The sequence below is a fragment of the Melozone crissalis genome, unplaced genomic scaffold (assembly GCF_028551555.1).
Source record: "Melozone crissalis strain CALT ecotype California unplaced genomic scaffold, PUWL_Pcris_2 ptg000033l_1, whole genome shotgun sequence".
Lineage (NCBI taxonomy): Eukaryota > Metazoa > Chordata > Aves > Passeriformes > Passerellidae > Melozone > Melozone crissalis.
Window position 1 is genome coordinate 17,388,154 of NW_026535811.1, and position 72,089 is coordinate 17,460,242.

Below are 72,089 nucleotides of genomic sequence, written 5' to 3' on the forward strand. Positions count from 1 at the left end.
GCAGTGTGTCCTGAGGGCAAGGAGGCCAATGGGGTCCTGAGAACATTCAAATCCTACCTAAGGTGCCACTTTCTTGGCCATCAACATGAAGATGAATTTTAATAGATCTGCACATTTCTCTTCCAATAATGTTAGAATATTATGATATCTAAATTCCAGTGTAACTTATGGCAGGTCATACCTATACTCTGTAGCAAATTGTCTGGATCTCATAGCAGGCTGGAAAATTTGCAGCAGCTTCATTTGGATTAAATGGAAGCCTCACTTTGCAGTTAGAACTCATTTCCACATGATATTAACTTTTACAGCTTGATTGCAGCATTTACTTTTTAAATATTTCCCTTGATTGACAGTGAAGTTGCTGCACACAGCTTTTAGAATGGAAGGTTGTTCAGAAAACACTGCTGTGACTCAAGCTCATTATTTATGTTACTAAGCAAGGAACCTACAAAGATGTAGTTTTAAAAATGAAAATCAGAATTCTGTCACATAAAGAGGATCCATAAATTCTACAGCTAAAATGGCACCATTAGCACATCTTGTGTATCACAGGCAACTAACTTTCTCTTGATTTTTTGCATTTAGCCCCATAATTAGTCTATAAATACAATAAATCTTGTGTTTGATTGAACATGTCTTACAAAAATGTGTCTAGTTAGTCCTGATGAATTTGTTCAGAGAAGAACTGATTGCCTTACTTTTTAATTTGAATTTATCTACTGAAGATGCTGCACCATATGATGCAGGCACCTCTTAAACTCCCTTCTCAAAGGTTAAACAGATTGTCTGCTAACTCTAAGCTCTAAAGGATTCACACCACCCCTTGAATCACAATTATGGTGCTTTGGGGGTTTTTTTGCACAGTTTTCCAACGTCCTGGGAATGAGAGCAGCTGATGTGAAGCTGTGTTCTGGTTTTGACTTTCAACAATAGATGAAAGCAAAAGTTCTATTTCTTTCAGACTTTTTCTGGACATCTTTGGGACATTAACCCTTTAGAAGTCCCTCAGAGCGGAGGCCAAGATCTAAGGGAAAAAAAACCAAACTCCACCCATATATAACCCTCTAATTGAATCAACATGGGGGACAGAAGAGTCAGGGGAATTCTACTAGTAGTTTTTGGGACTATTTAAGTGATTATGAGAAGAGAACCTGGTTAACCAATAGTCAAATTCCATTTGGCACGGAAAAGGGAGCTGCACTGACATACCCTGTTTTCCTCTCTATTGTTTGCTATGGCACAAAAGTACATTTAGCTGCTAAGATCATCATAATTCCATTGCTTTTGTGGGGTGCTGAAAGACAGGAATTCACCATTATAACCTTAAATTTACTTAATAAACTTAGTAACTTAGGTTCATTTACTTCAAGTTATTTACTTGCCTCTTGCTTCAGTTTCCCATTTGTAACAATCAACTGTAAACAATTAAAATTTCTAATGATTAATTGAAATGAATTAATTTAAGAAAAATATAATCCTGGCCAACCCACAGGGCTCTTCTGTTTGTGACAGTAAGCCACACACCTGTTTCTGATGCAGATAAAATATGGGTCTTTGCATAATTCATAGAGGAATTTAATGCTTTTCCCCTGAAATTCCTTCACATCCTATTTCCCCTCAAGACTTCTCTTCATGTCTTGCTAGAGGGTGAGAACTATCTGAGAATTAATTTTCAAGGAAATTTTATAGGGATTCAGATTGTGTTAGCTGGGAGTTGTACCTATGGAAATACAGAATGAACATAAGGGCAGTACTCTGACATATGTGAAATGTGGTGGAAACATAAAATAAAATGGAGAGATTCAGTTCCACTTTGAACAAAGTTTTCATGCCTACAGTCAAAATTAAAGGCACTTCAAAACTTAACTTCAAAAACATTTGTGATTGGATTATTTGGGGATGGACACTTGGGTTTTACCATGAGAATGCCATGAGAAAGATCAGGTAAACAGTAAATCTCAGCATCAGGAATGATACTCTCGCATTTTTTGGGGTGTCTGAAAAACTCTCTCCTGATCACAGTTTACTTTTTGGATCTAACAAAATAACCCCAAGCTACAACACAAACAGATACATCCACAAATTATCATGGCCTTACTACAAAATAGGAATGCTCTTCAGTCAGGATCCTCCATTTGTGACCCTTCCCATAGGGACTGCCCCATGAAAATAGTACCATTCCTTCCCCCAGGAGCTTTCCACTGGATCATTCCTTCAATTCCTGCTGCTTTGAACCACATGGCTTATTATGCACCAATAAATATCTTGGCTGGAAAGAGAATCCAATTTGATTTACAAATAGAAATACAGAAGGAACGACTGGTTTAGAATTGTACTTTTGTCCTCTGTTCTTCATGCTCCTGTTCTTACACAGGATCCCAGGGCTAGGCCAGGATCACCACCATACGTTGCACACCATGAAACAAATCCCTGCAGAAGGGTATGGTACAATTTGGACCTTTAATGAATGAAGATTAAGGTGGCTTTGGCAGCAGCCATTAAAACTGGGCCAGAGCCTATTTTCATGATAAAAATCAACAGAATTTTTTTTGCCTTCACCTGGGAGTATGAAGAGGAGATAGTTAAACCCCCAAATTCTTGCTTCTAATCATGACAATGATTGGTTTGCTTTCATAGATTTATTGACCAAGAAAAGTATTCCCAAAGACTGGCTTTGGACACAGAAATCTCTTCCATCCTTCTCCACAGTGAGAAGGAAGAAAACAAGAAACTCTGACTTACTGTTCTCATCTGCTTGCCCTCTGGATATATACTATTAACTTTTCACTTACTAGGAAGGGCAACAAACCCTGGGTACTTCAAATTAGCTTTTGGACGGCCTTGCTCTTCCTTTCATGAAATTATTTCCCTGTTTATTTCTATTACTTCTCTACTTATATAACCTAAACGATTTCACAGGTTATAATCTGAAAAAAACCCACAATATTCCAGTACCTGTTTATGTTTTATACCTGCTTGAATTTGGACACTGTTTCTGCATCTTTGCACAAGTTTTCCCTAAAATCTACTTCAGTGCTGCTAAGACTTAAGCAGGTATTGTTCTACACATTTTAAAGTCTGGGTTTACTTTTAACTTCAGTGTATATTCCATAAGCAGCACTTTATCTGAAATTATTTTTTTAGGTAGTAATTTTCAAAAACATTGAAGCTGACAATGCACATTTCATAAGCATAGAAATGGCTTCTGGTTTCCTAAGTATCAAAATATGCTAATTGCAAGTACTACTATTCATTATTTTTCTACTTCCTATTTTTACACCCATACGGATACTCCTAATTGATAAAATTGAAAAACAAACAAATGTACCCATTATATTTTTTATGAGTGAAGCCCATTGTTCAAGGAAAAGAAATCATTCTTTGCACAAAGATTTGCTCTGAAATTGCTGCCAAAGAAAATAACCTTGAGTTATTTGCCGCATAACTGCCACATGAGAACATTAAAGATGCCTAGGGACAGCTTCATCTTGAGCATGTGACTTTTAAGAAAAAGCTTTTAAGTTCAATATTTAAAAATTGCTGCTGTATCCTTTTTCTTCCTCTGATCTTTAAATTGAGCCCAGTTATCATATATAGGAAGAATTTGGATGTTTTTTTGTTTCTATGGTTCAGGCCATTTACCTAATAATGAATGATACATAATGATACATATCTAACATGTATTGCCTCACCATAAATTCAGGATATCACTAGAATGTTAAGGAAATAGGTAAGTGTAGATATAGATATAGATATAGATATAGATATAGATATAGATATAGACATAGATATAGATATAGATATGGATATTTCATGGTGGCTTTTCCCCAAAAATCTGGAGAATGAGGCGAGGCCCTGATGTGAAACCTGAATAACTTTCCTGACCATTAAGATTAATTGACCAAGCCCAACTCTGAAACCCTCAAAGCTGATTTGGTCTTAGGGAGAGTTATATTTTCTACACAGTCAAGTAAATATTTAGATGGGAAGTCCATTCAAAAAGGGTTCACTGCTTCCTAGACAAATTGGGGTTTCAGAACTGTCAGACTTCTGGGGTTTTCCGGAGATTTTTTCATAACCTTTTGGTAAGGTACAACAATTCCTCCATCTCTCTGGCATTGCTCTAACTTATCTGAAAGAAATGCTACAAGCGCAAACAGGGATCCCTGGCTGAGTTTGTGGATCCAAAACACATCTCTAAAATGAGTATTTCCCCTATACTACGTAGTATATTTCCTCAGCCCAAAAGATATGTATAAGCCGTGCCTCAGGTCAGGATCCTGACAGAAAAACCCTCTTAATAATCACAGGACTGGTCCAAAGTCCATTACAGTTAATTGAGAGACTCGGCACCATGGCCCAGAGCAACCATAACAGGATTATGGGAAAAAACATTTGTTAATCGATCCAAGGCAAATATTTGGCAGGCTCTGGCTTGAATCAGAAACAGCTGCAGAGTCCAAAAAGCAGAAATCAATAGAGAAGACCACACTGGGAAGGGACAGCAGGAAGAAAGTTGGTGGCAGAACTTGGGCCAAAGAACAGGACTTGGTTTGGTTTTGCCTTTTTGGGTTTTTTATAACAAATCAATGCAGAAGTAAGAAAATTAAGAAAAGGTTACATTTTATCTCTGTATTGCGTCTGGTATCCTGTTGTTTCATACAAAAGTGACTCAGGACCATTATTATCATCTGTTAAATTTCAGAAGTTTTTCTGATAAAACTTCATTTTAGAGCTCTAAGTCCTCAGCATGAAAATTTGTATTCTTTTTTATCATTCAGCACTTATGGAATGTTACAACATTTTTATAAATTTATTACCTTTCAGATTGCAATGCCAAACATAAGGTTTATTGCCAAATAAAGCATCATTTTTGTTTTTTGATTGCCTGCTTTAGAAGAGTATTGCTTCTGCTCTATAATTGCCTCCACCAAATTATTTAACTGGTTTTGTTGATAACTAATTATGGAAAGTATCCCAACCAGAAAAAAATGCACAAAGAGAAATAGTGTAGCCAGACAATATGAAGTCAGAAAAAATATTTTGGCAGTCTCTCACAATGAAATTAAATATACAAATTAAAAAAAAACCTGAACAAGCCCTCAAACAATAAAACACCATCCTAACTTGCTTCATTTTCTTTTAGGTCCCTATCCACCAAAGAATATCTCAGGTGGTATTTCCTGATAGATATCACAGACTCCAATATCCACAGAAAGACTTTTGAAATCATAAGACACTAAACATTATTCGGAAAGAGAGTGTGTGGGATCATGCAGTCATAGAATAGTTTGGGTTGGACAGGACTTTTAAAGCTCATCCAGTCCAATGCCCCTGAAATGAACAGGGACATCTGTGACTAAAGTAAGTTGCCCAGAGCCCCAACCAACCTGACATTGAATGTTTCCAAGGGTGGGCATCCACCACTGCTCTGGGCAACCTGTGCCAATGCTTCACCACCCTCACCACAAAAAATTTCTTCTTTAAATCAAGTCTGATTCTCCTCTCTTTTAGTTTAAAACCACTACCTTTTGTCCTATCGCAGCTGATCCTGCAAAAGAGTCTATTCCCATCTTTCCTATAGGCACCTTTAAGTACTGAAATGCTACAAGAAGGACCTGGAACCTTCTCTTCTCCAGGCTGACCAACTCCAATTCTCCCAGCCTGTCTCCATGGCAGAAGTGCCCCAACTCCACTTGGTGCCTCCTCTGGACTCACTCCAAGAGATCAAAGAATCATGGAATGGTCTGGAAGCCCATCCAGTCCCTTGAAGCCCATCCAGTCCCACCTCCTGCCATGGGTAGGGACACCTTCCCCCATCCCAGGTGCTCAGAGACCCATCCAGCCTAGCCTGGAACGTTGCCAGGGATGGGGCAGCCACAGCTGCTCTGGGCACCCTGTGCCAAGGCCTCACCACCCTCACAGAGAACAATTTCTTCCTCATATCCAATCTAAACCTGCTCCCTGTCATTGTGAATTCATTCCCCCTTGTCCTGTCACTCCAGGCCCTTGTCAAGTCTCTCTCCATCTTTCCTGTGGGCTCCCTTCAGGCACTGCAAGGCCACAATGAGGTCACCCCAAAGCCTTCTCTTCTCCAGGCTGCACAATCCCAATTCCCTCAGCCTTTCCTCCCCGCAGAGCTGCTCCATCCCTCTGATCCCCTTGGTGTCCCTGCTCTGGCCTGGCTCCAGCAGCTCCCTGTCCTTGCTGTGCTGGGCCCAGGGCTGGATGCAGCCCTGCAGGGGGGCTCAGCAGAGAGGGGCAGAGGGGCAGAATCCCCCCTGCCCTGCTGCCCTGGGGCTCTGGGTGCAGCCCAGCACAGGGGGGCTCTGGGTTGGGGCAGGGCCAGCTCTCACCCACAGCCCCCAGGTCCTTCTGCCTGGGCTGCTCCCTCTGCTCATCCCCAGCCTGGATTGATCCCAGAGGCTGCCCTGACCCAGGTGCAGCTCCAACACTTGGTCTGGTTAAACCTCATGAGTTTCAATGATTCAAAACTCTGTGAGTTTTCATTTCACCAGACTGCTTCGCAGGAGAACTGTACTAAAGTGAGAGGAAGAACATCCCAGTGTCTGTGATATGACATTTTCCTGTTCACTGCCTCAAGCTGCAAAGGATGTGAAGATGTGCAATGGTACCACAGTGTTTAAATCACAGCATTCCTCCACCCTAGGGGAAAAACCCAGTCATATTCAAGCCTCTTGCAGGAATTCAGCAAAGGCATGAAACACAGCTGATAAGAGATGTTTCCTTTTCCAAAGGCAGGGTTTCACTTGTCACCTGGTTATCAGGATCTTTTTCCCTGTGAGGGGCAGTAGCTCTTGGCTCTCTTCACTCACTGATATCAGCAGAAGGGGGAGCCAATTTCTCATTTGGAGACCAACAGCTTCAAATCAGGTGCAAAAGGGATGGCATCTTGGCTCCTGTAGGTATGTCCTACACAAACATTCTGTCCTCCAGATGTATTGATTCTGCTGAAAATTATTTTAAAAAATAAATTCATATATCCTGTGTCAGACCAAGAAACTGAAGGGATGCAGCAAAAGGCTGTCCTAACCCCTCTTATAAGCAGAGTAAGGAAAATTTTTCTTTTCATTACTTCTTCCTCTGGAAGAGCCTCTGGGGTTCTCACTATCTCTTCTATGCAGCTTTCAGAATGGAGTATGCACACACATTGCCCTGCAGACTCCCCAACCTCGTCCTGGATTTGAGGCCAGGAACATCCCCCCCAAAGCCACTCAGTGGGACTGCAGTAAAGGGCAGTCACACATCATCTCTCCAGTATCTTAACCTCCATCCTGAAACTCAAGGTGATTGGGATGAATTCAGATGCAGGGACTCATGCCTTTGGAATGAATTACCAGCACATTTATCCTTGCATACCATTGCATCCATTAGTCAGAGGAAGGCTGAAGGCTGCAACTTGCATACAGAAGATAAACTGTCAAATTACCCTGCTGCTGCAGCCCACAGCCACTGTCACTCAGAGGATCACAAAGGCCCATCATTTATTGTTATTTTTACTCTCACAGAAAAATCACGGCTGTTTCTTTACTTACTTTCAAATTCCAAGCCCTGCATCTTAAACCAGGTCATCCTGAGCTATGTTCCTCTCTGCCCATCCTGCCTGACTGCAGCCAAAAGGTCTGCAACACCTGATAATGTTTTCCACATTCTCTGCAATCTACAAATTACAGGTGATTCCAATGAACAGGAATAGAGTACAACCTTCCCTGGCACAGCAGGAAATGTTGCAATAACACTCCATGAGAAATGAGTGCTTTTCATTTACTCAGTGTTCTCAGGCAAATTTCTCTTCAAATGGCACTAGTAAACTTCAAGAATATTTTAGGCAAAGAAATTAATTTCAGATTCATATATTTTAAATGGTAGGCAGAGGATGTTTTTCCTTCAATACTAAAACCTGGAGGTTTGCTAGAAACAAAAGATCAAGGCAAGTATACATTTCCAAAGTATCAATGAACTCCAGAACATCAGTGAATTATTTTCCAAATATACCAAAACTTTTTTTTTTTCAATTCTGCAAAAATTCCCCAAATCAAGAAGAGGTTGGAAGAAAATGGACACATGGGATAAAGCAACAAATATGTTAACATTCTAGCAACTGTAAGTGCCTTCTCCAGGTCTGTTAAACACCTCAGCAGCCTGGACCTTAGAGTAAACTTAAAAACTGAGAACTGACAATAAGAGTAGTATTGGAAGTCTTCCACGCTTACTCTGTTCTGTGTTGAATTGTTCAGCTTGCAAGAACAAAGCCTTGTTTAAAAATATCACTCTTTTTTTACTGTTTTTTCTGCAAAAGCAACTGGGGAATTGAGTCAGGCAGTGTTCTCTGGCTCACATAACAGCAGCAATAATAAAGATCCTGCCACTGCTCTTTACTCACTCATTTCAGGGTGGCTGCCTGAGACAATTAAACTCAGCTGTATCTGCTCTGCAGTGCCACTATTAGGAGTAAGGAGGAGAGTCCTTGTAGGGAGTCCTGATCACAGAGAAGTGACTTCAGTGCAGCCAAGATTCCATAGTTTTGGGGTTTTCTCACCAAAAGAGTCAACAGTCTGAGTCCAGTCAACATTTCAATCCCAGTCCTCCCACTGCAGCACATTTTAAGCCTCCTTGTGGCCATAGCCAGCCCCCGAGATAAGCAAAGGTTGCCCAAAGTAAGAAGCAGGGAGTCAGGCAGATTTGACTACTCCTTGGCAACTCTACCTGTCAAAGCAGGGTGGAAGAAGACAAAGCATATCTGACTAAAGACATGAAGACAGAAAAATAGATTTTATTCATTAAAAAAAGTATTTTCGTTTAATTCCATAGGAATTTATATCTACAGTTCCTATAGATAAAAACGAGAAAGGAATTTGAAATTAAAGAGAGGATTAGACTTCACCAGAGTATGGATTTCTCTTCTATGCCATGATTGGCAAAATATTTCCACCACAAATCCAAGCTGTTCATGGGGAAAGAAACACAGAAATCACAACTCCTTTCTCCTTGCAATCAGATTTAAGTAAACTGTATTATTTAATGAGTGAAGCACAGGTTTGGATGCTGTGGTGCCTGGCAACAGTGGCATGTTTTTCTGCCAGCTCAATGCGACCATTTGTCCTTACAGGTTAGAAAGGCCATGAACCCACCAGCTAATGGTATCAGAATGTTCCAGCAGAGCCACTGGAAGCACTGCTCCTGTTTGTTCTCTGGAGTGCTGCTGGTATCACACACTTTCAGCAACCACAAGGCCTTGCCACAGTGTCTTTGGCATAGCATGCTCTGTTGTCACCGACACGTGCCAGCTGGCTGCTGCTCCCCACCCCAGCAGTGACTGCATCTCAGCAGCATTTATGCATGTAAAACACTCAGGCTTCCCTTGGGAAGAGGGAAGACAATTAATATTTTAAATATTTTCCTATTCTTCAGGAGCATGTAGGATATCCAGTGAAAACAGATCCCCTGCAGGCATCACAAGGGGGGAGCTTGCAGGCGCTCCCTTCTGCACACTGTGGCTGTGAGATGATTTCCTGCCATGAATTCATTTTGTCACCCACACAGGTATTGCCAACCACTGTATCAGCTGGCATTTTCCTCAGCAACTGAGTCTGCCCCATGGATCTGGCCTTGAAAGGTGCACAGAGGAGGCTGGGACAGACCCAGTGGTTCTTCTGAAGGAAACACAGTTCACCTTGCCCTTGACACAAGGATCAGAAGCAAAATCTGTGTTCAAACTTGTGGCTGCTGCCCCTCATTAGAACCATACAGCCACCCTAATAAACAACATATGGGAAATCTGGGGTTCTTATCTGCCAAGAAAGCAAAAATAGCAAAAATTTTAATGGCAGCGTCAAGAAATATGCTGCAAAGAATAAGCTGGGGATAGAGTGGTAAAACATGCTGTGTTCTTCCATTTTTGTGAGAATGTGTCAAAAATGCATAAATGAGTAAAGAAAAACTCATACTGTAACACCTGGTACTCTCTCTAGAAAAAGGACTGGAGCTCAGATGTGCCTCCAAGGCAAACCCTGTGACACAGCACAGCTTGGGATCTCACTGGCCCACAAAATGTCCCTGGAGGGTCTCCAAAACACCCTTCCTGAGAGTGGAGGAGGAGGAGGACCCTCAGTCACCCTGATTCCAGGCTGTCTCAGGACAGTCCACAGCATTTTGCAGCAGCTTGTGTCTGACCATCCCCCTCCCTTCAGTCAGCACATCCGCACAGGGATGAACACCCAGATTTCCTGCCCTCAATGGCAGCCTGCTGTACCACATACTGCAGGAAGAAAGGGGATGATGGGGAAGATTTTAGAGGTTCTTATCACCAAATGGGAGATTTCAATCTGCAAAGATCTATCAATCCAGCATATTACATGCAGGGAGATACAGCCATCAGATTTTGTTTGTTTTGTTAAAAAGAAAGAAAGGAAATAAATGCCTGAAAAATATTCTTCTCTGTGCTATAAACACATCAGTACTCATTTTCTCTATATTCTACTTTGGGCCATTCTGTGTAAAATCTTTAATTAAAGTTTTTCTTTGAAATTGTCATCATCAAACCAGAAGAAAGAAAGTAAAAAATGGAAGGACACAGCTGTGCATATATGAAGTGCTATTCAGTACCAAATGAATTGGAACAAAATAAGTATCGTGACTGTTATGCTCTTAGTTTTGGCTCTGTATTCTCAGTAGCACAGTCTAACTTGTCACTTTATATTGATTCCATCTGTTTACACTCTGCAGAGTATTGGCTTCCTACAGTGAACATTTCCTATTTACCAGCTGGTAAAGATAGGCCCAAACCAGATAGAAAAGAATTAGACTATTTTCAGAGCCTCATAAACATAAAATCAAAAATTAATGGGGGAGGGGAGACAAAAGTAGAGGGAGTAGAATATGTGGGTCTGATGCTTGTTTCATATTGAGAGTTCTCTACAATCCATTAACAATTTTTAGAGACCTTGAAATTTGTGCAATGAGCACGCCAAATAAATGAATTTTCACTCCTCTTTACTTCTTTGCATGAACAGCCTGATTGTAAATGTGAATCAATCACAGTACTTCAGTAATCTTTAAATAGAAACAGTTGGGGTCTGAATTGGCTAATATAATATTCTCAGTCCCACCAGACAGCTCTGAGTGAAGGACTTCCACAGAAAATGGATGTGCACATGCAGTACAGAGTCATCTTTGCATTCTGACAAACTTTTCACAGTGGTTGGATTCTTTTCTTAAGGAGACTATAGTTTGTAGGGACTGACTCACTTCAGGAGAGTCTTATTGCTGCCATTAAAAAAAACCAACAAAAACTGTTGCAAGTTGCAAGCTCTTGAACAAATTTGGGAGATTTTTAATATTTGGGAACTCTGTGGCATGAAAATAGAGGCTCCCTTCAATGCCAGCACATCCTTTTGCAAGTGGGAAACAAATCCTGTCCCTGCTTTTGGAGTCGTGACAGCCAGGGCAGTGAATCATAGAATCATTAAGGCTGAAAAAGACTTTCAAGATCCTCAACTCCAGCCTTCAACTGAGCACAAACTGTGCTGCAAAGCACCACATCCACTCGTTTTCTGAACCCTCCCAGGGATGGGGACTCCACCACTTCCCTGGGCAGTATGTTCCAACGCTTAACCACATCTTCAGGGCAGAAACTGTTCCTAATATCCAACCTGAGCCTTCTGGTGCAGCCTGAGGCCTTTTCCCCTTGTCCTGTCACTGGCTGAAAAGGCTGATCCCCACCTGGCTGCACCCTCTGTGTCAGGGGGTTGGAGAGAGGGAGGAGGTGACCCCTGAGCCTCTTTTGCTCCAGGCTGAGCAACTCCAGCTCCCTCAGCTGCTCCTCATTGGACTCCTCATGTTCCAGAGCCTCCACCAGCTCTGCTTCCCTTCTCTGGACACGCTCCAACCTGGGAGCAGGGGAATGTCCAAAGGATGCTGCAGCCCCATGGGAAGCCCAGGCTGGGGCAGGAAAAGGTTGTGTTCTGGGGGCTTTGTTCGTTTGCTTGTTTGTTTGCTTGCTTATCACACATGTGCCAATTAAAAACTGAGAGTTATGAATATAAATGTATCCTTGATAGATTATATGCATCCAAACAGAAGCAGAATAAGGTTTGTCTTTAGACTAACCACTGTGATAGGTCACAAAGAAATATTTCAGAGTAAATGAACTCTTTAGTGTATTTGAATGACTGTCTATGTACATCATGCATCTATATATCTTGCATTTATATTTACTTCTTTAACTGAATTGTTCTTGGGACACATGGGTAGCAGTAACCTTGCCTTCAGATAATCATTATTTCTGTTAATATACTGAAATACATGTAACAGCTCTACTTCACAATGCTGCTGAAAAAAATACCACAGAACCTTGTAAAATAAATATAGCTCTAATTAGAACTTTGGAGGATATTTTCAATTCATAAATTCTGTAACAAAAAAGCATTTCAGCAGTTTCTTTTGTGATAGGAAACACTTAACATAAAAATGTAAACTTTGCTCTTCAGTTAGGTGCATATAGCCAAATGGATAAAAGCCATGGCATTAATAACAACTATACCAAGTTATGATTGATAGGCTTTTCTAGAGCGAGAAAAGATTGTCTTGGATACAATCTGTCCTAACAGCCTTGCGATATGTTAATATTTTATTCAGGCTAGAGTGAGGATATATTCAGATGTCCTACTCGGTGGAAGAGAGAAGCAATTGGGTTGCAAATACAACTGCAGCCCTGAGGTGCAATAACAGCTGTGAAATCAGAAAGATTTTATTTCCTTCTCCCAAATTATAGGCCAAGTCCATGCCAAGCACAGCAGGAGGTTGGATTTTCCTCGGAATTTACATCAGGTTATGTTTAATGTATTTCTTCTCCTATGAGCATTTTTAGGGTAGAGCCAACAGACTGTCACATAGTGATGTGAAAGGCATGGAATACTCTTCTGTATCTTGGTAAATAATAGCTATTATTTAGTTGATAATGATAGTGATATATGACATTAGGTAAAGTTGAAAATGCCCAAACATGCTAAAATACCATGGTGTTTATAAAAAATGTTCATGGCTCCATTTGTGGAAAGATAAAATAATAAAAATACAGATTTACCACAGTCACATGACTTCCTTCTCCTTGGTTTGTAAGAGAGGGTTTGTGCTGTTCAAATTTGTGTTGAGATTTAAGTATCTGCATACATCGTGTAAAAAGAGAGCAAAATGCCTAAAATACCATTCTTGTGATGTGGCAGTATGTTTTTACTCAAGCCTTGCAAAGGGCTGGGCAATTACAGAAGTCGTGCTGCCATGGAGAATCTAGTCTCTTAAAAAGTCAAATGTCTTTGCTCAAGACACAAGCACATAATGAAATAAAATTGTGGGACTATGTCACTCCTACACCAGAGATTTTTATCAAGACTGCTTGAAAGAGGAGTTCTTAGGGTTTTGATGCTAAAAAGGCATTCACAGTGGGGATAAAAGAGGCTTTTAAAATATTCATTGAGCTGAATAAAAAATGCCCAAACAACAACAAACCCCTTAATCATACAAGTATGAATAGATCTTCATGATACAACAACAGGGCAACATCCTTCAAAACTTGTTACTAAATTGATATCAGTACATCAAGAATATCATCTACTTATCTGAAATGAATTACTACCCCTGAATGTTGTTTCTATTATTACCCTGGTCAACATACTTTCTCCTTGGGTAGCGATTCCAGCTGACTTAATGTCATTGTTTGGCAGCTGTGGCTGCTCAACCTGAAAATAAATACAATAAAAAGGACTAGGTGAACATAAACCACAAGTTATCGACAGACAAAAACCACAAGTGCTCCACAGTACCCTTGGCCACTGTAAGAACATCAGTGGCCAAGTTTTGTTTTATCACTTGGACAACTACAAATGGAAGAAAGTGGCTTGATCCTGCCTTTTTTGTGGCTGCTCTTCACAGCTCTGCTCTGCTCTTGGAGAAAATCACCACAAATCTGAATCCCTGAGAAATGTGGCTTCTCGACCACAGGTGTGATACTGTTAGTGTAAAATACCTTCTCTTGAAGGATTTTGTTTTGGCTGCCATACAGAGCTCAAAGAACCATCTGAAGCTTGATCTGACCTTTGGAATGACAGTGTACTCGTGAGTCCCAAGGTCAAGAAATTATAGCACAAGCTCTCCCTTCTGCCCTGCTCAAGTGTTTTTCAGACTGCAATCATGCTTTCTCCTCCTCTTCTCCCCAGCATACACCTCCTATCCATTTGTCACCAATAAGTTTTAAAGCCTTTTAAAAGGTGAAAATACATCACCTTGCTTTTTGCTTTTGCTTTTTATTTCCTCATCCTATTGATTTGCATCAAGCACCATCACAGGTCATTTTCAGAGTCAACTACCAGCCAGGTTTACTTTTGCAAGTAGGTTCCACTGGTGCCAAGCTGCACCCTCTGCACATCCTCCTTTGCTCTCAGTCTCAACTAACTGCTTCTGAAACCCTTGTGCAATTTGAGTTGCATCTCTTTTTTGGGGCGTGAGGTCCTAGAAGCCAAGCACTGCTGTCAACTCAGCCTCTGAATTCTGAGCTTTACACAGAGAGCATCTCTGAAAATTCCTGCTGTCCCCACTCCTGGAAAACAGCACCTGCACTGCCCTCCCGTGGAAATCTCACCGATCTGTGCCTGGCAGCTCTAGCAAACTCCTGTGCTGGCATTTCAGCCTCTGTACAGAGCAGACAGCACCCGAGAAGCTCCCTAACAAAGCAGAGGGCCGAAGGACAAGATTGCCTAAGCGTGATCCTTACTCTCCACGGTTTAATGAGTTTAAGAGGAAGTCAAGAGTAACATATATTCTCCTTGAACACTGGAAGAAAATCCAACCTCGAGTGTACAAAAAGCTTTACATTTTATTATATTGCATGTAATAAAGAAAAGATTAACCTTTTATTCCAGGAAAGTTCTGTCATTTGTTATTTAATTAGTTTTCACTAATTAATTAGAATTTTTAAGCTCCTCTGTCTCTCTGGGAGAAAGTGGCTTAGGTGCCTCCCTTTTTCTTCTTTTCTTTTGCTGCTCCTCTTCTTCCTCCTGCTTCCTTTCAAAGTCCTAATCCCATTTTTATATCCTCAGTATTACGCTCCCTCATTATCTCTTTGTCTGAGAGTTTTCTTAGCTTTGCACTTGCTGGGAACAAAGTTGGACCAGAATTTACAGAATATTTTTTGAGGTGACCCCTTACTGAAGGCTAGATCATATAAACCCAGAAGATAAAATTAAGGAAAAGGAATTTCCCTGCAGATCGTCTTGCAGGATTTCACCCTTTATATTTCACTGGAGGAGTAAAAACTATTTAGTGCTCCACTGAGAAAGCTACTGTGACAGCACAGATTTGCTCAGGGTTTTTATTTTCATGCAGAGTACAACTTTACTTTCCATTTTATTTCATTGAAGGAAGAATCCAAATTTAATGCCAGTTCACACACAGCTGGTGTCTTCACAACTTTATTAATGAAAAATTACTTTAAACAAAATGAAGATGAATGAGAATTATTTATTACAAAAGTATTGAATCCTGAAACATTATAACTTTTCCATCAGTGGGTCCCTTGGCTTAACTTCCCTTTTTCACTTAAAGATATACCAAGCTGAGTGGCATGTTTTCAAATCACAATAAAATCAATCAGTTACAATTTCTTCCACACACAACAACTTTCCACTGTTACTTTAGAGAACAGACTGATTAATCTCTAAGACTCATATTTTTCCAGGAGCAGATCAGTGGCTTATCAGACTATTCCTTTCATCAACCTGGTAACATTCCTATGGCAACTGTGCCACTTGCACATACAGAAAAAGCAATTTTGGGAAAAAGTGTAGCATATGTCTGTATCACTAGAAGCTCATGTTGCAGCTACATTATGGACTGAGAGTTCCACAACCCACCAGTGATTCACAATTACAGCTTAGGAGAAATTTGCAAACTACAGAACTCTTGCCTACCTTTTGAAAATATTGGTACCTCTGGCAATTTTAGGGAAGTTTGACAGGAAATCAATATATGGCAGAGTAACTTTGAAAATATTTGGGGTCTGTATTTTAGTATATATGGACAAGACCTAAATCAAAGCCAGATTTTTTAAATGCTTCATTTGGACTACTGGTTCCTCAAACTGAGCAAAAATAAATTTCTCTTACAGTTTTGGTTTTATTTTGCACATTATACATTGTTACTTCTCAATGATTTGTCCAGAATTAGGCAGGACATTAATTTAATATTGATAAATCCCTCTCAAAAAACTAACAACCTACAAGACTTTTCATCATATAAGATAAATCTTTTCAAAGCTTTAGCTCTATGAACTTTCATATGTTTATATGAAAACATGTTCATTCTCATAAATTTCAATGATACATCCCTCTCTTCTACCAAAAGACTCTTGAAGTGTTTCAGGAAGATAGGTGTCCTCCTAATGATAATTTAATATTAGCAAAGAAATCAACACCATTAACCCATTACAGACTGATTAGTTTAAAATGCAAATGTAACAGAGCAGTTCACCTAAATTAAACAAACAAACAAAGGACAGTCAAGTACTTCAGCAAAAAAAAACCCAAACTTTTTCACCTCCACATTCAGGACAGAAATTGAAGCATACAGTGATGCTGGTGCAGACTGTGCATCTGTTTTTGATAGGCCTCAGTTCTGATATCAGATAAACACCCAGTGCTCCTTCAAGTCCAATCTGATGGTGGTTTATAAGGTGACAAATTCCGAAAGTGAGCAGAGAAGCTCTCTGTGCAGACAAAAACCAGCTGGTCTCTGACTCAGAGTTCACAACCTAATCTATGCATATTCATAACACCGCATGTATATGAATTTAAGCTGTGAGATCTTCTCTTAAATCAAAAAAATCTGCTGGCAAACTGCAGCTCTTTCACATAAAGAGACACATTACACAAACAAAATCTCATGCAAACATTCCAGTTGTCAAATTTAGGTCACATTACTTTTGCAAGTTTTCCAAAACTTTCACTTGAATAGGTTTTGACCATGTCTTGCACTTTTTGATGTTATTGGTCTGGAAACCTGCTCCCACTTGAAGTGTTGCTCTTGACATAAACAGGGACAGCCAGTAAACAATTATCAGCAGCAATGACACGGTGTGGCCCTGCCAGCACAGCATCACATTTCACTTCTGCTACACAGAAGAGAAAGGTTTCAACACCTCCTGAACTCACCCTTTGAGGTTGTCAAAGTCTGACCAACATCAAGCATCTGAAATGCTTTCTTTTTCCAGTTCATCTTCTTTGTCAACTATATTTTGAAGATCTGTCCAATGTCCCAGGAGAAAAATTTGGGATCTGGGACAGAGGTCACAGATGTAGCTGTAAAATGTATTAGGCAGTCATCCAGATACTCCTAAGTTTGGCAAAATCACTTTTTTTTTTTTCTGAGACCTCAATATTAATCAGTTAATTTTTATAAATTTATTAATGTGTAATGCAATTTCCTATAAATGTGTATGCACATCAGTTATTGATAGGTCCACATCTTTGAAACCAATAAATAGCCAAACACAACTGTAAGTAATTAAAGATTCTAGAGTTTCTCTTCTGATACTTCAGACTAAACAGTAAGTTGGAATACACACTTAAGTTTTAAAAGTTAAAATAATTTTGAGTGCCCAACTGTGTTCCATGAAAGCAGCACTCACACTTCAAACAACAGAGAGAAAATCATTGCCCTGTACAATTTAGAGACTTTATTCAGTTATTGAGCTTTGAGTAGGGATGCCATGCAGCAGTGGGGTAAAAATTCACTGTCTGCATCAGGGGTCTGTGCCTGGTATGTGTCTCAGCTACTTTCCCACTAAAAGCACAACCAGCAATGGGGAGTGATGTACCTGGAAGTGCAATAGAGTGTACAGGGATGATTTATTTTACTTAAGATATCTCTGGCTCTCGTGGATTTGGCCTGATATTTCTTTTGGATTCATGATGAACCAAATACAGCCATAGCAATGAGCATTTGTTTACCTTCTACTTGGATCAAAGGAGGTTTTGAACACAAATTTGAACTCTGGGGCTAGTTCACAGATATTTATGTTTTTTCCAAGCTTAGGATCTGCTCTTAAACAAAACATAACCACCTTCAGGAGAAGTTGTGTTTACAAAAAGCAAGATGGCAAAATGCAGCTTTTTGTTATTTACAGCTATGCTGCAGTTTTACAAGAGCAAATTTTTTTCTTAGGCTCATCCCTTCCTTACAATGAAGGTACACAATCACAGATGCCTTGCACATTTCATTTCAACTTCAAGGCATTCTGACAAAAGAAAGCATTCAAATTCACAGCTGGATACAGATCCAGTGAAATCAATAGAGCTGTCACAGCTTACTCCTACAATGAATCTGACCCTAAATCTAAAACTGCATGGCAAGGAGAGGAGGAAAAGTGGCACAAACTGTGATGGAGGAAGCCTCACATGATAATAATTAAAAATTACTTGCAAGAGAAATGTCCAGGTTGGGATTACCAGCAAATTCATACTTGATTGGAATAAACTGTAACTCTTACTTGTCCAGAAGATGAGCTTTCTTTGGTAAGTGTATTGTCATTACAAAGGAGTTGTCAAAGGATAAGATGTGTACCAAATCCCTTATAATCGGAATCAGTGGTCCTGCAGTGACCTCAGAAAAGAAATTAATCCAAAGGACACACCTCTCAAGTTTCAGTGGACCCAAGAGCAGGGAAGGAAATAAAGACCCTGTTTCCTCACATACAGGCAGGAGGAACAAGAGCTGTGTGAGCAGGGCCATGGCTCCCTCTTCCACACTCTTCCCATCTGCAGAATTAGATGGATTTAGTTCATTCCACAGGATACAGCAAACACAACGTGCCTCACAGATCACTTATCCCCAGGCAGTGGAGAACGTGTGTCCCACACCCTAAACAGGAATTTTGACCTAAAGTTCCAAGACTGTGGACACAACCTGCAGATGATTTAATTGAATGTCACCTGCTGCCACACAACTATTTTGTGCTGTGAGTAAAATGAGGTCCAAGTGTGATGTCTTGGCAGGCACTGAGTTCTGGGGTCTGCACCCTGGCCATGGTCTCCCCTGGGTTATGAGACTACAACAGAGTACAGGACACCAAAATAAGCAGTGTGGCTGGCACAGCAACAAGAGAGACACAACTGAATCCTTGACATGGGATCTAATTTGCTAATAAAAGCATAGACTGAGATGCGTCTTGCTGACAGTAGTGACCAAATGAGAGGAGCTCACAATTTCTGTGGTTGTGCTGGGTGCTACCTCCTATGTCAGCACTTTTGGATATGCAGTTTAGAGTAGGAGGCTGGAGTTTTACACTAACTCCTTTGCCACAGAATTCTACCTGGAAATGTTTTCGGCTGTTATCTTGAAGCCTGTGCACATTAAAGTACTCTAAATATAATTAAACCCACCACCTTATAGTTGAGAAAGCTTGCCATTTTATTAAGCAGCACAGCTGCTTTAAATGTTGATATCGAGTTCCAGGGTTTTGGGGAGAAAAATGCATATACTAGACACAAGCTCATTACACTAATTACTCTGTTTCATTAAGAGATAGTATTAATTTTCCAGGAAATCTGCAGCACACTACACTGCAAGTACAAACAGAAGAGTGAAGTGGGAAACAGCAATCAGACATGGCATTTCCAGAGCAGTGTCAGTGTGGCTCCACGAGGGCAAAGCTGAGGGATCTGCATCTGCTCTGTGCAGCCACCCAACTGCAATGGCTCCTGCAAGCAATGCTCCCAGCTCCAGGGAGGAATCCAAGAGCCGTGGGAAATCTAGGGACCAAAACCTTGGCAGAGGCCTGATGCCTAAAATTTTTCTTCTGATTTTAGGCAACAGGCTGCTCCAAAGCTTATTCAGGTTCGATGAGGCACCTGTTTTTTTCCACCGTGTAAAGGGTTTTAAGTGCTGACAAAACCAGGGTGACGCAGGTGATGGTGCTATTATCCAATCTTTTCCATACTGTTTTATAGTCATTAGTCACAAAACACTTTCGAATATTGACATTCTTATGCACTCAATCACAGTGTAGTTCTAGTGACACTTACAAGGCTAACCCAATCAGACTTCAAAGGAAATATTTCAAGACCTTGTTTTCTCTATTACAAATGTAATTCAAAATCAGAAATTTGGTTTCTCTCCAAGCTGAGTGACAGTCAGAGACTACAACATATTTCCTTCTCTCTCTGATATGTGCCAATCAACTGCATTGTGCTCCTGCCATTCAATGATCACAGTACAGAAAGCAAATGTTAACACTGGGAATTCTGTGAGCTCTGCAGCCTTTGAGTTGTTTTCTGTCCTTTGTCTCCCCTGTCCAGCTGAGAAGGGGCAGTGATAGAAAGGGCTGGTGGCATCCAGTCAAGGTCAACTCACCACTCCGTCAATTACAATTCAGTAAAGGGAGATATGAAAATAAAGCAGATATTGCACAGCCAGGTGTAAAACAGCAGGACAAGAGCAGGACTTCCTGGTCACCCAGTGAAAGTGCAGCACTGTGCAGCATTTTGCATAGGTAGAAAAGCTCTTCTGCCTCCCACCCTGAAAAAATTCACCCAAAATGAATGAACAAATGAACCCACCACAGTGGCTGATACACTGGCCCTGGGACCTGTGCAGGTTTGGATCCTTAGAAACCATGAACAGGGAGGGTCCATTTCTTAGAGACCAAGAAAACCAATGAACCAGTTCTGCCTGCAAGACCTAACCCATCATAAATACGGTCAGTAACCCATGTTTCAGACAACAAAAATGTTTCAGATAAACACACACATGATGGTTCTGCTGTTGCCTCCTCAGATACTTGTAGCAGCCCAGGGAAATTCAGAGACCTTTCAATACTACTCAGTTCCTTTTACTGCATCATATTTTAATCTATTTGTTAGCAAAAAGACTATCCAAAAAGCAGATGCAGCAGCAGCTCTGTAGCCTAATAACTAGACTACAACAGGAATATGGTAGCTAGTAGCATGTCCTAATGCTACTGAAGTCATTAGCAAAGATTTCTTTGACTCCAGAAAATCAGGATGAAGCTCTGAAACACTCCTGTGAAGTCAGCTGGCATTTTTCTGGACTCTAAAACATTTTCTGGTTGGAGTATATGTGCATCAGGTCTAAGCCTGTCTTTCTCAAAGACCCTTCAGAAACAGCACATGATCCATAAGAAGTCAAAGTTACTGATACAGAGCAAACAGATTTCAAGTTTCATCAAATACTGAGCCTGGTTCTCTCTCACATTGCCTTTATACCTGCAAAATATCAGTGCATGAATCAAGAATAACTTATCTGCACTGAATAACTCCTGATTTATGTGTTACTTGGAATTCACAGCAGTGCATAAAAAGTCATAAATCAGAACCACTGCTTATATTTTTAAGTACATTCCTACTCGTGTGAGAGCAAGATCCTCAGTTATCATAAATCAGAACCGCTCTGCTTGCTTTCCTATCTTAAGAAGAATTACAGCATTTATAGCCACTAAGAGATTTGGCTCTCATTTCAATAATTTAATTGATAGGAAGGAGCTTCCCAAGTGCCTGCATCCATAGTTCCACAGCCGAGCCATGTTTCACCATAGCTACAAGATGGATGAATCTCGCAAATGTTGTATTTCTGGTCAGCTTAGACATAAATGTAGAAGGCTGTAGTGAGAGTCCTATGTATTGGATAAGTGGGTCCTAGCTATTCCAAATGAGCTACAGCTGTGAAGTCCTTAGCTGGGCAGCAGCTGTAGCTCATGAAGATAGCTGGGATAAAAGGGGGTGGGCCAAGAGCCCTGGAGGAGCCTCTGTGAAGCTATGAGGAAGTGCACAGCAGAGAAGAGTGGCATGGTAGAAAACTAGCTAGAAGGTATGGACTTTAAGAATATAACAACAACAGTATGGGACTCTAGAAATATGATAATAACAAGATAACAAAAGAAGGCCTTTCTGCCACTCCTTCCCCTTCACACTTTTCCCCTGCTCCAGCGTGTGTCCTTCCCACTGGCTAGAGTGCTTCACAGAGAGCTCCTTCATGGGCTCCTCTTCAAGGGCCACAGCTCCTGTCAGGAATCTTCTCCAGCACAGAGCAGCTTCCTTCAGGCCTCTGCACATGCTGCAGCTTTCTTCAGGCCATGGCTACCTGGAGGTTAGCAAAATGTGGCTCCAGAGTGGTGTCGGCCCCGCATGGTCCTCTCCATGGCTTCAGTGAAATCCCTGCTTCCCCAGGGATCTGGAGGGGAATCACTGCTTCAACACCCAGGGCACCACCACCACCTTCTCCTCCTCCTCTGCAACTTTGGGATCTGCAGGGTGGTTTTCACACTGCTTCTTTCCTCTCACTCCTTTCTCTCTCTCAGCACAGCTTTGCACACCTACTTCTATTATAGACACACAGGGCAAATCCAAATACTGGGTGAAGCAGGAGTTTTCTGCAAAATTATTCCCTCCTCCCAACTCTTCCTGGAGCTGTATATTGGAAGCAGGAGCATCTTTGCCAGTGTTCACCAGCCAGAGGAAAAATCCTGACGTGTAAATCAGACTATCCACAGTATAGATGGTGTCTCCTCTCCTCCTCTTCCTTTCAGCACCTTGCTAACTCCAGTTACAAATCCTCAATCAATGTGTTCTCAGTCTGCAGCTGCTACTTTTCCCTGTTTCCATGGCTTGAGAGGAAAAGGATAATTCTAGAAGTATCAACTACTTACAGCCAGCCTTTGCCCTACTCAGAGGAGGACCAAAGAACTTTCCTCCTTACTTCATACAATGCAGGGAAAACAGCAGCAGCACTTGCTTTATGGAACATACAAAATGGAAGCAAATAAACATGACAGCACTCTCCATAAAGAAGGAGCAATCCTACAGATACCATGTTCTCTCTCACATGTCTGTCCCTGTGTGACAGTTTTCTGGATTCCAGCACATGCCATTTGTTTGGACAAACCCCTTCCGAGAGGCCTGCCCAGTAATGCAGCAGACTGAAATCACCTAGAGGAGGTGCTATTCATTTTAGAGAAAAAGAGAATTTTGTATTTTATGTGTGTTTATGTGTAATTTTGTACATTATGTGTTTGTAGGACCTGGGAGGACACCTCCAAAATTCCTTAATGACTAAGTAATTTTGTGTCCCAAAGGCAGAAATACTCTCAGAGTGAAAGCCATCCTGCAATGTGTCACATAAGGAGGTTCAGTAGCACTCAGGCTGCCTCCTGGTCTGCCCTGTTGCCTCTGGCCCCCCTTCCTTGCTGTGCAGCAGCTCATTCTGATTATCAGGACATGCTGGGCTGCAGGGACAGACTGCTGGCCTATAAAGGTCCCAGCCATAAAACATCTCTGTTTCAGGTACTTTGGTGGAAAGCTGAAAGAACTCCTGTCAAGCAGAGCTGTGGATTAAACTACACATAAAGCAGATTCCTCTTCACTGGGGGCTGTTAGGAATGACCTCCTGGACATTCTAAAGGACTACTTAAATCACTGCAGTCCAACATGAAAAAATACTAAAAAGGCTTTATTCTATGTCTGTCCCTCAGCTTTGGTATATTTTTTTTAATAGTTGAGGGAGATTACTTGAAAATGTGGCCATATTATACTATACTGTATAAATACCACACTGTAGCCACATTCTGGAAAAAAATGCAGCGCCTTGCAGGATCCAGACACACTGGCCCTGCATCAGCAACCAAATGATAATGCTGTTTTCTATCATCCATTAACAGATTCAGTATTTCAGTAGTTCTTGATACAGATTAATGCCCTACATGGCACATTAAAACTTTGTTTCCCCCAAATATTGGTGTATGTAGCCTACCTTCAATGTAGTCCCTTTGAATTCAGTGATACTTCTCATTTAGAGACAATAACTTGAGCAGAAGGGTGTAGGGTCACAGAAATGTAATGGTTGTACATAGCAGCATAGTTACTGCTAGAATAAAATAATAGTTTTGAAATTATTTCAAAGACTTCATGTAAATTGCTGCAGATTACTCAATAAAAGAGTGACCAAATGATCCATACTTGTATGATTAAAACCTAAATGTTTACAACTTGAATTGACCCATACCATATATTTGTTTATATTCCTTTTTCATCCTGTTTAGAGTATACAGGCTTATGCAGATCTTTAATACTAAAAACAAATCAGAACTATTTTAGCCTCTAATCTCTCTGATATTTACTGAGGAGGGAACAAGGAATGTGTCTGAAAGGGTCTGGCTGCTAACCAACCCCTCAGCATGTATGGCTGAAGCAGGGTGGTTAAAAACCTGAAACTGGAGAGCCACTGTGGGTCTTTCTTTGTGAGTTTAAATCCTACCATCTATGGAATGGTAGCAATCCCAGCTACTGAAAGTCTCCTGCAGCATTTCCAAGGTTATCTGTTTCTGTAGGGTTAGAACTGCCTTTGGGGAGAGGGGGGTGCAGAATAAGGTGCAGAGGAAAACAAGAGTGGTACCTGGGAAAAAGAATGTTGGTTTTTTTTTTTCCCTTTTGAAACAAAAGATCAGTTTTCCCAGTGGAGCTTGAAATCTAAACATTTTCCTTCTTGTTTTGTTCCAATTGGCTCACTTTTTCTGAGTCCTTAGAACTCTCCCATATTTAATGGGTGACTCTCCTCCAAAGCCAAAAGGAAGCAGATGTAAGGCCTGCAAGGGCTGCAGTCTTAACACACTGTAACACCAGCTGCGAGGATTAAATTGTCATCTTATGTTCAGTGCTGGCAAAAGCCGAGTATGTGACAGAGATTGTGACAGTGGATTGAATGTCTGCGTGGCAGTTACTTTGAATATCACTCGTACCACACACATCAAGCCAGTCGGCACATTAGTGCCTGTGACTGGGATCAGTCTGAGCAGTCATTACATTGCCTTTCTTCCTTCATCTTGTGTGCTGTCACACATTGCAGCACTCCCTCCTACAAAACAGCATGCCTCCCAAAAGCAGGTTTTAGTTCCACACGCCATGTGGCACAGGGGATCTGTCTCTCCTTCTTGCTCAAGGACACGGTGCTGGCTTCCCAGACAGTATTTGCAGGTGAGACTCAGCCTGGGTGTGAAGCGGGCTGCTCCCAGGCAGGGACCTCTGGCCAACAGCAGGGCTGGTGCAGAGAGCTCAGACAAGGACCTGGGAAGACACCTCCAAGCCAGGGCAGCACCTGGGGATGTGCTTTGGCTCTTGGCACAGCCCATGATCTGCCAGCACCATCCACGTCAGTTCCAGTTACCGTCAGCCTGTAAATCCCAGCAGCTGAGGAACCAGCACACATTCACTGCTGCTGTCTCTCCTCCATGGTGGCCATTCCTGGCAGAGAGGCAGCATGGACAGCTGGAGGTGGCAGCTTCTCAAACTACTCTAGCTTGCACTGCCAGGGCTTATCATCTGTGCACAGAGAGAACTCCAGCAAAAGTTGTTGCGTGGCTTTACAATTTTGCCTGTGGATGAAGTAGCAAAATCCAGAAAAATTGTGCTGGCATGGTACAGCTCACCAAAAGAACCTAATGTTCCTGCATTAACTCTTCACCCTTTATAAAACCAACTTATGCTAAGGAGTCCTTAGCTGCTAATAGTTATTCTGTCAAGTCAGGGCTCTAAAGCACACAGACTTTCCCTGCATTTTTGTAAACTCACATTCATTTTTAAAGACCACACAGCCCAGATGCTGTCAGAAGGACATTGGATGTTACATGAACCCAAGTGTGATTCAAGCCTGAGAGCTGTAAGGCGGAGTTGTTCCAGTCTGCCTCTAGAATTTGCCATCACTCTCCCACCTTTAGAGGGGTGGTTTTTAAGCTGATAGACCAGAGATCAGTGGCATCAGTTTTCTTGATTTCCTTGCCACTTTCTGAAGCTAAACCAGCAGTTGGTACTGGAGTCTTGGCACTCAAGGTCTGAACCTCATTAAGCTGAAATTCGGGTTATGTTATATTCTTTTTAAATGCTCTTTTTTGCTGATTCTCTCTCCATTGCCAGAATGAAGCTGATTATTAGTTGCATTTCCATCCTGCATGACACACTATGACAGGTAGCAGAAAATACTCATCTGCACATGTTTTATGATTCAAAAACTAGAGGACACCAGTCTGCAGATCCTGCAGCAAAGAAATCAAATGGATTATGTAGTGAGATTATACATCATCATTTCTGTACTGTGCCCTTCCCACAGGTATGCTCACTGGGTTTGGGATTTTTTAATATTATTTGATTCAGATGATTTTCTGTTTAACCTTTTTATTTTTTGACTGAAGCAACAGACGCAGTTCCTTAATCCTCTCCTTAAACCTTTGCTGGTAGCTACTAAGTGGTGTTATTTATAGCCCAGGCAAGACTGGATGGTTTATTATAATGATGACTCAAGCCTATGCATCTGTATAATTATTGCCAGGACTACTGGTGCCATGTTGTGAGGCTTATAAAAAAGTGCTGAGAACCTTTACTGGTTGTTCCTCAGCTTTCTTGTCTTTCCTCTGTCCTGGCCAACTTCAAAGCAATAAACACTTGAACCTTCAGGACTCTGACAAATCTGGACAGGGCACAAACTTTGCAGCAGTTCCCTCAGCAGAAGCAGTTCACCAAAGTGGAATGCTGAGGGGAGAAAAAAAGAAACTCTCTTGGTTTTCTGGTATTTTTGTTCTTCTTTTGCACTGCTTTGGTAGCAATGAGGCATTCTCTCCACAGACAATTTGGGCCAAGAGGTGTCTGTGTTTGTGCAGAGTCTTGGTAACATTGGGCTGAGTCCTGAAAGTTCAAGGAAGCAGTTTACTGTCACTGGATTTTGATAGAAAAGCTCAAATGCTTTCAAGTACCAGAGATCCCAAGGCAGAATTTCAGCACAGGTGATGTGGCCTGGCAGCTGGTGACCCTCTGACTGGCAATGGCATGTGGATGGACCTGGCTGTTAGAAATGTGGTTGTGGGACATTCCTGGCTTTTGGGCATCAGCTGCAGCAAAGGAAAGCAGCTCTGAGAACCAGAGCAGGGTTCCCTGGCGCCTTCAGAAATGTTAGGTTGTATTGTTCATACATCCTCAGGATTAAGTGATTTAAGTAGATTTTTTGTGCTAATGAAATTTTCTTCTGACTATAATCTGCAGAAACTGTGGGGGAATTTTGTCTTTCTCTGTAGCAAGAGGAAATTCTCCTCCCATGTTCCTGCAGTTTGTTGTAGTTTGTCTGCAAAGACCACCTGGCCTGAGTGGGAGGTCTAGAAAATGAGCAGCCACAATGCACAGAACACATCTTTTATTCAGTAAGCAAGCAAGCACAGAAGTATAATGTGTAGTGCTTAATATTCATACAGTACTAAAAATATAAAAATAGAAATAAAATTTCACTGAAAGCATTTTCACTCACAAATATACAAGGAAAAGTGCTGTCAAGCCACATCATGCTACACCACTTGCCAGTGCTGAACTGACAGTTTCCCAACAGAACTGAAACACTAAAAACTAGTCCTTCCTCATAGTTTTTGGTGAGCCTGAACATTTGACTAGCAAAAAATGGGCCTCCTGCAGCTGAGAACCTAAAAAGCATAGATGTCATTTCATAATGGAACAATAAAATAATTTGGGAGAGTTCTGTAGTGATAGTAGCCTCCTTCAGGCTGTTTGTGTAGAGACCAAAAAAAGATAAGAGAAATAAACTTGAATCCTGATTATAATCCAGATCAGTCATGGCTAACAATTCCTGGAACGTATTGTGCATGGATATTTGTGCAATACTCCCACCTGCTGGCATATCCATCAACTCTCTTCCTCGGATGCTGCAGTTCCCTTTGCCTGCTTTACACTGGCACAGATCTCCCCCTTAGGCCTGGTGGAGTCCAGGAGAACAACCCATAAGCAGTGCTAAGTGCCCTCAACTTTTAGTGGAACTGGAGCTTTTTCAGCACCTTAACTTTTGGGGCTGCCCTTACAGGGAGAAATTCACACAGCAAAGTGACATGGGTTGGAGACTGATTTTTCAGGGAAGTCCCTGCACCAGATTCCTGGCTTTTAAGCCCCATTTCGAGGGAGTGACCTAGAGCTGAGGGCTTAAGAATCTTCTATCTGCTGTCCCTGGGCATGGAGCTGAACTGCCTCCATCAAGAAGTCAGCTCTGAGCTGTGTCCATAAAGGCATGGGTGGGATTTGGGATCAGGCTGACAATCACAGCTGTAAATCAGAACAAGCCCTGTCTCCCAGAGTGTGCCAGTGCACAGAACCTGCTCAAATCACACAGATAAGGGTGTGCAGAACCAAATGTGAACCCCACTTGGATTAGTTCCTATTTTGGAATGGGATTTATTTATACTTGGCTTTACCTGCTATAAAAATAAATGTGACAATTAACCCCTGAGATCATTCTAGCATACTGTTTTGGCCTGTTACTTGTTTCCCTCAGAAATAAATTTTTATTTGGTTTACGGATGTTCATTTCGGTTCTAGTGACGAGCTTTTATAAAACACATTAAATAATCAATGTGGGGCTGAAAAGGTGTACATTCTAGTTGCATATATTATACATACCTTATACCTATATAATACATTCCATAACAGCTGCATGTTCTAGTATTGTCTGAGAAGTTCTTGCATGTGGACAAAGGACTTAAATACTAGAAGATAAACAGCTGTTCAGGATCAAAGATAATTGCATCTGATATGGTTTACTTAGATTGTTTTTCTTTCTTTAAATCTTATTACACATAATAGCTACAGTAGTTTGTCCAGCAGGTAATAAATGAATGCATAAAGCACTTCTAGCTATATCTGGATATCATATGCATGCATTTTTTATAAATAAAAATCAAATGTGAGGTCACATTTTCCCATCTTCTGTTTATAAACTAAATCAAATTTCTCATTCATTGAAACAGTGAAGATGTCTTTCCATAGCCCAACTCGTCCTGAAACACAGAGAAAGAATACAGGTCAGAGAGTGGATGTAACAGGACACCAAATACCTACAGTCTAATTGTGCTGGGCACCAAGTATCAGCTGTGAGATTCTGATCAGTCGGGGCTTTCTCTGAAAGCTTAATGAGACCTAAAGCTGTTCATTGTCTCACCCAGTTACTCTGGCACTATGCTTGCAAAGCCTTCAAATAAAACACATCTTCAGCTGCACTAGCCTAGTGTCACACAGGAAGAATTCATATTTCTCTGAGACATTACTCTGGCCTTAATCAGACATGAACAGAGATTTTGGGTTGGGTGCTCACTTGAATGCGGATTTCTTCTTTCAGTGCAAGCTATGGCTGTTTAATAATTCCAACAGCTAAGAACACATTACAAAATCACCATGCCTCTGGCACCTACTGCTTAGAGAACTATCCAAAAGGCACAGAGAATGTGGGGTATAAAACTGACTATTGGAGTATAATATTTTCATTGCTAATTTCTATTATTTTGTGTCTAGAGATAAGTCCAACAGATGAATTTCCATTTCTCAACATGGAGATATTTGTTTGTTAAATACAAATTTCCATCTATGAAAGAGAACAAGTGCCATGTACTCAAGTTGAGCCACTGACACTTTAATTTTGAACAGGAGGAACAGCTTTTGGGGGATGCAATATGGACACTGAGCACCTTCCTCATATGAATTAACCTATGGAACCCAACCAGTGACATAACATAACCTGGTGACCCTGCTGAACCTACCAGCCAAAGGCAGGAGCCCCCCTAACAACTGTTTCAATGCAGCCCAAAATATATTTAACTCAAAGTCAGCCAGGGTTACTTGTGGCTGAATAAGCCCCATGGAATAACCAGACTGAGAAGACCAATTCTCTTCTCATTTATGCTGGAGATAAAGACAAAATCCAGACTTGTTCAACTGGAATAAATGAAAGGAGAATTGGGACTGTGCTACCAGAGTTTCCTCATAACAGCAAAAACAAAGCTACATGCAGGGAGCTTAATTATGTATTTGATGCATAAGAAGAATACCCATTTAATTCAATTATCATTGCTTTTATGCAGAAACTATATAACTGAGACCAAAGACAAAACTGTCTGAAACATCTACATATTACTTATTAATCTGATGGTATAGCATGTGTGGCAAGGGCCATTTTATGAAAGCAGGGCTTTTGTATAAATCCTGAAGGTATGAAAGGGTCCTGATTTCTTTTCAGGATCCAAACACCAGAATAACCTGACACCGAAAATGCCATTTATTGTTTTCAACAATTTTCTCACATATTTGTAAAAGAATAAATTAAGAAAACACAATCATAAATACCTGATACTAACTTAAATCTTGCTCCGGCAACTATAACAGCAAAAAGTACAGCACGAAACACAAAACCCTGTTTCAATAATGAAAATAAAGTATTTTCTTCCTCTGCTTGGCAAAAAAAAAATTCTTTAATTTCTGAGTCTCCCTAAAAACATATATGGACAAATGACAAGTTCTACAAATGACATACATACACAGTGGATTGTTTTTAATAATTCTTTTCTTTTTTTACCATATCAATTGATAGCTTGTCAAAAAGTCACCCACCTGGTTTATGATTTGAATCATGCAACTGCGTAAATTATGATGTGATAAGAGTCAAATACAAGTAACATATCTAATCATTGTTCTGCTTTCACAGCAGTTCAGGATTATCTTCAGAGTAAAGATCAATGTGCTAAAAGAAAAAAAATATGAAGAACTAAAATAAAGCAAAATAATAAAGTAAATGTAACTAATGACAAATTAAAATATTTGAAACAAATTACAATCAGCTGTCATGTCATTGCCACCATTCTTTGTCACAGAAACGAACAGAGAAAGAACAAAGCACTGCTAATGAAGCTACATTCTGGAGTAACAAAATATTGTAAAAGCCAAAGACAGCAAAGAAAAGAAATTCAAAATAAGGATATTTATACTAAAAAGCACACAGCGAACAAATGACGAAGCATCACATTAATTGCTGCAGCTCCCTTCCTTCTCTATTACAACATGAGGGCCTTTTCTGAAACATATGTAGACAGTAGAAATAAGAGGCTACATGTGGGCCAACAAGTAGAACACAACCCTACTGTTTGCAAAGCCTTGCATCCACATGAGCACCTTATCCAAGGACCTGGGGATGTCCCAACCAAATGTGTGATAATTGAATAAACAACCAGCTAACACAGAATTAGTAGTCAAGAGGAACTGGTAATATTTGGCATTTTCATCAGTGATTTGAAAATAAAAATAAAAATTTATAAAAATTGCAGCTGGTATAACTTGCAGATCACAGGAAGGCTGGCTGAAAGTGGTAGTATGGAAAGGGCTCCTATACACAGAAGAAGACCAAAGTATTCCTGTCATAACCCCTGAGTAAGGGACAATAACCTGCAAATTGCTTCCTCTGAGAAACTTTGTGGTGACGATAAACATGTACTTCATGTGTGATGCTCTACCATAAAATGCTACCACTGCTATGGGTGGAAAACAAGGGAAAGGTCCAAGTAGAAGTGGATTAAATTAGTGTATGAAGTGATTTTAGGTTAGGGTAAGGCATGTGCAGGGGTAACATAGGAACTGACCATCTTGACTTGGTTGCCTCATTTTTAAAAGTGATGTAGAGCAGCCCACAGAAAATAATCTGAGGGAGCCTAAGTTCACTCTTATGTTTTTCAAAGGCAACTGAAAGGACTTGATTTCTTATCAAAGGACAGATGTATTAACAGATCACATGGCACCTTCAGGTTCTTAGAGAAAGAATCTCACCAGAATAAACATCTGGAAGATAAGCACATTTTAAACAGCTGAGGTAAGAAATGAAAATAGGCTTATAAGGGACACTGTAGTTCCTTGTAATTTTATGCCTTCCAAATAAGAAATATCTGCTATTCTTGAAAATCCTGATCTAATTAAACCCTAGGGCTCAGGCCAGGACAAACTGTGTAAGATGGTGTGGGCTCTGGCATGCCAGAGGTCAGAAGGAGCAGAGCAGAGCTCTCAGCACAAGGAGCTGAATCCATCAAAGTGAGACAAACTTTCTGATGGAGTGGCTTGACATTACCCTGTTCATCTTGGATTCTTCCATCCTTTTCAGTCACTCTTACCTAACCTGATTTCAAAACAACCCAGCCCCCCAATTGCACCAACAATCAGCTCCCTCCCATCCTTTACATGGCAATATTTTGCCAACATCTAACACACCCTGGGGGTTACTGGCAACCTCTCCAAGAAGAGTTTTGCTGTGGGTTTTAAACATACCCCTGCCAACAGGAAGAGCCTCTGCATTACAGCACTGATCAATGAGTTGATGGCAGTGTTCCACCATGGATTCCAGCTGTGCTTTGTCATAAGAAACTCCTAAGAACCTCACCAGCTGCTCAACCATTGTCGCTAGGTCCTGCAAGAGACCATTTAAAACGCGGGTTATTTTAATTATATAATTAAAATCACATTTTTAATTAGTTTAAATATTGCAAAGTAAGTTATATCCTGGTGAGCATGAAAAATACAAGTGCAGAAGTTGCAGAAACACTACTGCATTGAAGTTTTGCCACCTTCCAATTTGCTGAAAAGAAACACATTCTGAACAATTAGAGTAAGACAGGCTGGCAGAAAGCATGGCCATGTAACCTTCAGATGTTGGAACAGGGAACAACTGAAAAGTAGTTGTGATGCTTCCCACTTCAGGGAACACCCCACCCTGATCCCTTTGGAATACCAGTGCATTTCAGAGGATTTAAAAGTTACTTTGATTTTGACCTTAGTCAAATAAATGACTAAAAATGTTAGGAGAGCCCTTCTTCCTTTGTCAGCTTCTGGGACTGCATTCATGTAGATGGGAAGGATCTGGGGAGGTGGCCTCTGAGAATAACCATTAATTTACATCTCTAGAGTTCCAGGGTTCCTCAGTATGAGTTGCAAGGACAAAATAGTAATTTTTATCAGGAAGCAGAAGGATGCTGTGATGCCACCATCTGGTGAGCACAGCTAGGAATCCATTAGTTATTCAAAACCATGGAATTGAAATGATTTTGACTAAACTTTATTTACTCTGATTGTATTACACCTTCTTTTAGAATCCCACTCCATCAGAAGGCTCATTAAAGCTGGAATTATAATTTACCCAGCTTTACTGAGTCTTGTCCTGATTTCTTCTTCTTACAGGTTTAGAAACAGGACCTGGGTTTTGCCTATGTTTGCATTAGTTGTCCAGTCAAATAAACATTCTGAAGTATTTTCATTAGCTGTCAAAAAGATATTACTGCAACAAGAAATACATAGTATTTCTACTAGATTTCTGATTTAAGTGGATTTCTTAGCCAGAATACTGTAAGGACTCAATAATTATATCTACCTTATGCTACATGATCATACCCTCATTGTCTTCAGATTTGTTTCACAGAAATCAGTAAGAACAACCAAATAATTCCAATAAATGTCCAATACAGAGGACAAAATAGTGATTATATTTTTTTCCCTCATTGATACGGCACATAGAGTAAGACATTTATTTTAAAAGAATGCCCAGGGCTGAGTGTAGCAAGTACTGAACAGTTTCACATCACTGCCTTCCCTGCAAGTAGTTCAGTGCCCATACATGCAGGCAGATTCCCCAGTAAATTAATATGGATATGAAAACGCCTGAAGTCCAAAGAAGCTACTGAATTTTTAAAGCCAGTGCTTTAAAAATGGTATCAGGCATTAGGGATCCCAAATATGGACATAAGAATGTAATTTTGTGCTTTATGTATTAAAAACTAGGATACTAAATGTTATAAAAACACCATTTTGCTACATCTAACCTACCTTATGCATATCTTCATACTTGAGAAAAAGTACATTGGCATCCATGTGGTGTTCCCAAAACTCTTGCACATGTTCAAACCAGGAACCATATCCTACTGCAAAAACATTATGATTGGCATGAAGAAAATGAACACTTTGGTTATTAAGCTGTTTTCAGAAAGAAAAAAAAAAAAAAAAAAGAAATAACTGGAGTGGTTCATAGCCCCAGGAGAGCATCTCGTTTTGACCCATGTAATGGGAGACCTAACCCTCCCCCCAGAACTTTTTTCCAGTTCTCTGATTAAGTCCACATTTGCACTGATTTCAGTCAATTTATGTGTCTCTACCAGAGGTTCAGCAACTGGTACTTGGTATTTACAACCTCAAGAATCTCTTTTGTTGCCAGTATTACAAGGCAACCCCTCAAGAAATGCATTCTACATTTTTCTCTGCTACCAGTGACTAAATTTCCTGTGCATTACAAACCTCCCATTTGTACAGTTATGGCCATGGAACATGTTGTGATGTTTTACTGGCTCTGGGAGGTCGTGATAAAGTCAGGTGGCTGCTACAAGATAAAGAGACAAATAACTCTTGGGATACTTACATGGAAAAGAGCACCCAACCTTTCTATCTTAGAAGACCTTCTAACATGTATTTATTATGTCTCTGGTCTTGAAGTTCCTGATCAGAAGCTACAGGCAAACATTGCATTCCCAGGGAATACAAATGGAATACTGAAGGTGGGCTGGAGTGGGAGGAGAGCATTAATCCTGCTCAAGCTTGCAGGATAAGGAGCAGCAAGGGGGTTTTTAGGCCTGTTAAATCACCTCCCATCGGTAGGCTTTACTTTTTTCTTCCCTTTGGTATTACACAGCTCCTTCAGCATCAGCTCCCCTAAATTCCAGGTTTGCTGGTCTGGATCTAGAGGAGATCCTGCTCTCAGAGCTCAAGGTACCTGGTGAATTCTATGTGTCACATTAAGGTATCAGAGGAGATATTGCAGAAAAACAAAAGGCAGCAGGATTTTTTTCTCTTCCTTAGCTAGAGTGTGGCAGTCCCTTGGTTATTATTCTCCTCACAGAGCTGCATTTTTCAGGCAGCAGCAGCCTGCTCATGAGTTCTCGCTCGAGCTCACTGGTGCAGCCTGAGATAAGGCCCATGCAAACTAGAGGATTTTGTGTTAATTTCCAAGGTATGAGCCTTGAATTTTTGGCTGAAATTTAAATATTAAAGGAATTACCAGGAAAATAACCTGAAACCTGAGGACCAGAAACACTCCTGAGAAATAGCTGATAATGAGGCATAACTGAAATCAAATGATGCTGGGAGGAGTATTCACCCCTTTTTAGGAGGTACCTGGCAGCCTGAAAACTGAATTTCAGAAGAGTACACCAGAGTTTTGCTCCGGTTTGCGTGGCAAAGTGCTGAACCCAGGGGGTCAAATACTGTAAGGCAAATATTTACAAAAAGCCCAGCTCATAGTTTGCATGGACAAATCTCAATCCCCGCAGAGCTATCCGTAGCAACCTCCTTGCTGTATATGCAAAACAAATGCACCTTTATCCAGTTCACTTCTGTACTTGCAGAAGGAATGCAGAGATGAAAATAAATGTGTGCAGAGAGAACAGCTCCTTACACTTGTCATTCATAAACCTTCTGCAGAACTCCTGAAACGTTCCTCTGTAGCTCATGGTCCTTAGGGAGCGGTGGAACTGGTAATAAGACACCACCAGGTCTTTGGGATTTCGAGCCATGTATATTACCTGTGATGGGGGGAAAATCATCTTGTTGAAAGCTTTTGCCTCATCCCAAAGCACTGACACAACTGCTGCCAGCAGAGTTAAGACAAACACGAGCTCATTTTCACCTTTGAGTTGCCGTTGTGCAGGTCCGAAGGCAAAAACCGATAGGGCAGGTGGCTTTTGATGAGGCGAGGGGACGTCAGCTCCTAAAATAAAGCAGGGAAAATTGTTTCCCATTGACCACTGCTCCAGGGAACATCCTGAGCTGGCCTGAGCTGGCACACTTGAGGCCCTCTACTACACTGACTTCCATTCACAAATTCACTTCCTAAAATTAACAGGAGTTTGCGATTCAAAATCAGGTCAGAGAATTACATCTGGTTCTTAAATATCAAAAGGTTGGATAATGTGTTGGGGGTTTTGTCATATTGGTGTTTTATCCCTTTTGTTTCAAAGCATGTCCATTTGCATGACCTTCTCAGAAAGAGAATATAACCGTTGAAGATTCTCAATATCAAACTCACTTTATTTCCAGTGATGCCTCCACTAAAAATCCTTGAAAAATACTAGAAGTTCTGAAAACATGACCCCTGACTTCTTCCAAATTATACCCTTGCATTTTATTTTATCCTCAGAATTAGGCCCAAATCTGAATGTGTGAACATCTTTCAAACAATATTTTTCTGTAATTTGATAGGAAATTATCTCATGACAGAAATCATGCTCTGCTATTAAAAATGGAATTAATCCATATTGAATCAAGCTGCTAGCACATGGCATAGATAAGAATGTGTAATCTCAAACTAAACCTCTTACTATTGCCACCACTTTGTTGCAGCAGGGTAGCACTGAAGCCTTGCTGGATTAGGCATCACAGATGAAAAAGAAGAGCAATCTCTGACCTCTAAATATTCTCAGCCTAAAGTAGGCTGAAGCATGCCGTTGTCATTGAGCACAAGCAGCTTAATTCTATCCCTGCCAGCCTCAGCTTGCTCAGTCCAAGCAGCACTGCAGCTGTTACAGGATGGCCCTGTATAGTTGTCCTAATAATTCCAAGATGTGCCTCTGTCAGAAGTGGCTGAAGCAAGGACAAGATGACACTTATGTACCATACAGCTAGACTTCAAGGGATTCTTGATACTGTGGAATTTCATGCAGGATATTCCAGACCCTTCAAACTACACCCTACAGTGTCTGTAGAGAGCCAGGATCTGTGGATCTAAAGACTGAGATATGTAAAGTCAGAGCAATGGAAATACAGATGCATGGATAGCTGCATTTTTAGTTACTCTTTCACAAATTCAGGGAAGGAATCAAATTTGCCTCATTTAGCCAGCTCCCGTTTACATAAGCAGGAGAGGCCTGGAACTTTGATTCCCACTGCCAAGATATTTAGGACATGGAGACACATTTGAAGTATTAAACAGAACACAATAAAGCTTATTAAAAGCAATTTAAAATGACCTATTAGCACTTTGCATCATTGCAACATTCTAAACAAGTCCAGCGAGGAGAAGGACACAGGGTGAAATGAAGTGATAAACATGGAACTGAGGAAAAAGACACTCAAATGCTGAAGACTTTCTTTGCAATAAATTGTACCTTGATGATGTCCAGACCGGGCTGAGGGTACTCTAGGACTGGAAGCTGCTCATCTATATTCATTAGTCCAATCTCATCTGGATCAGCTCCCTGACTCACTAGATACACCACTTCCTGCAGCAAGCCTGTGCCTGCAAAACCAAACAATGAGAGAGAACAGATTGTATTACAGTTCTTATCTAAACACAGCCATATGAAGGGAGACCTAAACAGAGAAATAATGGCAACTTTTGTCCTCCACAGTCTGCTGTGAGCTAAGTCTATTACTACTGTTTTATTGTAGTATGTCAGCTCTCTTGGTTTTTTAAATACATGTAGATCTTCCATGCAAAAGATCTGAGATTTTTTTTCTTCAGTAACAATTTAAATACACTTCTGTTTCCAAATCACTTAACCTGTGAATTGCAAAGCATTTAACAAAAGGTTTTACCTCTGTAAATGTTACTTTGGCAAAACACTACTATTTCCATTTTGGGAACTAAAAAATGAGGCGAACAGAGGTCATCCAAGTTCACAAAATGCATTAGTGGCTGTGCTGAGAGACCTTTATTCTAAATTGAAGGCAAGGTCCCAGTTATGCAATGAGAGTCTATTTATGCCTCCAGGTTATGGAGTGGATAAAACCCCAAATACATCCATACATCAGTCACAAGCTTTAGAAACCTCAATTATGCATCTCTCCCCACTCTGAGGACATTTACAAAGCACCCATTAGATATCATGGCCAGTGACTGCACTTTGGAAAATTAATAGGTGCTTCAATTAGGGCTTTGGACACAGAAGATATTCAAAATGACTTTATCTTCAGGCAGGTAGGGAACCCTCAAAACAGAGATATTTGACAGAGGGTTATGAAGAGAAAGGCTCTTGGTGAGATGGAGGAACAGAATGGGGAGAGATCACAATCAGCCAGGGGAGGGACCCCACAGTTCAGAAGATCCCAAGAGTGTGGGACACCCTGGAAACTGCAAAAGACAGACCCATTATTTAACCCATTATTAATTATTTACTGTGAGCAGTAAGGGAAATGAGACCAGGATTTATCCACTCTCTCGTGTTGCCTACAGGAACAAGTGATGGTTCCAGAACTGGTTACAAAGCCCAAGCCTGCTCCTGCATCCCAGCCTGTGGAATGGTGAACTGTAAACTCTGAGATCAACGACCATTTGAAAATAATTTGTGAGTTGCAAGTCACTTGTAACAGTCACTAGTTAATTCATGTTAACTAACAAGACAGTACACACAAATAGGCACCTTTGTACCAATCCTGTATGTTGTTCCAATTAAAAAAAAAATAAACCCAAAAAAACCAAAAAAAAACCCCAAAAACCACCACCAAAATACAAGACCTAAAACCCTAATAGAATTTTTTATCATATATTAAAAAATAAATGTCCGTTTATTTGAGACAGAAACAGTTAAGTGAGGCCAATGGTTGCAGTGAACACAGCCTGGATACAATGTGAAAGAAGACACACCTCCAAGAATCGTCTTGGATAGCAAGCACTTCAAGATTCCACTGTTCTCTTACTGATTGATGGGTAAATTAAAAAGGATTGGGACATGAAAAAAAAAAAAAAGACACTTTTATATTATCATCACCCACAGAGACAGTTGTCACACACTTAATACACACTTGCCCCCAAGGCTGTTCACTCTGCATTTTTAAGTTCAAGCATATATTTTATGCATTCAAATCAACATTCATACAGTACTTTAGTATCAGTCCTTGTGACTCTGAATGAGCACAACCCTTGTTCTCATTAAATATTTATTCTGACCGGAAACACCCTGGTTCTCCATAATTTATTTCAGTATTTCCTATTCCACCTGCAAAGAGAAATGCTATCACAGCAGCCCTATTTTCATGAAATGAAAAGAATTAACTCTGTGGGGATACACAATAAACTATTTTTTCATTGCTCAGCTGCTGTCTAGGCAGAAAGCTGCCATCTCTATTGTGCCTCTGAATACAGAAAGGCTGCAGGGTTGAGGGAGAACCACACTGAACCTTCGGGAGAGCAGCACCAGCTCCCCACAAAATCCACCAGAAAAGGAAAAAGTCAGGACAGGGAGCACAGCCCCCAGGGGAGCACCCCCTTACCTGGTTATGCCCAGAGACCTGTGACTGTGCACCAGACTTGGCTTGATTGCTGTCAAATCCATGGAGAACTGCAGAGGTGGGAAATTACATATTTCCCATCCAAAGTGGGGGTTTTGGAAGCTCAAAAGTCTCCATCTAAAAGTGTTTCCACCAAAACTGGTGACACGTTCAAAGAGAAATGCTGGGACTATCCAGTAGGCTGGAATTTCTCCTCCCTACACCTGCAGCAGGATCATTCATCTCAGTTTCCCTCAGCCATGATCTCTGTTCTAGTTTTCTCTTTTGTTAGTCACTATATGTTTTCCCTGATTTTTTTTTAGCCTGATTTTTTTCCCACATTAGCACTCAAGTTACTATGCTTCAGAATTTCAGGGTCTTAATGCAAATGAAAACTAGGAAATTAACTTTTGAGGGAACAGTGATTTTTTTTTTAACTTGTCACCCTTAATCAATTATTTACCACACACGCAAATTCCAAAAGCTCCAGGTAAAAAATTTATCATTGACATGGTTTCCTGTTTAAAAGAACAAATTAAAATATCACATGCCTAATTTTTTAGAAAAAAATCTAAAAGCTTTTATAAGTATAATTAGATAGATATGACCTCCTCACATCTCTGCTAGGACCAAAACCCACTCAAATTATATGTATCAGAGCTAAATGTTCTTTTCCTTTAGGAAGGATGACTTAACCTAGCAACAGGCAGTCCAAATTCCAGACCTGGCTGCTAGGGAAACATCTTCAACCCTGGGAACACCATCTGGCTGAAAAGCCAAATAAGGTGGGATACTGTACCTATCCAAAAAATGAAGAGCCTAGACCTGGGGTAGCAGAATTTATTAAAATGCCATAGTGTGATGGGATCTGAGTCTTCTGCTGCATACCCACCTGTATGTAACATCTACAGAAATTTGCCATTTGACCCAGCTGACTTAGTGATCTCTGTGGAGATTTGCAAGAACCATCATTTTATGGATGGAAAGTAGAGTAAAATTCTGAAATTGAGAATATCAAAGGAGATTATGTGAATAATGCCAATAATCCCAGTCTAACACAAAGCCTGGCCAGATTCAAATGTCACAGAGACTTTCTGACAAAAAGGAAAATAATGATACCAGTTGGACAGAAGAAAAAGGTGAGGCAAGGAGAGGAGAGGAGAGGAGAGGAGAGGAGAGGAGAGGAGCGGAGAGGAAAAGAAAAGAAAAGAAAAGAAAAGAAAAGAAAAGAAAAGAAAAGAAAAGAAAAGAAAAGAAAAGAAAAGAAAAGAAAAGAAAAGAAAAGAAAAGGAAAAAGAAAAGGAAAAAAGAAAAAAAAAGAAAAAGAAAAAGAAAAAGAAAAAGAAAAAGAAAAAGAAAAAGAAAAAGAAAAAGAAAAAGAAAAAGAAAAGCGTGCCCCTACATTTCTGGCCCTGCCAAGGCAATGGATGTTGTGCATCTCCAGTATCTTCACTGCTTCCTCCCTGTGCTGCTGAACACCTGCACATGTACATGCACACCTCACTTGGGATGGTACAGAAGGATAAACACAATAGGATAATCACTGAAAAACAGGATTAACTGCCAGCCTTTGGACATGAGGCACCGAATGCCACATTAATAAGTTCCCAGCAATTCCACCCTTTCTTCTTCCATCTGCAACATTTCATTCAGGAGGAAGACTGCTCACCCTGCTACCTCTAAGGTCATATTGCCAAAACAGACATGGAATTCATGAACACTTATCCAATTCCAGCTAAAATGGAGGCAGTCTGCATCTGAGGAACTTCAGTGCAAAGTACCTGAGAAATGCTCTTCCTGACAAGCTCCTCTGCTGTGTCAATAAAACGCCTCAGAAGAACAGAGTGTTCCAATTTATCACACAATATCTGGAAAGAGAGGGGGTGGGAAACAGCTGTGAGAAGCTACTACCTGCCAGAATCTGCAGGTGCCTTTAGGAGACCTTTTAAAATTATCCGTGAGCCTGTATTTCTATACCCTGCATAACAGGAGTCTGCTGGTGGGGATGCACTGTGCTTTCCTGGGCTACTTAATGATGCACAGGAACCAGGACTCATTACAAATCCCACCACACCCCAGCAGTCTCTGTGACTGGGAACTCTTCCTTGGTGCCCTTTCCATGGCCAGTGCCTCAGCAGAACGAGCAGAGTCAGACCAGGGCCACTCTGCCTCTGCTCCTCGGGAGCTGCTGCAGCAGCAGCCATGCAGCACAGGGAGACAGACACGGCTCGGAAACACCACAGCTGCTCCTCCTGCCTTCTGTGTGTTACGTGTCTTCAATGTCAAATTTAGTCATTGTGTTCTCTAGTGCAGATGTTCTCTGGCTTCTCGCAACTCTTTCTGGCCACTGGCAGTCCTATGAAGTCACCAGGTATCACAGATGTCAAAGTCAAGTGGCAGATATAAAACCATAAGATTTCCAGTGAAATTTCACTTCTCTAGGTGGTTCCTAAGGTAGTTTATTTCAGTTTCTCCTCTCTTATCAGCTAAGACAGGACAAAGCTACAGCCTAAGGATGCAAGGGCCTTGGTATATTCCCTTTACTCGCTCCTTGTATGGAATCACATGGAAAATTAAAATAAAGAAATACTAATGCTAGTAATCTTACAACCCCAATTATCTGTACTTTGTTTGATCTGCCAGAGCTTGACCAGATTTTGGCTAATCCAGTGCAGCAGATCCATTATGACTCATAACTTTTTTATAGCATTGGTAGATGCAAGAGCTCATTAAAAGTGAGGGCTGCCAAAGCTGCCAGACTGGTCTGTAAGTGCTGTACAGCAGAGCCTCACACTGTTGTTCTAATTGCCTGCAAGCTCATTCCTCCTTGGCCAGTTGCAGTGTAAATCTTCAGGTCAGTATGTCAGATTCATTCTCACCCTACAATACTGGAGGGAAAATTAGATTTTCCATTAGAAGAAAAAAAAAACATTTCCAAAACATTAAAGTATCTCCTCTTGAGGTCTATATGCTGAAGTTCTCCTACAAATTTGAATTCCACCTGGCTTACGAATAGAGGTTTTCATTAATGACTAGCATTTTAAAAATAAAAATAATGTATATACCTTGATACCATATTTTCCAATGCTTCTGTTTTTCTAAATGAGACTGGGGATTCAGAATAAAAACTGAAATTGTGATGTTATATTGCCACACTATTTCTTTTGACTGACCAATGAAATATTTATCAGAGGGCCCAATTTTGAGAAAGGACTGATTGCTCATCCTTTAAGACTAATGCCCCTCTAATATGGCCTAAATGCCGCATAGTCAATAGGTAACTGTCAAGGGACTCTAAGGGACACAACAAGCCTGAATTCAGACCTTCTGAAAGTAAAGGGGACAATTTAAGTAAGACTGGATTTAAAAGAAGTGTTAAACACACAACTTCCAGCAGCATTCAGTAAGCACAGTATTAGATTTTTAGACTTCATAATCCATTTATTTTTCTTCTTGCAGCTACCAGCTTTTGAACCAAAACCAACGGGCTAAATTCTGCAGACATGGGTCCATTAATTCTGAGTTGTGTTTTGAGTATGTTTTGCCAGAGGCTATAAACAGCACACTATGAAACCCCATTCTGTTTAGGAGGAAAACCTACTTTCTGTTTGCTAAAAATGCTGTCACCAAACTGTTTATACACATATATTATGCACAGAATTATTGCTATTATGTCCAATACAGTATCCTAAAGCACTGCTTTAATGAACTGGTTACAAAGCAGAGCTATTTTTGGCTAATGCATTAGTACTATTTTTTTTTAAGTGGCCTGAGTCGTGATTCTCCCTTACATTAGCACACTAACTACTCAACAGAGGACGGGATGAGAAGTGCACATCAACCACAGAGCGTCTGGGCCCTGGCACTGACAGCTGGGGCAGCCTCACCCACACAGCCAGGCAGGCGGCCACTGCTGCCCACACCAAACACCAGCCTGGAGCAAAACACCTCCTTTGGAGCATGCTGGGTCCTGAAACTGGAGCAATACTAGTAAATAAAACACACCAGGACCTGTTCTCTGGGAGATCTGTGGAACAGCCAAACCCACACCCACAGAGATTGATTCCCTGAAGGAGAGACTCATCTGGCTCTTGCTGGCAGAGGTCTTCTGCTGAGGACAGCTGGGGCAAAAAGCCTTTATTTTCTATCCTTGTTAATAATCCACAACATCCTCACATATTCTGCAGTAAGTAGCATCCTAACAGCTCTAAGAACTGTGAGTCAGGTCTACAGAGCTACTGTTAAAAACATCAACAGGCCAAACAAAAATTTGCCTTCATTTTGCCTTCTGACTGAAGAGTCCTGATTTGTGTCTTCAAGTTTGTCCCTACATCCATGATTTCATCATATCCAGGTGTCCTGGATTTTGTCACAGGTCCTTCACAGAGAGCTGCTACTGGCTGGTTACAGACATCTCTTGGTATCAGATATTCAAAGGGAAAATGGTATTACTCTTCTATTGAAGCTTTAGCTGGGCTGTCCGTATCTGTGGATGCTCACCCTGTCTTGCACCCGGTGTCAACACTAATGGAGTAACTTCACACAAACTGCTCCAATCCACTTAAAATTAGATCTGCCAAATCTACTTTTGGCATCAACTCATGTAGCAAATTTTGTGTGGGACAAATCGGAATGCATCCACCCAAAACACTCTGCACATTGCTGTTCTACCAGGAATGATGGACAGCAGGCCAAGGGCACTAACAACCCTGCACTAGCACAGGCACCTTTAAAAGCAGACCCTTAGAAGCCCATATCCTTGGGTTAATTTTTCTTCCAGTTTCTACTCACCAACCAAACATGCTCTTAGGGTAAAAGAGAGCACAACATCCATAAGGCTAGACCAAAAAAAACGTAACATACTACATGCAGGAACATAGAAATAGCCAATAAGACTGCTTGCTCTGACAGAATGACATTTCTTTTTCCCCTTTCCACATCTATTCAAGGCTGACCAGGTCTAAAGCCAACCCAGGACAATAAGCTGTTAGCTCAGCTGTAGCCTGCCCTCTTGTATTCTCTGGCAGTTCCATTCTCCCATCTTTTTAGAACCCATATCAAGAAACATGCCTCCATTGCATAATACATTACCCCAGCAGGAGCTCACAATCTCCAGCTGAAAGTCCTCCCACTGTGCCTAATTTCCCTTTGTTTTCACACACTGTACCAAGGACAACTATGCAGGAAAGAACTTTGCTGTGATGACAAGTCATTGGGTTTTAAAATCACACTCAAGGACTTCATTGCATTGAAAAGAGCTGCATAGTTACCCCTAGCTCCATTGATTTCTGGGACAGCTCTATTACTGTGTTCTCTCGTACAGTCATATTATGGTCTGTGAGTGAATACAGAGCTTCACAGCGAGCTCTGCTGACTAAGGTAGGATGAGAAATCAGGGAACAACAGGGCACCTCTATTAGGCACTTGTGTTGAGGTAGATCTCATACCCTTGGCTGTGAACATACTCCTCTCCCCACATAATAATGTCAGAAGATGTCTGTCATTACTCAAAAGGCAATTCTCTGCCTCAGCTTCAAACCCTTTCAGAAAAATTGTTAGGCAAGACCTGCCTACACAAAATGTGCATTTGCACATATTAGGTGGTCATGTTTCAAGAATGCAGCACAGCAATAATATAAACTGAAACAGCTGCAGGTACAGGTTATACATTAAAAAAACCACAACCTGTCCAGTCAGCTATTGCTTGTCTAAGGTCAAGGAGTAAAGCATTTTGTCCCACACAGAATCCCACTCGAGTTATAGCTGCACTAAGCAAAACCATTCTTCTCAAGGTATCTATGTTCCCCCTCACTGAGCTGGACTGCAGTTTTAAGCCAGCCACAACCCTTTCCATTGCTGCTCTTCAGAATCAGAAATGGAAAGAGATCTTTTTGGGAGTATAAAAGGGGATCAGCCAACCAATATCACCATGGGTTTGATGCCTAAAGATTTTAGCTTTTTTATACATTTTTCATATATCCATAGCTTTGTCGACTGATAAATACATGGTTATATCCTGGTATTTTTCCTACCCTTTCTCTTAGATTTTAGAGTAATAAGGTAATCTTCTAAAACATTCCTGAAAGACTGATTTTCAATAAGGGACCCTTCAAGGACATTTTGTTTTTCAACCATACAACAAGAAATGGGGCAAAGAAGCCCCTGAACCAATTCTAATGGGACAGAACCTGGGGGAAAACTACCTAACCAACTGCTCTTCTAATTGGACAGTATTTGTTAGATATCATAATTTGTGAAACTTACAAAAATTGTGGAAATCTGACACAGGGTGTGCCCATAACCATGGGGAAACCTGTAAGCTTCCAATAAAGACCTGCTTTTTTATTTTATCATTTTAATACTGTTACAAGGGTTTTCCCTTTCAGGCAACAGATTTACAGTGCTGCAGCAAAATGGTTGAAGAGAAGACACTTTTTCTGACAGAAAGCTCTGGTGATCCCATATAAGCAGTGACATTGATCATTACTAATGTGCATTTCAGCTCTGCATGCAGAGAGCAATCCAGCCTCAGCAATGCCTGTTCTGTGCTACTTTGGCAATCCTGACCAGCAGTAAACAGGCTTTGGACTGCATGGTTCAGCTGTGTTTCTCATGGCCTTGCATCAACAGGTGGCCAAGGGGCCAATGGCACCTGGGCTGTGCCAGCCCTGGTGTGGCAGCAGGGCCAGGGCAGTGACTGTCCCCTGGGCTGGCACTGCTGGGGCCGCACCTCAGATCCTGGGGCACTTCTGGGAACCTCAGGACAAGAAATGGACATGGAGGGGCTGGAGCGTGTCCAGAGAAGCGAACAGAGCTGGGGAAGGGGCTGGAGCAGCAGGAGGGGCTGAGGGAGCTGGGGGGGCTCAGCCTGGAGAAAAGAAGGCTCGGGGGGGCCCCTCTGGCTCTGCACAACTCCCTGACAGGAAAAAAAATATATATGGTAGGTGACATCTGTTTGCCCATGAGAACTGTTTACCATTATACATGAAAAATGAGAAGAAACACATCCAGTGGAAAACACAGACAAAAAGATAACATTATTTATCCCTGGTCACAGAATCTGCAGCCAAGAAGTCACATTGCATGCCCAGTGTCCCAATGCTTGTATCACTTCTAAAGCAGCATTTTTGAGACAAAACAGGGTCATTCCTTCCCCTCAGCATGAGGTGTTTGAGAGGTTCTGTGTGTACAGTTCATGCCTCCACTGCACCCAACAAGAAAAAAATCTTCATTTAATTAGACTGCATAATAAGAATTTAAAAATTAAGCCCTTTGCTTCCTTTCATTAATATCTTTACTGTGACAAATGAACATTAACATGAAATGAGAATGACTGGCAGGTGGGTCTGGCTGATCTACATAATTTCCTAATTCTTTAGTTTTTGAGGTCATTATCATTTAATACAATCAAAAATTATTTCACATGTTAAGAATACACTTTTTACCCAAGGTAAAACCTTTTTTCTTTTTTTTTTCCCTATGCCTGTTTACAAAAAAAAAAAAAAAAAAAAAAGAAAAAAAAAAAGTTGAGTTTTGCACTACTTAACAGCAGGGAAGCAATTATGCAGCATTTGCAAAAGACCCAGCAAAACCTATTAAATAACTGGAGAATTCTTTGTCTTCTGAACCATTTGTTCTGCCTCTAGTAACATCTCTTCACTGGTTTGATAAAAGGATCATGAGAGAAACACTGCTATCTGGATAATAAAAGGAGTTTCCCTTGACCACAGATGTTTTTTTCTGCTTTTATTTCAAGTTTGAGACATACAAGCATCTATCCAATTCTACTCACATTGAAATCAAGTCAGATGCATCAGTGGCAAACTAAACATTGTCCTCAATTACTTATTTTTTTATAGTTTTATTTATAATTTCTTTACCTAGCAGCATTTAAGAGTGAGCCAATACCTGAAGGTATTTTGAGCTATATATAAATAAAAATTTCAGAAGGACTTTCAAAGCACAGGAACCCAGGGGCTCTAACCCCCAGAAATATTAATCTACCAGAGTCACTTTCTGCACATGAATGGAGTGAGTCTAGGCTGTGGAGTGTTTACTCTTCTCAGTGGTGGAAGGAACACAATTTCAGTCATCAAGAACTTGAAATCAGATTCAAATATAGATCCTGTCCATCAGTCCCTAACGAGACAGCTCACAAAGCATATCTCTATCACACAATGCAGTTTGCTCTTCCCTTCCTGTTTGAAAAAGAATTCCATTCATTCTAGCCAGCTGGTATGGGAATTGATGCACATTCATCTGTCATTAAAACAGAACAATATCTGAGCTTTATACACTGCTTAAAGAAACCAAATAACTGTGATATTACTGTCAAAGAGAAAAAGTTCCATGCTCTATTCTGGTTTTAAAGGTATCAACTCGCTCATCCAGATTCATGAAACTAACAGAGGTTTCTCATCATTCCATGTCACAGAGCATAATATTGCTTCAAAAACCAGAGGTGAAAGAAAAAAAAATCCCAAAGGTATTTTGTGTAAAAAATTGATTTTTAAGCCACCCTCATGATTTCTCAAGGCATGCCTCTGGGCCAGTAACATTTGCATTAATTCTCTAAATGAAAATGGTTTAAGCCCAAGGCAACAAAAGTCTGCAGAGGCTATAGCACTATAAATCCAGCACTGCAGAATCTGGCTCTTTTGCAACTGCAAAGCTGTTTTTTAAAATAATGCCAACAAAACTGCTGGGAGATGTTCCATATGAGAACACTTGAAATTAAGGCAAGTCAATTAATTTCACACATGTGGATGCTCGTGTCCCCTGAGGAGCCTTTGCTACAAAGGCCACTCAGACCTGCCATTAGGAGGGAAACCTCTGCAATCCACCCAGCTGCCACACGTCCCTCTGACAGCTCCCAGCCGAGCCTCCCACAGCTCAGGAACATCCTTGGGCAACCCTTCAGCCCGATTCTCCTCTCAGTTGTGACTGTGCAAATCAGGACTGACTGTCAGCAGTGTTTGACCTGTGCCCATCTGGGTATCTGCAGCCACGGGAACTTAGTCAAGCAGCAATACTCTGTATATTGAATAATAAGACCGTTACTGTGAAATACATTAATATCAATCTCACCTGGAAATATAACCTCATTTCCAGGAGATTTTTACAGTCTGTGGAAAACATGAAAAGTAGGATTGAACAAGATAAACAAAGCAAGATTTTGGCATACTTACTTGGTACATTTTCTTTGTGATGTATTTCTTTATTCAAGATTTTGCCAATTTGTTTTATAACATGGTCCCACAGACAGCTAAGGCTCATTGGAAGGGGAGGAAACAAGAGGCCAAACATAAAAAATTCTTAAACTAACTTCATATCCAAAGAAAAAGCATGTATGTCTACATCTCAAATGGTTCAAGCCTCTTAAGTGCTTTAAGCGCAGCAACTTTTGCCTTAAGTACAGCAACTTTTGAGTGCTGAGTCTAATCAAACAATATTTTCGATGTTGATGAGCTGAAGTCTATAATTTTTACTGAGGAATCAGACAAAGAGGAAGACTGCTGATTATATTGTGGCCACTGTATCCCACAGTTTAACAGTTGTCCCTGCCATAGCTGTAATGGTCAATGCATCAAATGACTCTTTCCCCATAACAGAAGAAAATCTCAGGGCACACAGAGTCCCCGCATGGGAAGAACATAACAGGGACTATGGGATGAGGGAAATGGGCCATGGAAGAATGCAGAGAGACTGTAAGGGAGAGGAAGGACAGAGCTCCTCCATGAGCCAGGGAAGGGACTGGCACATCCTGGTGACCCAGCAAGAGGGAGTGTTGGATTCAGGAGTGCCAGAAACAGGAGAATAAAGGAGGTGTGCACACAGTGGGAGAGGCACACAGAACAGGAGGAGAACAGAGAACATCCCTGTGCATACAATGCACTGCCCCAGGCATGACCTGTACACACAGAACCTCTCAAACAAATTACAAAATGGACAACTCAAACTGACTTTCCCTGGTTCATTTCACGTAACACCAGAGGTGAGTGTGAAAGAATTCCAAAGAGGAGAACTCAGTAAATACACACACGTGAAAGCTGTCCTTGGAATGATCCACAAAATCACTGCTGGCACTTCATTAAGGCAAAGGTCTAGAGCCATCATATTCCCTAGCAGCCAAAGGGTAGTTACATAAATCCAGTGCTACAAGGGAAATTGAGAATCTATAGAAAGACACCCCCAGACAGGTAAGGCCATAGGCAACATTTGCTCTTTTCACCTGTTGTCTGGCACCAAATGCAAGTTCTCATGAACTGGCTGGACTTGAAGCTGATATTTGCTCCATAGTTGACATTTTTCCACACAGAACTCCAAAAACTTATTTGGCAAAATAATCGCCATGGGAGAGAGAGCTTCATTATTAATGTAAACAGCTCACTTTCTCAAATTACCAGTTTTGCAAAAGGCATGAACTTGTGGGTTTTGACCCAAGAAGACCAAGTACCCATCCATTTAGAGCACACACAAGATGGTATGAAGGGAGCTGCTGTGCACCACTTCTGAGCAAGGACATGGACAGATCACGTCCAGCCAGGGGGACGCTGTAAAGCACAATAAAACACTGAGTGAACCTGAACCAAACACTACACTTTAGGGACTGATTTAATTCCACTGAAATCACTGATGTTAGCAAACAGCTAACCTGGCTCTCAGCATGGTGACTCAGGGAACACCATGGAAAAGTTTGCTTCTCCATAAATTCTGTAGCTTAAGCTCACAGATGAGAATTTTAATTTTTAAGTAGGGCACAGGAAATCCACAGGACGCGAGGGTTCAGCTCAAGTTGTGGCAGAGGCACAGTGCTCCCTACAAACAGTGCCTCTGTATGTTATCTGTGGTGTGAGCTCCAGTTATTTCACACTATAGAGAACAGCATTCTGGTTTACATTTCTCCTGCAAATCTGTGTGTCCCACTCAGCCCGCCCACTCTAGACAACAAAGTTATATGGAAGATTAAACTTTTGACTTCATTTCTTCAGTAGCACACCTGATTTTAAATTATGCATCACGATAAAAAAGGTTTTCTATAATTACAGTACTCCCACAGGCACAAACACAGACACACATTGATATACCTGAGTCTCTGGGTTTTAGGCATAAAGTTTCTCATAGTCCAGAAGCTCCCAAAAGCTGTTACCATTGATTGGGCACAGGTGTTAAGAATAATTAAAGATATAAGAGATATCATTATTCAGCCATCCCTCAGTGGAAATCACATTAAAGCAGAGTCACTTTCCATTAGGCTTATTACATTACTGCCAGTAAGGCCACTGGTACATTTGATTTTCTGCCATTATTGGAACAGCTTCTTCCTGGGTCACTCCCAATTTACCAATAACTGCGACTATTTCCAAGCACCGCCTCCATTTCACATGTTTGGAGCTGCGTTGTCTATTCCTGCAGTGTACAGTGGCTTCCAAATGGCTTCCAGACCACTTCACCAGTCCCTGGGACAGCTGAAGCAGTCCGGGCCACTTGTGGATTTTCTTTGCCAAATAAGCCACCATATGGTCAATAGCTACTGCTGGAGCCTTCTGCTTGCAGCCACAGGCTCTGGCCTCACACATCCAGCAAACAGACTTTTTTGGGCCTTTTCCATAGTTTGAGCAGATGGAGAGCTGCTGCTACACTGAACAAAGCTGATTTCCTTAGGAACAAGAAAAAAGTTTTCTGTTGGACCTATTTGACATTGGTGCATTTTTCTTTTTTGAACTATTATTGTTCAAACACAATTTATTCACAGAAACTAGATAAGTGGTTTCAGCCATGTTCCATCTCTAAATGTTACCAGAACAAGTGGAAGAGAGGCAGCAAGATGAAGCTGGAGTTTAGGTAATGGGCTTCTGGATTTAATTTCTGGCTTTGCTGTAGACTTTCTGCATGACCTTGGCTAAATCAGTGGGAACCACCCTAGGGAAGCCCAGTTTCTGCTGCTATGCCTGTTCCTAGCCAGCAGCCCCTCTGAAGCCCTAAATAAGCTGTAAGCCACAAAGGAGCAGCTGACAAAACAAACTTCCAAGGGTCTTGGTAGACTCTGGGCTACAAGAATGTGGAGCTTGAAGATGCTATTATTGTCCAGAGCCTATTCCCTCAACAAGGACATCAGATTACTCATCACCCAAGCATTCTCTTTCCTGGCAAATAAAATCCTATTTTGATCTCAAGGCTCCTCCAGCTCATCCACACAATACTGCACCTTCATTTTTGATGCCCCATATCTCACCCATCTCCTCCTCCCAGTGACTGCCAGTAAATCCTCTTGCAGCATGTCCATTTTCTGAGTGGGCAGTTCCCTGTTACTGGGGTCCCAAAAGATCAAATATTATGTTGCTATATGCAAAAACCAGCAAATTAAATATGATTATGCAAGCTGGCTTTCCACAGCCAACTGTCTAGCCATCAAAACTAAGCTACTGCCAGCTATTAATGATATTGTGGCTGGCTGAGATTGGCTGAAGATATTTAACAAGATGCCACTATGAAATTGGGGTGCAAATCTAACACAGGAACACTGTAGCCTCAGATTCTCAAAACTGAAATCTTAAACCACAAAGAATTTAACAGGGTTAGTGCTGCATGTACCATATAAGTCTTGAAGAAGACAATTTAAAAGAACAATTTAAAAGTAGCTGTCTATTCGTAATCCTAGCATTTTGAGGGCCATCCATCTTCACATTTTTCCTTATCTAATGGATTATCTATAAAGGTCTTGCCAGTCTTTAAGAGCATAGTTAGCAATGAAATATAAAAAAATGTAAAGACAAGTGTTTGAAACTGCTTGAGAAATTATAAAAGCATAATAGATGCTACTTTGTAGAAATGTGCATGCTTGAAGCTGCACACCAGGAAATTGAAAAGCATTAGCCATTCACACAACAAACAATGAAGTAAGTGAGAAACCTACAATACTAAAACATTGTTTTACAAGGGCATTTACAGAGCTGACATCTGTTATCTCCAGTGGACTTCGGATTTCCTAGAAAGAGATCATCTCATTGTCAGGAAAAAAGTCACTCGAGAATGCACTCACAAAAGAGTTTATCTGATTTTATCAGGTGGGGTACAAAGCTCCCATATTGTCTGTCTCCTTGCAGGCAGCACTACATCCATGGTAATTCTCTTTAAATATTTTTGCTTGGAAACGGAGAGGATAAAAAAATCAAGACTACAGCATTACAAGCAGACACCCAAACGGTGTGCAACAGCCAGAGGAAGCATTTACTGGACAAAACATTCACTTGTACTGTGACCAGGGGGCCTTTCTGGTGATTCAGACAGTGCAGCAAGAACGTACTTGGCGCACACGCTCTCCCAGAAGGATCAGGGAGCGCAGCACGGAGGGAAGGCTGTGGAGCAGACAGCGAACCTGTGCACCACGCAGATATTTGCAGTGATGCCATGGCCCTTCCCCGTTCGACATCTTTGCTGAGCGGGATTTCCTCCGCCGGGAGCGGCACCGCCACCCTCCAGCGGTTCGGGAGCAGCCCGGCGGGGTCCCGGGGCAGCGCCGGGCCCCGTGTGCCCACCGCCCGTGAGCCCCCACAGGGCCCCGACCCCCTCCGTGCCCGGGACGGGCTCTCAACTCTGCAGAGCTGCGGGGGCTGCCGGGCGCAGAGCGCCACGCCTGCCACAGGGCACCATCCCCGGACAGCGGACACCGTCCCCGGATCCGGGACAGAGTCTCTGCATCCAGGACACCATCCCCGGATACAGGGTACCATCCTGGCACTGCACCATCCCCGGATACAGGGTACTATCCCCGGATACAGGGTACCATCCCCGGATACAGGGCACTGCACCATCCCCGGCCCCAGGGCTCCATCCCCGGCCCCAGGACTCCATCCCCGGACACAGGGTACCATCCTTGGATACAGGGCACCGTCCCCGGGCTCAGGCCTCGCCCCCACATCCCGCGAGGGCGGCCGGGGCACCTCCAGCCCCCGCTCCCGGCCCGGCCAGCGGGGAGCGGAGGAGGAGGAGGAGCCGCCCCGGCAGCCGCGGCAGCCCCGGCCCGCCCGCCCGCCTACCTGATTTGGGATAGGTGACGATCCAGACGTCGCTGTCCCTCACCGGGAAATTGGCGATCTCCTCCATCTTCCCGCGGCAGAAGGGCGGCAGCCGCACCCCATTGTACTCGAAGTACTTGCTCTCGAACTCGCAGGGCGTGCTGGGGGTCTCGGCCTCGCTCTCCGCCATCCTCTTCCCTGCGGGCCGCGGGGGAGGCCGAGGGGCGCGGGCCGCGGGCGCTCCGGCGGCAGGGAGGGAGGGAGGGAGGGATGGAGGTGGGGAGGGAGGAAGGGAAGAGGAGGGGAGGGAAGGGGCGGGCGAGCGGCGGGCGCGGCAGCCCCGGCCCCGGCACAGCCCCGCGCACGGCGGGCGGCGGCTCCGCGCACGGTGATGTCATTGCGGGGCAGCCGCAGCCGCGGCTGGGCCGGCAGGGGAGGGATGGATATGGATGGATGGATGGATGGATGGATGGATGGATGGATGGATGGATGGATGGATGGATGGATGGATGGATGGATGGATGGAGGGATGCCGGCCCCATCCCCGTTTCCACCCAGCCCGCGGCGGTGCGGGCGCTGTGGCAGTGCCCAGGCCTCGGAGGGCAGGCGGGATGAGGGCAGAGGGATGAGCCGCAGCCGCCGAGTGGACCGGCAGCTCATACCCGCCCTTGCACCGAGGTTAGTCATTAGTCATTCCATGGCAGGGGCAGGTAAGACAGTGACAAATGGGAGCCCACCTGCTTTTTCTTTGCTCCTCACGCTACTCCCGTTTAAGCCGGCACCTGCTTTCCACACAGGATACTCTTCATCCTGGCTCCCTCATCCCGATCTCTTGGATGCCATCTCTGTGTATCCACGGGGGTAACAGCTTTCATTACGGCCTCGGGCATCTTTCAGGTGGGCTCCGGCCTCAGCTCTCAGCAGTACCCAACACACCTAACCTCCCTTAAAATACATTTGTGCTACCAAAAGAAAGGCCAGTGTGGCTGCCTGGTCTGGCATGAATGAAAAGCCAGCAGCATTCCAACAGAATTAAGACTTCCCTTAGTTCTGGAACCATCAATGAAGAACTTTGGTTTAGTTTACTCTTGCTTGCCTTATAACAGCTGCTTTATTTTTAAATTATGTATCTTTCTGTGATGGCACTAAAACACAACAGAAATTCTTTAAATCTTCAAACCATCTGTAGCAGATTCATACATTTGAAAGAAATAAAATAAGCATATAAAGAAGAAGCAAAGTAAGGGAAGAAGGTACAGCTGCTTGGAAAATACATGTCTAAGTACTAGGGAATAAATTACAACAGCTAATTTCAATTGAGTTTTCTAAATTGTGGAGTTTGTGTGTCCTGTCAAACTCTCTCTTCTACAGAAGCAACCTCAGGAAAAGTAGCAGCTCAAATGGCTGAGCAGTAACTGCTTTCAGGCTTTGTAGACCTACCCACCAGCATGCATAAGTCAATGCTTTTACTGTAGTTTACTTATGTCTGTTCATACTAAAAATAAACTGCAGATATTAAAGCTATGGATAGGGCAGGTAGGAAAAGTATGTCAAAATCTAACCGTAAAAATATTATTTCATTGACTGGAAATGCTTTACAGGGATGTGCTAGGAAAAAAAAATAACAGCAGTAGCAAAACAACAACACAAAAAAACCCACCCTCAAAACCCAACAATATAATGTTTTAAATGAAAGGGCAGCTGGAATGTGGCTGAGAAAACAAGTCCCCTGGACTAACTGCACTTGGGATGACTGTCTCTGTGTTGCAGGTGCAGTAAGTGAGGATGTGGGATCTGTAGTGCACAAATTGCAGAGCTGATGCATGCATGTGGATATTATGGATATTAATGCCTGTTTTTTCTGGCAGATCACTGGCCCGGTGCTTACTCAGATCTGACATACCTGAGTCACATCAGATCTGCTGGGTATTTCAAGACAACTGAACCACAAAATGCATGGAAACTGTTCAGGAATTCCCTGTTAAAACAGACTGCAGTCAGTAGATTCATCATTCACAAAGAGGCTGTTAGACTCTCATTCAGGTACCCAAGAGTTTATGCAAATGACCTGGGGGTGATCCACTGTTAAAGCTAAATAAAAATGAAATGTGCTGTAGCAGATGAACCATCCTGGAGTGTTTCCCTTGCCCTCAAACTAGACAAGACTCATGGAGTGAATCAGAATATGTAGCTTGCAAAGTGATGGAGGTGAAAAAACTTCAGATTCTCTCACAGGGATGTAAACTGGGACAATCTCAGTAGACCCATCTCTGTATAAAACTTGGCTAAGAGAAAACTAAGGAGTTGATCTTAGAAGAAGAAGAAGAAGCAGAACTTAACCCTGGCAAAAAGTCTGTCTGTTCCTCTGCAGCATTGCTATGTCTGTATTTCTGTGGTCTGTCGCTGCACAGAGTGCTCCTGCACCTTCGTACTCCTGAAGAGTCAGGAGATGTCTCCTTGCTGCTGCTGCTGGCAGATGTGCCTAAAGCTGAAGATACTGTAAAGAATGTCCCTGTCTTGAGGTGTGTGCACACTGATGCTCATACCAAAATGGAGTTTCAGCTTTTGAAATGCATCTGATGAACAAAGCTAAACCTGGAAATATTTTGCTTTACTTTTGTATTAAAAGACAGTAATAGAAGCTTGCATCACGGCTGAAGGGGCATGTTCACAGAAAGATGGACTGCACAGGAAGATAAAAGCTAACTGAAATTAATCTTTAGACGTGACATTTCATGAAGGCTCCTGTAGGTATTACACTACACTGATGTGGTGTTACCCTAATGACAGCATGTGATGTTGTATTAATGCACCAGCTTGGTGTTTACAAAACGCTGCTGCCTGCTGGCCACTGGAATTTGTTCAGTGAGGACACATGAACTTTCAGGAATGTTTCTCACTGACTCACCCCAAATGTGAGCTACAACCGTGGGAGGTTTGAGCACAGGATTCTAACACAGCATTTGATTCTCCTGCTGCCTATGAGACTGAGGATCAAGCTGTTAGTCAGCACTCGCCATCTTTTTTCTGTTTCTTGTACCTGTAACCAGGAATGAGTGCTCTGGCCTTATAGCCAGGATGTTAAGGAATATGATTTATTTTCTGCTCTCTTTATGATTTCTGTGTAACCCTTTGCTTTAATAACTCAGTCTTCCTTTGTTTTAATTTCCAACTGTCAAAGCAGTTGCAAGGATTGTGATCCACCTCAGGAGGCAGTCTGAAGAAAAATCCCTTACCTCCCATTACCTAATCAAAAGATATGTGGTCTTTCTAGGAGGCAAGATTGATGCCAATCATGATTTCTTTGATATGATCCTGATCAATGTGATTGGGATGCAAGGGTTTGTATTTCACTCAGAAATTTTCTCAGCTGGTACTTGACAAAACCAGCTGCTGAGTGCCTCAGGCTGTAGGAGACACTCAGTGTTACATTCAGGAGCAATGCAAATCACTCGCTGTGCCAGCTCTGAGACAGGTCCTTACCAGAGAATATCTTTCACAAATTTACAGCATTCCTAAAATTATATCCCAGATCATTTCACATTCAGCAGACTTGGATCATGACTACACATAGACATCACATATCACATCTTTAGCCTTAACACCACCCTTCCCAACAGGCCAGGTAGAGACATCCAGACAGGATGAGCTTGCTGTATCACTAGCTTCAACAGAATTAAAAAATCATGTGATCCCTTTGCATCGTGTACATTGTACAAGAAATGAGGGCAGGAACACGAAGAGATGAGTAATGAAAATGCACAGCAAGTTGATTTCTTCAAGGGAAAAACACTGGGGATGCATCATATTTTCAGTGCCTCAAAGCAAAGATCACGGGAGGGGAAGAGGAGCAGTGAATAAGTCAGTTCTGCTCTGCTTTCCTTAAAGTTCAAAACTGCTAGTTTTGTAGACCCCCAGCACAAATTGCCAAATGGTAATTCCACTAGACAAGATGGTATGGGGTACCTTGCATAGCTTAATATGGCATAGCTGTAAATATTTTCCCCAGTGGGCTTTAGCTACCTGCACATTTCTGTCTCCATTCTGTACTCATGTGGTGTTGAATTTGTGGCTATTTTAAAGAGCAATTTTATTCAGAAAACAGGAAAATTTTTAATTTTAATTTTTAGTTTCCTTCTCAGGAGTAGAATGGGGCTGTGGTTTGGATCTGTGCTGCACACAGGGCTGATAACACAGAGGTGTTGTTGTTATTGCTGAGCAGGGATTGCACAGGGCCAAGGCCTTTCCTGCCCCTCAAAGGCCATGCTGGGGGGGGGCTGGGGTGCCTGGGAGTTTGGGAGGAGACACAGCCAGGACAGGTGACCCTGACTGACCCAAGGGATGCTCCAGGCCCTGTGACATCATGCTCAGAATGTAAAGGGGGAGGAAGAAGGAGGAAGGGCAGGGATATTTGGGGTGATGGTGTTTGTCTTCCCAAGTCACCATTCCACAGGACAGGGCCCTGCTCTCCTGGAGGTGATGAACACCTGCCTGCCCATAGGAATCAGAGAATTAACTCCTTGTTTTGCTTTGCTTGTGTGTGCAGCCTTTGCTTCTCCTATTAAGATGTCTTTATCTCAACCCATGGATTTTCCAGCTTTTACCCTTCTGATTCTCTCCACAGTCCCACTGGTGGGGGAGCGAGTGAGCACCTGCCAGGGGCTTGGGTCTGGCTGGAGCCAAACCATGACATCATCACAAAAAAGTCTGTTCAGTAGGAGCAGGAAGAGATGTGAGCAATGCCTACAGCATCACCTGCTTAAGGATTGCCTAAGGCATGGAGGGAACAGTCACCCAGGAGTGGCCGCTGAAAGAACCTCACAGAACCTTCCCTGTGTGTAAGGCACAACCGGTTCTGTGAGAGCAGCAGTGTTACTTCACGGTGTCCTCACTGTGCCCAGGAGTCTGTAAGAGGTTAACAAACCACATTCTATTACACATTTCTGCATGCCAGGCTTCAAGCCCACTCTGCTCTGCAAGTTCTGAAGCGATGCACAAGTGGAAGAGAAGGCTTTTTAACTTGCACTTGCTGTATTTGGAATTTAGGCAGTTCATCTTTCAGCTGCCAAATCCAGAAGCTGACAATTGCAAAGTTAAGAGATTCTTGGTTCCAGACCACCTCCAGCTCCACCCTGATCCTAATACTTATAGTTCTTCAGACAATCAGTCACGAGGACTGTGGCACAGGATCTGCGGGCATGTGGTAGTATCATGATTATTCTGGATACATCATCAGCTGAAAGCACCCAAAAATAGTTCAGATGTAACGTGTCTTCTGCTAAAGACTGCAGTCATCTCCTGTGGGTGGACCCATAACGAGGAGAGAGGTCACAGGCTTTCAAGAGTATGTCATATGTTCAGGTGTAATATGACTTATCTCTACCCAGACTCATTAATTAGGCTGACAAATTATGTGTGTTTTTCTTACACCATACATTATAGCTTCAGTTTGCCAAATATAATTTGGAGCCTTTGGAATATAGGTACCTGTGATTATTTCTAATTACTTTTATATCACAGTTTAAGTACTGAGTGATAAGAGAGCACAGGTGCTGGGTTAACAAGAAAAAGGGCTACAAAACATTAGGACTGCAATTTAAATGCTCAGTTCTGAGCCTTTTCTCTCTTTCCTTTTCATTTCCATGGACTGATCACGGGAATTAGGGATGGAAGGTTAATCTCTAAAAGAGATTAAGAGGGCCAACATGAAGCAGAGGTACTCCAGGAGAGAGAGTATTGTTCTGAAGTTTAAGGATGGCAATGGGAAACAGAAGTCTTAGTTTCTAATCCCAGTTTTGCTCTAATTTAGTCGATGTTTCCACTCAAGTTCTTAAACCTTCTCTTTCTGTACTTATGAAATGTAGTGAATAGTAGTCTTATGGAGTCTTTTTAAAAACCATGTAGATCTGCTTATGAAAGTGGCTTAGTGGTGGGCTTGGTTGAGAATGAAGGCCCCCCATGCTTCCTGTAGAACCTGTGTGCTAGAAAATTTTGGAGCCTAGAGTAGGGAAAATTCAGAAGTGCAGCTCAAGAGTCTTTGTCTTTGCCCTGGTGCTGCACAGAGTGCTGGGGTCACTGGCTGGCTTAGTGGTATGGTTGTGATCAGCCTGGGATTTAGTAACCAGCTCTAGGGCCCTGCAGGTAATGCTTTTTTTATTAAATTTGTGGTTTTCACTCTTCTGTTTGTTCTTTAGAAAAACCATGGTAGAGAGTTACTCAAACTGTCTTGAATTGCACTGACTGCTCATAACAAATACAGCTCAGGCTGTAACTGAAGGTCTGCTACACATAATTGAAGATTTTTATTAAGCAACATATCAAATAGAAATCATGAAGGATTCAACTCTCTCTGAATCTTTGCCAGTACTTTGAGATGGGTAGCAACAGAGATTTCTTTGAATGCCTTTGAGAAATCAACACGAAGTAAGCCAGAAGCCAGTCTTCTAGGTGCTGCATGATCCCACTTTTGTAACTCTTGCTTAAACCATCCTTTAGTTAGACTCTTGCATTTACAGAAGCCAGGCACATACCAAATGGGGTTGTGGGAATTCAGCAAGAAATTCAGCCTGCCAGATATTGAAAATTTGACCTGAAAGGGAGAGCTCCTTCTTGCCCAACAAAATAAGTCCATTCCTAGTTCTCTTACACCTGGCGTTGATTTCACTTAATTTATACCAGCATTACATTCCATGCTATTACATGTAAATGAAGCTGTAAAAAGATTTATAAGCTAGGGTAATTTGGTTTCATAGGTCTGGCTTTGGAATTGAGAAACCAGCACCCACATTACCTGTGTATGTTCCTTCTGGCTACTGAGAATACAAATTTTCTGTTGGGAATAGGACTGCATTAACTTGTGCTAAACCTCTTTTCCAGATTGCTGCTGCTGTTGGCATTGCAAAGGAAAGGACAGTAAGGAAAAGCAAAACAATATTTACTGGACTATTGTCACATTTTAATTGTAAAAACTGTGACACCATCCACTTTTTGCTCTATAACAATTTATGTCAGCTAAATACTTGAGCAGCATGCTTTTCCTCCTGTAAATGCCTTGTGACATATTGCCCATTAAATCATGACAAAACTTAGTTTTAAGTGCAAAGCCTCAAGCAAAAAAGATCTATTTGTGTAATTTCTTGTGGTTTGCACAAACTAGGGGAGCAGTTATGTCTTAGTCTGCTTTTTGCTCCTCCTCTGTAAAAGAAGGCAAAAGAGAATAAGAAAAATATCATCTATATTTTGATGTTGCACTAATGATAATGAATTCAAAGACAGCATTCTGTGGTCCTTTGAATCTGCTGTTACATAGAAAAATCAAAATATTGAAATGCAGAAAATGGACTATGAATCAAACAATGTTCTGAGAGTTTAACTGGATCTTATGAGCTGCAGCAAGGATTTTTTAATTAGTATGTAGATTGTACTTGCGGATTCAAATATGCTTGAGATACATACCTCAAAGGACTCCCGAAAATTTCATTTAATGCAATATTCTGCTCTATAGCCTGTTTTCTGATATTTTTAAGAGTTGTTTCAAGATTATAGGTAATTTTATACAGCCTTTCTCTATATTGTACCTTTTTCTAATTGTGAAATGTACATTTGACAGGCTTGATTGCACTGCTTGCTACTTTGCAGCGTTCCTTTGGAGATGTAGCTTACTTTGTCATTCCAGGAAATTACAAATTAATCAAACTTCCTTGACATCAGGAATGCTTTTTGAAAAAAATCAACAGAATTAGGACTGTCTCAATCTCAATTAAAACAGATATTTTGCGTACAATAAGCTTTAACCATTTCTGTTCTGAAGCAGTGACAGCACATATCCCAGATCCCACAAAAAGCTGAAGAGTTGCAGATTGCTGTTCCACTATACTTGTTCTTGATTAGTTGTCTCCCTATCTCCTTCTTTGTCCCAGCCTCAATTGTTCATTCCTGCTAAGCTGTCTCTGTGCCAGCTTCTCAGTTGTGTTGTTTTGGCTGCTTCTGTGGCTCCACATCCATGTCACACAACAGACCATGAGGATAGAGGATAAGTGTCCTGTCAGCTCAGGGCTTTTATTGTGAGAAGGAAACAAAGAGTGTTGAATGGAAGGGCTCAGATGAGAATGATTTTTGGTTAGGGAGTCAGGCTTCTGATAGGCAAAATATTTGTGGATGTAATATAAAATTCATAGAGACCAAGGTTTAAGAAAAGCAGGAAAATATCTGTATTAGGAACATTCTCTCATAGAATGGTCCCTTTTGGAACTGAAGGGCACTGTTTCCTTGACCTGAACTCTGTGCACTACTGATGGCCACAGCACAGGGAAACCCACAGAAATCTAGTTTTCTTGGAGACAATTTCATGTCCATTCTATTCAGGGAAAATAAAAGGATTTTATAATGTAATACTTAATTAGTAGTACATGATGAGTACAGGATGAGAATACTGCATAAAATCCCTAGGTTCATTAGGGAGCAGCATGTTGTGGATTCAGTCAAGAGATCAGGTAAATTTTAAGGACAGCTTTGATCTGGTTTGATTTCTCAGGAAGGGAGAAGGAGTTATGTTGTGGATTTAAGCAGAAGACTGAGACTGTAGCTCTGGATTCACTAAAGCCATCAATGCAGTATATAGTAAGGAAGGGAATGGATTCATCCCCTCAGCAGGGGACATCACAGCCAATTCATAGGACTGGGAGTTGAAAGAATTTTTTATAAGTTTTAGTTGCATTTTGAAAGGCTTTTTGAGGTCTTGGGCTGTGACAGGGAATTGAGGTCTCTAAAACTCAGGATGACTAAAGCGTTTGTGAGCTGTCTGGGATGTGTGGTGGGTAGAGTTTGTACAGTAGGCCAACATCTGACATCAGAACTCTTATACTGCTAGGATTCATCAGTGAGTGATTAACAGCTGGGCCTTTCCATAAAACTATGGAGGGAAATTCCCACATGCTCTTTCTGTGGGACATTGGATTTGAATATAGATTATATTAAATCATATTTTACAAAGGGACTGGTAACTTGAGTCTTGTCTAAAGACTCTTTCAAACTACTACCAAGACTCTTCAAACTACACCCCTACCCCACCAATTCAGAAACTGATCCAGGAGGAGTGATTTGCCTTTACACACTCCTTAAAAGAATTTTTCTGGATTTTTAATTTTCCATGGATCAGACAGCCCTTGGGGCATTGTTACTTTCACAACTTACCTATTGTTACCAGATATTTTCTGTGAAGATAATAGATTGCTTGCGCCTGACAACAGGAGAAAGTCCCATATTTATCAGTGTTTCCATTTTGAAAGCCTTTTGGCCAGATTAATGGGGTCAGGGCTGCAACATGTTCTGGAGGAAGGCTGGAGGGCTGCCTGGTGTTGAAGCAACAGGGCAAGGCGTCTGCTGCCTACAGAGGCTAAGAGCAAAGGAAAAGGGCAAGGCTTGCATGGAAAGGCAAGCAAAAGGGGGGCATTCAAGGACTTCACAGCACACAGCTGTCAAGAACCTCCTCAAGAAATAGCCCCTCCTCATGTCTGGTTAGCAAATAGAAAGGAGAAGCTTTAGTTCATTTGTTCCCTATTGTAATTTCCATTACGTTACTAAACATACCTCAACCTCTGTAACCATGAGAAGTGAAATGCAACCATGAACATATATATATATATATATATATAGAAGAACTAATAATATAAGCACCAAAATACAGTTTTAGGTCTGTCACTGCATCATAAGTGTTTATAAACTGAGGTTCCATTTTATCACAAACTTAGTATCAATGATTTAACTGCATAGACACATTTATGCTTTACATTATGCATTGAACTTTTCTAACCTTGGTGTCTGCTTATATTTTTCAGTGTTTTCCTGAGTATCAATGCATTTATGTAGATATCTGTGTAGTATTTTTGTGGTATAATGGAGGTAGGCAAAGCCACATGGACATCTGTGAATAGAGAAATATCAAAATATGTGCCTTTAATTATGCTAGAGAAACAGTTTATCTGATGATACACTGAAAGTTCCTGTCTGTAAGGCATGATTATTTAGCTGAACTTTGAAATACCCTCAGGAAACCATGCCAAGCTTCTAGTTCTGCTTGGCAAATTTAATGCAAAATAATGCAAAACTAACACTACTGGATGTGCTGCCTTTTTGTTTTCTGAGTATGCAGAACTTGGGCTTATGCTGATCTTGGCAACAAATAAGATTAAAAGAGGCCATCGTAAGATAAGATTGCTTATCCCAACTACCTGTATTCTTTCTTCCTCCTAGTCTCCCAGTTAATCTTCACTTATACTCTGCATGCCTAGTGTTGAGGGGGGAGGGCAGTAAAGCAGTTGTGTTTCTTCTGAACTGGTATAAATTATCTCCTTTCTTCCACAGAGCATCCAGAGATGACAGAACATTTCAGCTGTGCTAGGAAAATGCCTATTTCTTGGGTTTGGAGAATAAAAGCTAAGAACTTCTACAGGAGAGTGAATCCTCTGCCTGCACGTACTGCAGTCTTCATGATCTTCCTGTGATGTTGCTGTGAACCCTGGGAGTAATCAGTATTAGCCTGGTCTCTTGTGCAGCAGGATACAAATTATCCTTTCTGAGGTGGCAAAGAAGGAGTTGATCTGCTGGCAGTCAGAACATTATCTTTTGCTGAAAGCAGAAGCACAGTTCAGTTAATTAAGAGGGACTGCCCTTTGTCTGGGTGTGTGCACATTTCGGAGGGCTCAGTGGAAATCACTGGGCAGCAGTGACAGTGTTCTCTGGAAAAGGAGTGAATCAAATTATGGAGTTTTCTTTTTCAGAACTTGTTCAGTGAGATCAAACTTCATGCTTTGCTTTTGAAATGGACTGAAGGAAATAAACCTTGTTTCTTTGGTTGACCAAAGTCAGTATTTAGTTAGGGAAAGGACATTGTATTTACTCCTGTTTTTGGAGTATTATTCATTCCACAGGACAAGTCAGGACAGATCAGTGAGGGTAAAGTTGAAGTTATGAGTTTCTCTGCCTTTACCAGCCAGGAATTAAGATCAGAGTCTGGCCGTTTCACAATATAACTGACATCATGCCACAGCCAAATTCCCTACAGCAAGCCAACATTCAGCAGCTGGGAAAGAAGTGGGGGGAATGGGGAGTAAAGGGAAATGGTGTGACATGGTGGCCTAGATTCCTAAGTTAGAATGGGCTAGGGAAGGAGACAAATTATTTTGTGCCTTTTCAGTGCGCAGACAAGAACTTGAGGCCTGAGAAGATGACAATTACTGTTTTGTACACAATCTAAGATGGTTAAAAATGTAACCAGAATGGTCCTCAGCAGCATTTCTTAGAAGGCACATGAACAGACATCAGGAGCACATCAGGGACATCTGCCTGGGATATACAGAGGGCAGACTGGGTCAATGAGAATGGACAGGCCAAAAAGGCCCCACCCCTTGGTCACTCTTGTCACAGCACAGACAGAAACTGCAAAAGGCTCTGGACTTCTGAAAGAACAGGCACAGCAGCAGCCTGGTTCCCATGGTGTGTTTTTTGGGGAATGGCAGAATGCGGAGGTGAAGGTCAGTCCCTCCCCATGCCAGAGCCAGCTCCCTGACCCACTAACCAGCTTTGGCTGGCACACCGCTGTGCCCTCTCCCTTGCACACCCAGGAGAGGGAAGCAGGGACTGCCCACAAGTCACAAAATGTTTGGAAATGTGCCTCAGCCTGCACTGACCCTGCTGCAAGGCCACAGACAGAGCCAAGCCACCAGCTGGCTCATGCCACGGAGGCAGAGCCTCCCTCTGGTACCTGCTTACCCTCTCCAATTCAGCATTCTTACCCAGCTAACTGTTCACTTTTTTCTTTCTGAAGTTAGCTAATAGTGTTGGCTAAGCCCCAAATCAGAGAAGTGGCAGGAAAAGGAAGGGAAGACAAGGAGCATACAAACATGGAAGCAGAGGAGGAAGGAGCAGAGCAATCGAGAGCAGGACAAGGGACAAAAGGGATGAAATACAAAGTAAGAGGAAGTGAAAAGTCATTTATCTTCCAGCAGAGCAGAGCTGGGAAAGATGTCAGGACTCCTGTACAATTTCTGGCATGAGTTTTATACTGTTCTTCTCACTAGAAAACATCACTGAAGTAAAAGGGAACCGCTCCAAATAAAAGTATTATTCAAGCAGAACAGTTTACTGGTTTTGAAAACCAATTCACCAGCACATTTGAAAAGTGAATGCAATGATTTGCAGCAGTTGAAGATCTGGACCTGGCAATTATTTTTAAATGCTAATGCCAGTAGACATTGTTGGACTGTGACCAATTCCCATCTTCTCACCCAGCCCAGAGCACTGAGTGGCATGTCCAGTCTTTCCTTGGATGGGGACTCAACCACCTCCCTGGGCAGCCCATTCCAGTGCCTGAGCACACTTTCCATGACAAAATTCCTCCTGATGTCCAACCTGAACCTCCCCTGGCACAGCTTGAGACAATTTCCTCTCATCCTGTCCCCTGTTCCCTGGCAGCAGAGCCTGATCCCCCCCAGCTGTCCCCTCCTGTCAGGGAGTTGTGCAGAGCCAGAGGGGCCCCCCCAAGCCTCCTTTTCTCCAGGCTGAGCCCCCCCAGCTCCCTCAGCCCCTCCTGCTGCTCCAGCCCCTTCCCCAGCTCCGTTCCCTTCTCTGGACACGCTCCAGCTCCTCCATGTCCATTTCTTGTCCTGAGGTTCCCAGAAGTGCCCCAGGATCTGAGGTGTGGCCCCAGCAGTGCCAGCCCAGGGGACAGTCACTGCCCTGGCCCTGCTGCCACACCAGGGCTGGCACAGCCCAGGTGCCATTGGCCTCCTGCCCCCCTGGGCACGCCTGGCTCCTGTTCAGCCGCTCTCCCCAGCACCTCCCGGGCCTTTCCCATCTTTCCAGCCCCTCTGCCCCAGCCTGGAGCTGCAGGGGGTTGGTGTGACCCAGGGCAGGACTGGGCCCTTGGCCTTGTGGAATCTCAGAGCACTGGCCTGGGCCCATGGATCCAACCTGTCCAGATCCCTCTGCAGAGCCCTCATATCCTCCTTAAACTTGTCAGGATTCCTGGTAAAGTGGGGAGTTAAGCAGGTTCTTGGTTTCTGCTGTACTGAAAATTTGCCTACTAAAAAAATTGGATCATTTCTACTTAAAAATGAAACCAATCAATCTAGGTGAAAGACCAGCCAAAGGAGTTGGGTATTGTTGCCTTTACCATTGCATCAGCTCTCTTGAAGCATTTCATCCCTTGGCATAAAGTTTTCATAGTGTTAAAGGTGTGTCTAAATTTCTTGTGCAACATTTGGGAAGAATGGTCAATTCTTCAAAATGGGATCTACAGCAGCCAGGGCCTTGCACAGGCGGCTGCCTAACATAATTCACAGGAGCATGAGGAGAACAAATGTTTACTTTGACCCAATGAGAGATGCACAGCTTCCATGTCTTCCTCTCTGGACTTAAATAACATCCTTCCTCTACAAAGAAAGAGTCTTAAAGCAGAGCTACAGGACAAAGAACCCTCCCCAAATCCTCCTTATTGTGCTATCATTTAATGATTAAGACAGGTCCAGGCTGAGAGAGGTCACTCAGGAAAACTCCTGGCACACAGTGGTGAAACTGTAGTCAGTTCTAATGACTTCAGGCACTCTCCTCAAGCTGTATTCTGGAATAGCTGCTCCAAACTTCCAGCTCCACAAACAAGAACTTTGGAGACTTTTAGGGAAAAGGCAGGCTTCCTAAAATCTTTCTTCTTTCTTTTCTCATAATTTTTTGGAAGCCTGGAGGCTACAGAATGAATCTGGTGTAACGGGCCACAGTGGGCAGTGATGGGTTGTCCAACACCTTCACAACACAAGGATATCTTTCAGTAAGCCCCTCAAACCTGCAGTACAGCTGAGTGAGCAGAAAGGTCCCCAAATGCAGTGCAGCACGCAGGGACATCCTGCTGAGGCTGCCTCCCCTTCTACCTCAGGTCCCCTCTGCTACGTGCCAGGGAATGACTTTCCCCAGGTCACCTGGCTTACGTAAGCCCTAAGGAAGCTTTTCCATGCTGAGGCCACGGGTGGTTTGCTGTTCAGCAGCTTTAAGTAGGCAAACACAGAGGGAAACAGAGGGGAAATAATTATTTCCTGGCACTGCAACTTCCCCCACCCAGTCCACTGTGCACTCATTAGGATATGAGCACAGCCAAGGGTGGTAGAGGGCTGGCACTGACTGCCTAGGTTGGTATTGTTGCCCTAAAGCTCACTAGAATTTTTTGCTTTTCAAGGCAAACTGCATGAGGTCCTTTGGGCAAATTTCTGTGACACTTGTGAAGTGCCTGTCCCCTTTGTGCTGGCATTGTGTGGTTCTGTCAACCGGCTTGTGGTTTGGTTTAGCCATCTGCAAGGTGCAATGTGCTTCATATAACATCTTTCTTTTCTCCAACTAGAAGGAAAAAAACCTAGGAATCTCAAATCCCTAGTATTTAAAGAATCCAGAGAACCAAGACTGCTCTACCAAAGGCCTGTATTTATGCACAGCCTGTGTGTTTACATCCCACCCACACACTCTGTTGACAACATCTTTACCTATGTTCAGCGCCATAATCTCCTCTCTAGAATTTCTTAACGCATTTTCAAATGTTAAGAAGGTGTTAATGCATGCTAAGCAGCTTACTGGTCTCTGTGTACACAAACAATCATTTCCTTTTATTACAAATGTTAGTTTCATACTTTTCTCAGGAGCTTCCTGCTCTCAGGGGTGGTGAATGAAGGACCAGCTGTTTCTCTGCAGAATGAGAACCCTGGTAAAGAGGTGAATATAAAATAATCATGTACATTTCCTGGCTAATGGATCGCTCTGTGCAAGACAAGATTCAAATGCATCACAACTCTTGGGAAGTATTCTGCCAGAGAAAGTGTAAGTATGCACATATCTATATCTAGAATAATTCCCTAAATAATATTGGTCTTAGACTTGGGAAGACAAACACCTAGTCTTTAGGGCAATTAGAGGCTTGAAGTCTTTTCTTAGGTCAAGGCCAAAAGCAATTGATAAAAAAACAAGGTTGCAAGTCAGCACTGGGCATGGTCATTGCTGTGTCTCATTAGTAGGATGTATAGAACTGCATGGGATCTTTTGCAATAAACTGTTGCAACATGCATACCAGGCCACAAAGTTATGAAACAAAAATAAAGTAATAACTATATTTTTTAAATGGGCCATGTTCCTGTGAAACAGTATTTGGACCATGTTTATGTGAAATAGTTCTAGGCTATTTGTTCCATGCAAGAGTTTTGAAATTATGAAGAGTAAAGGCAATGGCTTTTGATATCAGATCTGAGAAGCAATTTTAATTCTCAGGATTTTTCTGTTTGGCTTTCAGAAGGAAAAACACAGCTCACACCAAGGAATTCAAGATACGAAAATTCTTTGCTTCTCCTACCTGAACCAGTTACACTGGTTTCCAGCCACCCTTGGATATAAAAATGTGCTGAGTGCACATTTATTTTTCCAATAAATTGACAAAGCAAGCCTCTGGCACCAGCACCCAGTCACTGTTGTCAGTTCTTTAGCACAAAGTGGAAGCTCTTGATGATCAGTGAGGGTGTTACATGCACTGTAATTAAGCAGACCCTGGCCAGTGGTGTCCCTTGTATGGTGTTCGTCTCTGCCTGCTGTCACAGCCTGTTCTTGAGAGACACCTGTTTGCAAACAAGTTGGCCAAAGGCAAACATGCTCTGTATGGGTTTTTTAGTTAACACATTCTTTGGATTATCTTTTCTAAATTTGCTTTATTATGTTTCTCCCTCCCACATCACCCAGAGGAAGAAAGGGCTGGCAGCAGAAGTTGCATTTCAACAGCCAGAATTTTTAGGGCATGGGATGCACCTAGGTCTGAGAACCTCCCCTATATTTTAAGGTTCAGCACAGTCACAAAATTGTTTGCACAAGTAAACGACAAGCCAGGTAGTAGCACACTAAGTACTAAAGACAAAGGAACCAGAGAAAGTAGTTCCAATGCAGCTTCCAAAATTAAAATCCCTGTTTTGTAAGAGCATACACCTTGAAACAGGACCTGTAAAGAGATTTTTTAAAACCTAGACCTACAACCCCCATGCCTAAGCCACTGAGAGCACAGGGCTCTGTCTCTACAGAATGACTTAGCGTTGGATCTTAGCAAAAGCTATGTGAAATGGATGCTTGATTTTTGATTTTCATTTCCTTTGGAAAAGATCATGGCAGAAACCTCTGAAAAACACCAGAGGTTGCTTTGTCTGTCTGGTTTTAGGGTTTGTATCGCCCTTTTAATACAGATCTTCACAGCTGATTTCCCTTTGCTCACACTGGAGTCTGTTAGTCCACAGTCACAACTGCAAGTCAGAGAGAAGACCTCTCAGCTTAGTTCAAAGGGTTATGCTCTGAAGTTTGGAATCTGCACTAAAGCTGCTCAAACTGTCATCATCTTCTGTATTGGACATGTACAAACCAATTTTTGAGCTCATACTCTCAAGTTTCTTCAGCTTTACTGTACACAAAAATAATGACTTGGAAACAGTCACCAGAACCTTAACCTGAACTCCTAAATCCATTCTCAAATGTTAGAAGATCAGGCCCAAGGGAAAAAGCAGCTTTCACTAAAACAACCTCTAGCCAAAGTAACCTGAGAGTAGTGAACCTGAGACCTTTGCAAGCTCACTGGGTCACAAGACATGCAAAGAGAAAAAAACTCCACCAAGTGCCTGGGTCTTTGCTGGTCCATATAGTTTGAATAGAGCTGGAAGCCAATAATGGAACAGGATGGATGCTTGTGCCAAGTGTAGTTTCTCTGTGAGGTTACAATAAAATGTAGTGAGGGTATTTCGGTTGATGTTGCAAACAGACTAAAAACCATTGAAACTTAACCTTGGCAGGATGATTTCAATGTCCTTTCTTTGTCCCTGCTCCCCAGTGTACAGCCCTGCCAGTGGTGAGCGTGCATGTGGGGCCTTGGCACCAGGGATGTAATGAATTCCTTGTCCAGGTTATGCTCTGTATTTGTCCTCAGCTTACCTCCCTCTGTAACTCAACACTTCTCCATTCCTGCCCTGTGGTTCCTCATGCATTTTAAAGAGGAAAAGCTGTTTAACAGTCTCCTGGCTACTTATCCAGTAGAATTTCTCTTATTTTATCCAGCCCTGGTAGGATGATCCCATAAAGGGAGTAGAATTAATATTTGTTATTGATTATAATTTCTGTGACAAATTAGCATCTTCAGAGGAACACAAGCAGCAGTTACCTGAATAACAAAGACAGCAGAGCTCACATTCTTTCTCCCCTGCATGCACTGAAACAAGAGGAGTAAACTTGCAGCATTCCACATAAGAGATCTCAAAGGGAGTGTAAAGCAATCCCTTGGTTTTGCTTTTTTGGGTCTCTTAGGCAGAGGAGAGCAAGGCCTTCTATAATGAACCAAGGCTGCATTACCCACCAAAGGCACCTAAACTTTGCCAACAAATGTTTTGTGTTTCTGCAGAAAATTTTCATAGCAGAGCATTTCCAGAAAGGTATTAGGCAGAGATGAGGCTTTGATATTTTTAGATTAGGTAGATGATCACTTGACAAGGACACATACATATGACAGACTGCACTGGCAAGTGTCCTGGGCTACAGAAATTCTAGCAGGTTCTTTGTTATCCTTCTGGAGAAGTTCTAGGCTGTGGATCTGGCTTAACTCTCAGTAAATCAGACTTCCCCTCCAACTTTGAAACTAGACTTGCTGAGTGATACTGGGCCAACTTCATTACTGTATCCCCTTCCACCTCCCCCATGAAAAAGGCCATTGTGATACATCCATCTCTTTTAAAATGCTTTAATAATGAATCCCTGAAATTAAAAAAGAACAAAACATAGAAAACATTTGCTGTTTCTAAGCAGGGCTTAGCAGTAACTTCTTGAACCTCTTGGTCTGATGAAAGAAATTGTTGTCAGATTTACACAGCTGGCCAAGATCTGAGACCTGATATTTTGTTACCTGCCAAATACTGCTTGTCACTTCCTGCTAGTGCTCCATTCCATGTGGTTCCTTTTCCCATAAATTATGTCCCTTCAGCTACCTGCAGGTATTTAAATGGTACTTTTCTCCTAAGGAGTTATAGGTACCTTACAAGTACACTATCAGTTTCTCTCTTTTTGCCTGAAAGGTTTTATTTAGTCCACATCGTATGGCATGCCTGTATTATGATTAACATAGCTGCTAAATGGAAAGGATGAAGGGTGGTTAAATGACAAACAGAAGGTGTGTCTGTTGAGTTTATGTGCCAGACATTGGGCTGGGTCAGCGTCTGCTTACAGGTTTGCAAGATGCATGCAGGTTTCCTGGTAGATTATAACCCCACTGAAATACATTTGATTTTCCTCGCGAGGCCTTTCAGGCCTTGCTTCATATTCCTGGAATTATGGGAAAATTATTATGGCCTTGATTCAGTAAAATATTTAAGATGTGAATGCAACACATATTGCAGCATATAGTACATGGAGTCATACTTGGTAAAAACATGACTTGATATTTGTTGACAATATTTGATATAAACTGTGAACTTGATTAAAAACTTGATATAAACTTGATATATATCTCAAAACTGCATTTTGTACAATTGCAGTAGGGTTGGTAGTACTTGTGACAAGGTTGTATCGCCTATCTTGAATGGGATCCATCCTGTTGTTATGTACCTCAGCTGAAATATTTTTGTTTGTTGCCCTTTTTTTTTTTCTTGCAAGAGATGTTATTTGCTGAACTAGAGATGATGTATTAGAGAAATTGCACTTTCTGTTAGAAGCAGCCCAAGAAGACGCAGATAGTGAAAAAGGCTGGGCATATGTGGGACACTAGTGTTGGAAACAAATTTGGTATTGTGTACGGAGGGAATTGCAATATATTTAAAAACATTGATGTAAATTGAGATAGGGAAGGACCTGGATT

The 72,089-nt window shown here is 41.9% G+C and overlaps 1 protein-coding gene across 1 annotated transcript; it reads right to left on the reverse strand.

Moving 5' to 3' along the window:
- Window positions 1–27,240: 27,240 nt before the first annotated feature.
- On the reverse strand, window positions 27,241–53,489 carry SULT4A1 (sulfotransferase family 4A member 1). Its single transcript, XM_054282111.1, has 7 exons — window positions 53,213–53,489; window positions 37,073–37,203; window positions 35,596–35,676; window positions 35,365–35,491; window positions 33,747–33,841; window positions 32,199–32,337; window positions 27,241–28,897 (listed from the first exon to the last, which is right to left on the reverse strand). The coding sequence occupies exons 1-7, from the start codon at window positions 53,379–53,381 to the stop codon at window positions 28,785–28,787; spliced, it is 855 nt and encodes a 284-aa protein (XP_054138086.1). The 5' UTR covers window positions 53,382–53,489; the 3' UTR covers window positions 27,241–28,784.
- Window positions 53,490–72,089: the final 18,600 nt, after the last annotated feature.

What these genes read in the sequence shown, in the direction of transcription:
- SULT4A1 (XM_054282111.1), bottom strand. Translation starts at nt 53,381, where the DNA reads ATGGCGGAGAGCGAGGCCGAGACCCCCAGCACGCCCTGCGAGTTCGAG. An exon ending in CCGGTCTGGACATCATCAAG is followed by an intron (nt 35,677 to 37,072) that starts GTACAATTTATT and finishes GCTTTATTTTAG; the next exon opens with GAGCTGACGTCCCCTCGCCT. An exon ending in GGCTCTTCCTGTTGGCAGGG is followed by an intron (nt 28,898 to 32,198) that starts GTATGTTTAAAA and finishes TCTGTGTTTCAG; the next exon opens with GACGAGTTGGGCTATGGAAA.